Below are 72,089 nucleotides of genomic sequence, written 5' to 3'. Positions count from 1 at the left end.
CCCTGGACCCGGCAAACACACAGTTCAGGGGTCAGCGGGCCAAACACAGACAGGCTAGCTACAGCTACGGTCCTGAGAAACCGATCTGGGATCAGTCAAAATACAGACTAGAAAGACAGGCTAGCTATAGTCCACAGGAGCAACACAGACAGGCTAGTCTCGGTTTAGAAAAGCAGGTCTGGGGTCAGTCGAACCACAGGCTAGAAAGACAGAATAGCTTCAGTCCACAAGAAATACACAGCCAGGTTAGCTACATTTACAGTCCAGAAGACAAGCTGACACAACGACAGCTAGTCAGCTACAGACCAGAACAAAAGGTCTGGGGTCAGTTGAAACACAGACAGACTAGCTACAGCTACAGTCCAGAGGAACAGGTCTGGGGATATGCTGGAGATGAACATGATCATTTGGACAGGTGTGTACCGCTTGAACAAAGAGAATTACACCCTCACATGCCAAATGGACATAGTGGTGGTGGTGGTCCCAGCCCCAGGCATGTGTACTCTCAGGGCGTGGGAGATAGAACTAACTACCAGGAGAGGACTACTAGATTAAAGGCTGGGGGAGCTGTAGGTGGGGCAGGAGTGGACAGCTGTAATGGACGACATGTCCCTGCTGGCTCTGGCTCTGTTCAAGAGACTTTATTTTCCACTGAAGTCCCCCAGAAACAGTTGGTCAGCCAGCCCAGGCAGAGGAGTCATTGTGGGCCTGGCCTTGGCCATAGAACCCCAAGTCATGGAGCTACTGGACCAGTGCATGGAGCCACTACAGGCAGGGAAGAGAGATTCAACCAAAGGGCCAAACAGCCAGCAAGCCAGGGAGTCAACCAGAACCATGGAGGAGACCCAGACTTAGACCCCCAGAGACAGAGGGTGAAGCAGAAGGATGGTCAGGGTTCAGTCCGGAAAAGCCAGTGTTCGGTCTGGGAGAACCAGTGTCCTGTCCGGCAGAAGGAGGGCTTGGTTCGGGAGCAGATCAGACAGGTGGTGTCAGACCTGGAGGGGGTCCTGGGAGGTCTCAAACAGGTCCATGTGGAGATGAAGGAGGTAAGAACCCTTTGCTGTAGACAGCTTGGTTAATCCAGAAAAAATGAAATTGAAAGCATCCCAGTGTTGTCTAATTTTTCATACCTTAAGTTTGTCCATTGAGCTTTTGTCAATACTGTATGTTTAGTTAGTCTGGTCCCAGGCTGGTCCCAGATCTGTGTGGGGCCAAACATGGGAACTTTTGCTTAGACCATGGTTTAAACCATTGGTATGAAATGGCTTGCTGCTAGCTTTTCTCATCCGATGCTAAGGGTGGCCAGCTGATTAGATAATTATATCCGTTAACAAATTCCAATTCAGCCAATTAAAACGACTCCAGGAATCCACTAGGTGAAGCCTAGCATCCTCCTGGCATCACTACTTATGAAACTGATGCTGTAAAAGACACAAAATCTGATTGTGCTTTCCTGTCAATTCTGTTACCCATGCTATTGATTGACTGGCCTAGCCTTTATAGACATTCAGATCAACAATAGAGCTATCATCATTGTCATGGATGTGTTATTAGCTGGGTTAGCATATATAAGTCGCTCTGGATAAGAGCGTCTGCTAAATGACTTAAATGTAAATGTAAATGTATCAGCACCATTTTTCTTCAATGTTGATATAGGCAAACCTAGCCCACTATAGGCAAACACGTAGTAAATTAATAATATGAATTGAGCTTCTTGGAGTCACTCAGACCAAAATACAGGCTATAGTATGGCCTAATAAAAAATATGAATCACTACAATGAATATAGGTGAAGATACATAAACATATACACTTAATTGTACAAGGATTTATATGCATTTTGATAATCGGTTACTTCGTCACATTTGCACTATTTTTACTTGAGTACACATGGTAAATTACTATTGGGTAAATGACTGCTATTTGACCACACCACAAGAGTCATTGCCTTTGACTTTTACAATGTCTGATAAGAGCGCTCTGGATAAGAGCGTCTGCTAAATGACTTAAATGTAAATGTAAATATATAATCCTCCTACTTTTTTCAGTCAAAGTACATGGATGTTTATTAAATGGATGAGCAAAAACTTTTGTCATATACCGTATCAGTCAAAATGTTTTCTTTATTTTTTACTATTTTCCACATTGTAGAATAATAGTGAAGATATCACAACTATGAAATAACACATATGGAATCACGTAATAAACACAAGTGTTAAGAATATCTAAATGTATTTTATATGTTAGATTCTTCAAAGTACCCACCCTTTGGCTAGATGACAGCTTTGCACACTCTTGGCATTCTCCTAACCAGCTTCATGAGGTACTCACCTGGAATGCATTTCAATTCACAGGTGTGCCTTGTTAAAAGTTCATTCGTGTAATTACTTTCCTTGTTAATGCATTTGAGCATATCAGTTGTATTGTGACAATGTAGGGGTGGTATAGAGAAAATAGCCCTAGTTGGGGAAAGATCAAGTCCATATTATGGCAAGAACAGCTCAAATAAGCAAAGAGAAACAACAGTCCATCATTACCTTAAGACATGAAGGTCAGTCAATATGGAAAATGTCAAGAAATTGTAACTTTTCTTCAAGTGCAGTCACAAAAACCATCAAGTGCTATGACTAAACTGGCTCTCATGAGGACCGCCACAGGAAAGGAAGACCCAGAGTTACCTCTGCTGCAGAGGAAAAGTTCATTAGCGTTACCAGCCTCAGAAATTGCAGCCCAAATAAATGCTTCACAGACTTCAAGTAACAGACACATCTCAACAGCAACTCTTCAGAGTAGACTTAGTGAATCATGCCATCAAATTGCTGCAAAGAAACCACTACTAAAGGACACCAATCAGAAGAAGAGACTTTCTTGGGCCAAGAAACTTGAGCAATGGACATTAGACCGGTGGAAATCTGCACTTTGGTATGATGAGTTAAAATGTGAGATTTTTGGTTCCAAATACTGTCTTTGTGAGACGCAGAGTAGGCGAACAGATGATCTCCGCACGTATGGTTCCCACCGTGAAGCATGGAGGAGGAGGGATGTTTGTGTGGGGGTGTTTTGCTGGTGAAGCTGTCTGTGAATTATTTAGAATTGAAGGCCACTTAACTGCCATGGCTACCACAGCATTCTGCAGTGATATGCCATCCAATCTGGTTTGCACTTAGTGGGACTATCATTTGTTTTTCAACAGGACAATGACCCAACACACCTCCAGGCTGTGTAAGGGCTATTTAACCAAGAAGGAGAGTGATGGAGTGCTGCATCAGATAACCTTGCCTCCACAATCACCCAACCTCAACCCAATTGAGATGGTTTGGGATGAGTTGGACCGCAGAGTGAGGGAAAAGCAGCCAACAAGTGCTCAGCATATGTGGGAACTCCTTCAAGACTGTTGGAAAAGCATTCCTCATGAAGCTGGTTGAGAGAATGCCAAAATTGTGCCAAGTGGTCATCAATGCAAAGGGTTTCTACTTTGATGAATCTAAAATATATTTTGATTTGTTAACACATTTTTGGTTACAACATGATTCCATATGTGTCATTTCATAGTGTTGATGTCTTCACTATTATTCTACAATGTAGAAAATAGTAAAAATAAAAACCCTTGGATGTGTAGGTGTGTCCAAACGTTTGACACGTACTGTATTCAAAAGCCATTTTGAATCTTGTATGATGTCAGGAACCTAGTCAAGGAAGTACAGTATATTGTCACACTCCACTTAGACCATGGGTAACAAATTAAACCAAGCAGTTAGCCACATGGGCAGATTGTTAAATCAACAATCTGCCTCTGGTGGCTAAATTGGATGGTTGCTCTACCATTTAAGGTCTCTGATAGGTTGTTTCGTTATTTTGTTATAATATATAATTATCTGATCAGCTGGCCATCCTCAGCATCGTGTTGAAATTATTAATCATTTTGAGTTCTGTCCATCTCATTTTTCATTGACTGTACTTACCAAGCCCTTGAAGTGTTCCAAAAACGATGTGATCTCACACTGAGTATACAACTGCTCTTTCCATGACATAAACTGACCAGGTGAATCCATGTGAAAGCTATGATCCCTTATTGATGTTACTTGTTAAATCCACTTAAATTTGTGTAAATTAATGGGATGAGACAACTTAAAAAAGGGTTTTTAAGCCTTGTGACAATTGAGACATGAATTGTGTGTGTCTGCCATTCAGAGGGCGATTGGGCAAGACAAAAGATTTAAGTGCCTTTGGAATTGTAGTAGGTGTCAGGCGCACCGGTTTGTGTCAGGAACTGTTACGCTGTTGGGTGTTTCATACCAAATAGTTTCCCGTGTGTATCAAGAATGGTCCACCACCCAAAGGATATCAACTCATTATTAGGAAGGTGTTACTAATGTTTGGTATATTCAGTGTATGTGAAATGAATGTGATCACTTGTGAAGTGTTCCAAAAACACGTTATTTTCACATGATTCCACATGTGATTCATCTGTAAGTGAGGACCCAGCAATCATTTTGACGGATATGTTTTTATTATGAATTGTAATGAGTTCATGTTCTGAGTAAAATAGACATAGGGAGTGGAGTTGACTGAAATGTACTCAGAGATCAGAGGACGAGGCTATGTAAACCTTAAGTCTATGTATACATTTCAGCAGGGTCTATGCTTACATTGACATCTGAGACAAATCAGACACAGATAAATGGATATCCTCTCTTTCTGTTTATGTAATGGTACAGGACATTTAAATTACATTTGCATTCAGATTTGCAGAAAAAAATACATTGCAGGCAAGTATGGAACAAGATAGCATTGCTTGTGTTTCACATCATTTCTTGTAGTTGCATTGATTTAAAGCTATTCACATGAACCTTTTGGCTAAAACCTGCTACTGAAATTGGCAGAGACACAAGCAACACTTTAAAGAGCCTGTCTTGAGACAGGTTCTGAATTTTGGTTTGCTTTTATGATGTCCATATGCAATAGGGCTGTAATATACTGTACGCTGTAAAACAAAATCTACAACTCTTAGCTCTTAAGCAGCAATCAACTGACATGTCATATCATAATGTAGTATAATGTAGTGTTAATTAATGTAGTATAATGTATTAATATACAGTATTTTAGTAATGTAGTATATTGACTATGTATTGTCATTTAGGTGGTTGAACAGATTGATCTGCTGACAGCTAACATTGACCTGGAAGAGGGATCATGTAACAGTTCCCCTCATGGTGGTGACGCCATCCCCAACCCCAGAGACTGCAGAGTCCTGATGTATAATCAGAAGACTAGTACTGGAGAGCAGATGTATACCCACAAGATTAGGACTGTTGACCTGAAGACTAATGGAGACCAGGGATTACTGTACAGAGACCCTGACCATACAGTCACCATACAAACTACCTCTCCGTCCCATGTCCTCACCGCATCAGTCATCAAAACCAACCGGGTTGGGATCACAGCCCTGAGCCCCCTGAGCCCGAGCCCTTCCAAAGACTCCAAACAGGAAAGACGGGGACTCAACAAAGACCCTCCTATACCTAGCCCTTCCAGAGACATAAACCATGTGACCCAGACCCCTGGGCTAGAACAGATTCCCTCCATACCCCTACTATTACGGACCCACACCCCTATCCCCACAGCCATGGTTGGATACAGTGTCCCGTCTCGTAGGAGCCAGAAACCACCACTGTACCCCCACCCCAATGGACGGGTGGAGAGGCTTAATAAGGGTCTGGCTCCACCACCCTACCCGGCCCAGTCAGCGCTGCCGGTCCTGCCCCACCTGGCCCAGCCACCCTACCCTACCCACCCTACCCACCCTGCCCTGCCTCCCAGTGCCCTGAAGACCCCATACCTGGAGAAAAGCAGACCGAGCTCCAGCATGGTGTGAGGGGACAGCCTCACTTCCGTGGGGGCCGGGAAAATATATGACAAGGACAGACCTACACTGAGAGGTAGTCTGAGAGGGACAGACCAGGGACATGGTAAGTGTGTTTGTGTGTGTGTCTGCTTATGTTGTCACTTGGGTGCTGGTGATGGGGGAAAAACTCTATAAAGTTATATATTGGGATATTATGTTTTATTTCTTAGTATTTCTTTTACCGCTTTTTCTCCCCAATTTCATGGTATCCAATTGATAGTTACAGTCTTGTCCCATCGCTGCAACTCCTGTACGGACTCGGGAGACTCCTGTACGGACTCGGTCGAGAGTCGCGCGTCCTCCGAAACACAATCCAGCGAAGCCACACTGCTTCTTGACACTGTGCTAGCGGCACAGCTAGCACTGCGATGCAGTGCCTTAAACCTCTGCGCCATTTGGGAGGCCTCTGGGATATTATTTTTGATTATTGATCGTATTGTTTTGACTATATCGCAATATAATTTTATATTGCTGTACCTGCACTAAAACTCCAGGATTTTTTCTTCATAGCTTGTTCTCCATCTTCTTTTTAATAAAGTAGCCAATTAGTTTTCAGCACTTTTATTTCCATGAATGATCAAAACTCGTTTTATCATGGCTCTCTCTTCTCCCTCTGCAGAAGACAAAGGTGAGCAATAAAATCACAGTATTGAATTGAAATGCATATAGAATCGTGAGAATTGCAATAGATATCATATCGGCACCTAAGTATTATGAGAATATCATATCGTGAGATCCTTAGCAATTCCAGCCCTAATGGATTTCTTCGTGAGATCCCTGGCAATTCCCAGCCTTAATGGGTTCCTTCCTAATGGTTCTGACTCATGACTTAAAAAAAATAGAGAGCAAGCAGCTTGTGGTTTACACAACCTGGCTGCTGATGTACAGATGTAGGATCTTGATTCGATCACTTTCCTGCAATGCAGGAAATGTAAAACTAGTAGTTTTGTTGAGATCTAAAAAGGCTTCTGTAGTTTGTAATTCCCACTTGGAAATTTCCAACTTAATTTTCCCTTACCAAAAATGTATCAACCCCTAGAAAAATGTAAATGTATTATAATCCAAATAACACATAACTGGCTCAAATTAAGATCCTTCATCGATTCAATATATGTACGTGATGCATGTACTTCATGATGGTAGTATAACAAATTATACAAAATAATATTTGAGCAGCTATATTTGTGAAAATGATTGCTTGTGTGTGTGTATGTGTATCTGTGTGTCTGCTAATGTTGATGTCACATGAGTTCCCACTTCTCTTTATATCTTAGTCATCATGACTTCAGAGAAGTGGAGAGTAGGCTGGAGTTGAATCATTTCTTGTAACGAGACACTGACATCTGAGATTGATAGTGGAAACAAATGTCACTAAGTATTTATAGGATAACAGTCATGAGTCAATATATATCTGAGCATTGCGGGACTACAAAATAACTCCCTGACACATTTATCTTACTATCATTCACAAAGATTGTGTTACACATGAAAGATCTAATTGACCACCATCAAACATCACAAATTAAGAATTCCAGAACACGTGTTTAAATGGCTGCAGAGATTTACACCACCATGTATAAATATTTGAGTAGATGAGGTCCCAAAAAATACAATATTGTTCGATTTGGTAAAGAAGCTTGACAATTGGCACACTTTTATAATTTTTAACACTTAACAACACCTGATATAATGCCATTCATCAAAGCCCTGGGTCGGTATATAACGCCCCCTGTAGTCCAATTGTGAAAATGCATGTAGGGTACTAGGGGGTAACTAGCCCACTCTAAGAACAATGTCTAATTGCTGACACAAAAAAGCAACGTTTGGAGAAAAAAAATTGGTATATGGATGAAAGTCATGCTTAGTCAAACAAACTATAAAGGGAAATAAATGGCTACAGTTTACACTTTTTTTTTATTATTTCATGAAAAGTAGATTTTTTTTAAAGTACCGGGGTAACTGGCCCCCTCCCCCCGGGGGTGCCAGTTACCCTGGTAGAAGATTATTGGATAGGATTTCACACAAGTGTGTTAAAATCCATTTAATTATTTAGTAAGTAATACTTAAAAGCTAAGTACAGTTGTCTCATTTTAATTATTTAAATAAAATATGGGGGGAAGTGGTGTTGCACATGTCACCATTAATATCCGCACTATGAGGAGAGTTGATGTAAAGTCCCTCCTTTTAACTCACATGAATTTTCTTTGTTCTTTCTTTGTTGTTAATTTTCGATACAATCCATATGTACAAATGCACCTAATATTATTTGAATAATTGAAGATTTAAAACCCAGCAGTCTTTAAAATTATATTCAGGATCAAAAGGTTTTCAATAGTTGGAATACAATATTGGAATGGAATATAACCAAAACTATTAAATGACATTGGAATATAACATTTCATACAATAACTTAACTAATTAACTCAGTGTAACATTGATGTGGCAACTTTCTTATGCTCTGCTATTGCACAATTCTAAATTGTACATAGGTCCCAAATAAAGCTATCCCCAGTAAAATTGGAGCACCCCTCATGAGCCCCCCAATCCAGTCCCCACCTGTGACTGAAAACAGGGGGAGAGATGCCAATTGAAAAGCTCTCTTAAAAATGTAGCTAGCTATCTACCTACATAACATAAAATGCTGTGTCAAATAGCTAAAAGGTTATAAAGTAACATCACCTGTGAAGCTATCAGTCACTAGTGGAAACATTTACAACTGCAATTAAGTTATGTTATCTTTTGAATGTATTTTACCTCAGGCGGCAGCGTAGCCTAGTGGTTAGAGCGTTGGACTAGTAACCAGAAGGTTCCGAGTTCAAACCCCCGAGTTGACAAAGTACAAATCTGTTGTTCCTCCCCTGAACAGGCAGTTAACCCACTGTTCCCAGGCTGTCATTGAAATTAAGAATATGTTCTTAACTGACTTGCCTGGTAAAATAAAAAAATAAAAAGACTATCTGATAGTAAGGTTGCTTGCTAGCACACCTAGCAGCTTATGCTAACTAGCATTTTCTGCTAGTGAAGTTGCTAGCTAGCAAGTTAGCATAAACTAGCAATAACTGGGCCAGTCATTTTCTAAAAGACAGGTAGAAACACATTCGTAACACACTGGTCACAAAGTGTCCCTTTGGGGGTGTATATCATGGCTCCCCCCTCTCTCACTCTCCCCACCACAAATGTTATGACTTTACGACATGTCATAAATACCTGGTAGAAACTGCCATGCAGTATTGAGGGAGAGAGTCTACCACAGGGCTGCCCAACCCTCTTCCTGGATATCTACCGTCCTGTGGGTTTTCAGTTAAACATAGTGGCAGGTCATTTTTTACCCTTTCGACAACACAAGGGTTAAATGTGAAGACTTATTTTATCAAATTAATCCTCTATGTGTAATTATTATTACGTGATTAAACTAATCATGTAAACTTTAATTAACTAGGAAGTCTCTATATCCCGAATTGACTCTTCAGATATTTTCATATCTTATCAAAACAGTCACTTATTAATGAATTATTATTATTATTACCACCTCATCAGTTCTTATTAGTGAACGTTGCAAACTCTTGGATTTCCATAATAAATTTCCATAACCCTAGTTTCCATAATGAATCAGCAATATACATATTGACCTAATGATTTATTTACTAGCTAACTAAATAATCACACAGTATTACATAACAAACAAACAGCAGATATTTGGGTTCTACATGATACAAAGAAAAAGTCCCCGCGGACGAAGCCGATATGGCAGCTTGGTAGACGAAGGAAAAGGGTGGGGACTGAGAGAGCGAGACAGAGAAAACAGATTCACTACACCAAGTTTATATATTTTTTACCTTTATTTTACTAGTCCAACGCTCTAACCACTAGGCTACCCTGCCGCCCCAGTGGATAATTATAATCATTGAAATGCTAATCCTTTGCACATGAACGGCCGCTTATTCGAGAATAATTTAAATGTATATATTTACACCCGTATGTCGTCGTCTCTCCGTAAATATATATATATATATATATGCCATTTAGCAGACGCTTTTATCCAAAGCGACTTACAGTCATGTGTGCATACATTCTACGTATGGGTGGTCCCGGGGATCGAACCCACTACCCTGGCGTTACAAGCGCCATGCTCTACCAACTGAGCTACAGAAGGACCAGAAGGACCATATCTGTAATGTAAGTGATTTTCACTGTTCACTTTATTATGTATTGCTGTAATATAATTGATTTACGTGATTGTTTTCTGTAACACTGATACTAATTACTGATAGTAATCTCTTTTGTCAAAAGGTCGCTGTCCTTTCCGACAGTATATGCCCAGCAAGCCAGCAAAGTATGGCATCAAGCAATGGGTGGCCTGTGATGCACAATCCAGCTACGCTTGGAAGATGCAAGTCTACACAGGGAAGCCGACCAGTGGAGGCCCGGAGAAGAACCAGGGGATGCGGGTTGTGCTTGATGTGACATGGACTGAGGGGGCAAAATGTCACGTGTGACAATTTCTTCACCTCTTATGAACTCAGCCTGCAGCTCCTGAAGAGGAAGATCACAAGGTTGGCACAGTTAGAAAGAACAAGCCTGAGCTCCCCCCTGCACTCCTCGCAACAAGGGGGAGAGATGCCTTCTCATCAAAGTTTGCTTTCACCTCCACCACCACTCTCGTTTCTTACCTCCCAAAGAGGAACAAGAATGTGGTTCTCCTGAGCACACTGCACAACACGGCTGAGATCAATGATCGTGAAGGCAGCCATCATCCTGGACTACAACCACAACAAAGGAGGAGTGGACAACCGGGACAAGGTGATTGGAATTTACAACTTCAGGAGGATGACTGCCCACTGGCCCCTGGTTATCTTCCATAACATAATTGATGTGTCCTCATACAATGCCTTCGTGATATGGAACAAGATCAACCCTACCTGGATGCCTGATAAGCGGAACAAGAGGAGGGTGTTCCTAGAGCAGCTGGAAAAGGCACTTATAACCCCACACATTCAAAGAAGGGAGTGCCTCCCCCACACAGCAGCCTCTGCAGCGCTTGTGAAAGCTGTTCAGGGGACTGAATCCTGTCCTGATCCACCTGAGGCTGCAGCTGGGACAGGCTAGAGGAGGAGTTGCCAATTCTGCCCCCAAAGAATGACTGTAAAACAAATACTATGTGCTGCACATGTGAGAAATACATATGCAAAGTCCATGCACACACACACTTGCATACTGTCCTACATGTGCTAATTAGAGTTGACCTATGCAGTACCTTTAGCAATAATAATAATAATTGTAAACGTCTACTTTAGTAAAGAAAACAATTATGAAAGGTGTGTTCTAATAAAAACGAGGAGTGTCCACTGACTAAATGCAGTCTTTCTGCATTATGAAGAGAGAAAACTCAGATATTCACCAAGTTTGTGATGAATGACAGGATATTTCGTCATGCAAAATCGATTAGTGGTTTAAAATTCAATGAAGCTCTTTATTTTAGGGGTTGAGTGAAGGTGGGTCATTTTTACTCTTCGGACAAGGGGAGTGTACAGAATGTTAAGACTACACTTAATGATAGTCACAGACACGACACACTCATCCAACATTTTACTAATTTACAAGAAAAGTATCTACATTGTTTTACCTAAACAAGTGGATTATTTATCTTAAGGCATTCCTACTTGTATATTTAAAAACAAATTATAGATCTTACTTCATTGGAATATATCGATAACTTTTTCAAAATGTAAAAAGATGTGATAAACTTATCATAAAATTATTTTGTTGAAATATCTCCAAAAGCTGTGATGACACAGAGGACATTTTTTGTTGAGCAAAAGCAGTGGCAGCCAGGGAAAGTGATGCGAGCAGTTACCCCAGGGGGCTAGTTACCCCCTAGTACACTAAATTTATTGATGTTTTGGGTCAACGCTTCCCCTGTGTTGGGTCTACATGGCCCCAAAATAGATTGAAAGTGTTGTATTGGTTTGTGGAACACATTCCATAAACCAACACCATAAGGCCTTTTTATGTAATTTTTTACTTATGATCGCAACTGATTAAAAAACATAAAAAATTGTAGCAAGATTTTTATATTTTCACTGTCAGGTGTGCTCCCTCTCCGGCCTCTAGGTTACCAGGCTGCTCGTTATGGCGCACACTTGTCACCATCGGTACGCGAATCAGCGCATAATGACACTCACCTGGACCTCATATACCTGCCCTATATATGTCACTCCCCTTGGTCCCTTCCCAAGGCGTCATTGTTTCAGTTCTTGGGTCATGTCTATGCGTTGTTTGTGTTACGTGTTTGTTTCATTTATTTATAAAAAAACTCACTCCCTGAATTTGCTTCCCGACTCTCAGCGCACATCGTTACATTCACTTTCAAAGTTGTGTATTAAATACAAAGTCACCTTTTACACTTTTACACCCATGGAGCTGGTTGGCCATTTTGTAAAACTGTTATCCTAGAGTGTAATTGGTTAAATATGTACACTGTAGCTGGATATATTTATTTGAACATATCCTGGCTTTTTGTAAAAGATTTGTGATCTTAACATAAAGGGACATCAGATTTCATGTCACATTTCTTAAAAGTGCTATAGTATATATAATATATAAGCAGGATGAAACTTTGTATTTAATAAACCACTTTAAAAGTGAAAATATCAACATTACACTGAGTTTTCTGATGGTTTTTCATAATTGTTGCAATCATGAAGGAAAAAACAAAGGCCATATGCTGTTGGTTGATCGAATGTGTTCCCCAAACCAATACAAACATTTAAAGTTATTGTTGGGGCCATGTAGACTCAAAATGTCAATACAGGTAAATGTATATTTACAAATGGTGCTACAAGCCAACCTGAGGCTTGGCTAAAATGGCACAATATGAGTTTTTTTCAGCATGAAAAGTTATGTGTCAGTTTTCACGCTTCTATACCACATTGAACAATTTTCTAGCTTATCAACTGGACTAAAAAGAAAATAATAAACGAGAAAGAGAGAGTGAGTGTTCCCTTTTGTGAAGATACTCTACTTCCCTCTTGTGCAGAATATGTGTAACTGCAATCTATTTTTTTTCTGGCCTGTGCCTTGTGTCTGTGAGTTGGGCAAGCACAATCTGGATTTAATCATAACGCCTTTGGGCAGATATCAGAGCAGAATGAGGCAAACCAAACGCTAGCTTGTTATATTTGAGATGGTCACATAAACATGAGCAGTTCTAGACATTGTTCAACATGGCGAGAGTCAAAGGCGGTGTGGATATAAAAAAAGGCTTCCAGGGAGAAAAGGCCTGTGACTTCTGGTTAAAGATTTGAAAATAGGCTTTGAAATAATGGACAAGTAGATAGATTTTTTTTGTAGAAATTGTTTCTTGTAAATCGCTTGTAAGTACACAACTATGGTTATTTTCTACGCAATACATTTTGCAGTGTTAAACTTACACTTACAGTAAAGAGTGCATTTTAACACCATCTCAGGCTACATATGGTGCTAGTCTACAGTATTCTGGTTATAGTGTTAATATTGAGTGTTAACGTAAAACTCTGCCATGTAAAAAATTAACACTGCAGTACACTTGCCAGTGTTACTGAAATGTAACACTATGGGGTAAGTAACACTCACTCACAATGTTATTTATATTCAACACTAGTGTTGATCTAAAGTTAACTTCTATTAGTGTTAAACAAAACACTGTTGCAGCAAGTCATTTTGGATGTTGTTTTAACACTGTATGGTGTAAATCCTAAATTGCATATTTCATATGGTGCCTTTTCTTTTTGAGTGAATTGTGAAGTTACCACCCATGACTAAATTTGTTAGTAAGAGAGACATGGTTATTTAATTAATTATTTTTAAAGGCCTGTGGCTTTCACCAAATAAGTATCTAGGTGAAGGTTATCTTTAAAATTGTACTTTATGACAATTCATTTGTTGTCCTTAATTAAGCCATTTTGCCACAACTTTGGAAGTATGTTTGGGGTCATTGTCCATTTGGAAGACCCATTTGAGACCAAGTTTTAACTTCCTGACTGATGTCTTGAGATGTTGCTTCAATATATCCACATAATTCTACTTCCTCACGATGCCATCTATTTTGAGAAGTGCACCAGTCCCTCCTGCAGCAAAGCACCCCTACAACATGATGCTGCCACCCATGTGCTTCACGGTTGGGATGGTGTTCTTCAGATTGCAAGCCTTCCCCTTTTCCCTACAAACATAACGATGGTCATTATGGCCAAACAGTTCTATTTTTGTTTCAACAGACCAGAGGACATTTCTCCCAAAAGTACAATCTTTGCCCCCATGTGCAGTTGCCAACCGTAGTCTGGCTTTTTGTGGCCGTTTTGGAGCAGTGGCTTCGTCCTTGCTGAGTGGCCTTTCAGGTTATATCGATATAGGACTCGTTTTACTGTAGATATTTTATTTTTTATCTATTACCGCTCCTCTTCTCTGCTGTCCTCAAAAGCACATATTGTACTTGTAGGATTAGCCTTGGATGAAAGAAATAACAGGCAGAGATTTAATTGGACTCATATTGGACTTAGACATTGGAGGCAAGACCTTTTATCTTATATTCCTACTACTCAATCTACGGTAGCAAGGCTGAACAACAAGGACACGTACTTAACCTATGAGTTCATCCTCCTTGACACTATCTAAGTTTCCATCACTACTTAATTAAAGACTGTACAATACAGAAATGCCTTTATGGAAGGAGAAATACTGTGGATTGAGAAGCAGCCCATGCAAAAAAAGCTCTAGCTTAAACTGACGGATTTTGATGTGAATTATTTTATTATGTTACATAGATTTGTGCACTCGTGTGTCAATAGACTCTAGGGGGTTAAATGTATATCAATTTATTGGCTTCACTGGGGAACAAGGTCAATTCAATTCAGCAGGAGAGTTGAAATTGTAAGAATTTAAATGGAATTGACCCCAACCTTTCTGGGTAGATGCTCTTGATACAGAATGTAAAGCCACAATTGGTAATTTGTTATGTTTTTAACCAAATCAGTGCCTTCAGAAAGTATTAACACCCCTTGACTTTTTCCACATTTTATTGTTACAGCCGGAATTTAAAATGGATTAAATGTAGTTTTTTTTTGTCACTGGCCTACACACAATACCCCATAATGTCAAAGTGGAATTATGTTTAATAATTTTTACTAATTCATAAATAATGAAAGGCTGAAATGTCTTGAGTCATTAAGTATTCAATCCCTTTCTTATGGCAAGCCTTAATAAGTTCAGGGAGTAACAGTTTGCTTAACAAGTCACATAATAAGTTGCATGAACTCTGTGTGCATTAATAGTGTTTAACATGATTTTTTTGAATGACTACCTCATCTCTGTATCCCCACACATACAATTGTCCCTTGGTCGAGCAGTGAATTTCAAACACAGATTCAACCACAAAGACCAGGAAGGTTTTCCAATCCCTCACAATGAAGGGCACCTATTGGTTGATGGGTAAAAAAAAGAAGAAGCAGACAATGAATATCCGTTTGAGCATGGTGAAGTGATTAATTACACTTTGGATAGTGTAACAATACACCCATTCACCACAAATATTATTTTTACAGCGTTTAATGGCTGTGATAGGAGAAACCTATTTATATAGCCCTTCGTACATCAGCTGATATCTCAAAGTACTGTACAGAAACCCAGCCTAAAACCCCAAAGAGCAAGCAATGCAGGTGTAGAAGCACGGTGGCTAGGAAAAACTCCCTAGAAAGGCCAAAACCTAGGAAGAAACCTAGAGAGGAACCAGGCTATGAGGGGTGGCCAGTCCTCTTCTGGCTGTGCCGGGTGGAGATTATAACAGAACATGGCCAAGATGTTCAAATGTTCATAAATGACAAGCATGGTCAAATAATAATAATCACAGTAGTTGTCGAGGGTGCAGCAAGTCAGCACCTCAGGAGTAAATGTCAGTTGGCTTTTCATAGCCGATCATTAAGAGTATCTCTACCACTCCTGCTGCCTATAGAGAGTTGAAAACAGCAGGCCTGGGACAGGTAGCACGTCCGGTGAACAGGTCAGGATTCCATAGCCGCAGGCAGAACAGTTGAAACTGGAGCAGCAGCACGGCCAGGTTGACTGGGGACACTAAGGAGTCATCATGCCAGGTAGTCCTGAGGCATGGTCCTGGGGCCCAGGTCTTCTGAGAGAGAGAAAGAAAAAGAGAATTAGAGAGAGCATACTTAAATTCATTTGGGACACCGGATAAGACAGGAGAAAGTACTTCTCAGATATAACAAACTGACAAACTGACCCTAGCCCCCAGACACATAAACTGCCGCAGCATAAATACCGGAGGCTGAGACAGGAGGGGTCAGGAGACACTGTGGCCCCATCCGATGATACTCCCGGACAGGGCCAAACAGGAAGGATATAACCCCACCCACTTGCCGAAGCACAGCCCCCACACCACTAGAGGGATATCTTCAACCACCAACTTAACATCCTGAGACAAGGCCGAGTATAGCCCACAAAGATCTCCGCCACGGCACAACCCAAGGGGGGGGGGGGTATACTAACCTAAATGGCAGAGTGAAAAGAAGGAAGCCTGTACAGAATATTCCAAAACATGCATTCTGTTTGCAATAAGGCACTAAAGTAAAACTGCAAGAATGTGGAACTGAAATTAACTTTATGTACTGAATACAAAGCATTATGTTTTGGGAAAATCCAACACAGCACATCACTGAGTACCATTCTTCATATTTTCAAGCATTGTGGTGGTTATGCATCATGTTATGGGTATGCTTGTCATCGGCAAGGACTAGGGGGTTGTCTAGGATAAAAATTAACTTAATAAAGTTAAGCACAGGCAAAATTCTAGAGCAAAATCTGGTTTAGGTACTGTATATCATTAATTTAAATTACCATTGACCATTAGTTGTATTGTAGATTGCAATTTTAAGTGCTGTGTTGTTGTCTTCCTCAGGAGCCCTGACGTGGTGAAGAGATTACTTCAGTCAGTGATGGACACAGAGACAGAGCTTGGCCTGAAGATGGGGGTATTTCCAAGGGTGAACGCTCTAGACAGACAGGAGGGGAAGGGGATTCCACATTACAGAATGAGATGCACAGACCTGAGACATAGCATGCAGCAAGCACTTCAACCTAACATATATAACTTAAAACAGCAACAAGACACATTTCTGATACAAGTTGGACAATAAAGTATTATATTCATAACTAAACCCTACTTGAATTATACAACAAAGGTTATCAACCAAAGAATCTGTAGAAAAATGAGAATCGATGTTGGAAGTTATATGATTATAGTATCTATATTCATGTTTATACATTTTTATTTTAAAATGTTCTGAGACATTAGAAAATTGTACTGTCTGAACCATCCAAATAGAAATTATTCATATTGACAACTGAATGTCTTACATTTGTGTATGGATTAAAAAACAACAATGACCTAATAATGGACATTGATTTTGATTTGAAATTATTTATGTTCTGGTATGGCACCAATGGAAGACAGTAGTCTGTCTCAGTATGTTTCTTCTCCACTTGACTCTCTGTATTTCATGGCACTAGGGTCTAAACTGCCTTTGCCTACATCCCAAATTACACCCCATTCCCTATATAGTGCACTACTTTTGATCATAGCCCTATGATGGGAGTCATTTGGAACGCAACCTGTATGTCTCTTGCTGTCTTTATGCCATGGCACAAACTGCTGTGTGTTGGAGCCGTCTGCACGTAGGCCTGCTAACCTCTCTGTCTCTCTGTTTATTTAAGTCTTGTCTGAGAGTTTCACCAATTCGGACGGGTTTTACAGTTTTGAAACTATTCTATTGGGCCCAGTATGCCACGCAAGCTCAATCAAGCACAGATAAAGTGTTTGAAATGATTTCAAATAGTATTTGAATCCAAGTCTGCTCAGTGTCCAGCTCTCTCTGTGGTTTACAAACCCTGTTTCCTCCTGTCACTCCAGTCTCCTCCACCCTCACCACAGAAGAGCTCTCTTTCTCCTCTGTTGACGTCAAGCCCTGTTGACCGATGACGAATGTACTGAGTGTGTACCACTACAAACTGTTAGTCACACCCGCAGGAACGCCACACGGCACAGTAGTTGTGTGTCTCTGGCCGTGTCTCAGACGCTGTGTCCAAAATGGCACTACTTTTGACCAGGGATGCAGGCTCAGACTCTCCTGGAAAGAGTGATTGTGTGGTGATTGGGCGAGAGGGGTGAGGTTGTGAGTAGAGGCTAAACCACTGAGGATTAGGGAGAGCCACAAGGTCAAAGACGCACACACATCTGTTCTAAGGTACCGTAGCAGAGGTAGCCTACTTTTAGTCACTTGCAGGAAAACCTTTTGGATGTTCAAATTAGTTTGAAACTAATGTGCACTGTTCAACCACATTCTATATGGTTTCCTTATCATTCTAGCACTTATGCAAAAAAATAATTACAATGTAGAAATCTTCCAAATGATGAGAAACCACTTCTCATCCTATTCAATAGCTAAGCATGTTTGGTCATTATGTTGCTCTCATACTTCAAAATTGTGTGACTTTTCTAGTTCTCCTATTCTTTTGCAATATTTTACACAAATACATATTTTGATTTATAAAGACAGGCCATGGAGGTCCAGGTCAGAATAAAACATTTAAATCTCCTCTTCAAAGCCAAGTTGACTGACTTCTCTGCAGTGCTGGTACAGGATCTTGATCTGCTTGATCTAGATCAAGATCTATATAGATCTCTATAGATCTATATATAAAAAAGTATTATTCACCTCAAATCTGAAATCCATAACAGAAGCTAGCCAGAAGCAAGCCAAAAGCTAGTCAGAAGCTAGCCAGTTTACTGGCTAATGTTAGTATTCAGCTAACCACGGTTGGCGGTCATCAGCTATCCGTTAGCTCTTTGGAAGTATGTTTGGGGTCATTGTCCATTTGGAAGACCCATTTGAGACCAAGTTTTAACTTCCTGACTGATCTCTTGAGATGTTGCTTCAATATATCCACATAATTTTACTTCCTCATGATGCTGGAATCTAGAATTGTCTCTCCAGACCTGACTACCCTTAACCAACACAAAAACATCCTGTGGCGTTCTGCATTAGCATCGAACAGCCCCCGTGATATGCAACTTTTCAGGGAAGTTAGAAACCAATGTACACAGGCGGTTAGAAAAGCCAAGGCTAGCTTTTTCAAGCAGACATTTGCTTCCTGCAACACACACTCAAAAAAGTTTTGGAACACTGTAAAGTCCATGGAGAGTAAGAACACCTCCTCCCAGCTGCCCACTGCACTGAGGATAGAAAACTCACCACCGATAAATCCACTATAATTGAGAATTTCAATAAGCATTTTTCTACGCCTGGCCATGCTTTCCACCTGGCTACCCCTACCCCGGTCAACAGCACTGCAACCCCCACAGCAACTCGCCCAGGCCTTCCCCATTTCTCCTTCTCCCAAATCCAGTCAGCTGATGTTTGAAAGGGCTGCAAAATCTGGTCCCATACAAATCATCGGGCTAGACAATCTGGACCCTTTCTTTCTAAAACTGTCTGCCTAAATTGTTGCAACCCCTATTACTAGCCTGTTCAACCTCTCTTTCGTGTCATCTGAGATTCTGAAAGATTGGAAAGCTGCCGTGGTCATCCCCCTCTTCAAAGGGGCTGACACTCTCGACCCAAACTGCTACAGACCTATATCTATCCTACCCTGCCTTTCTAACGTCTTCGAAAACCAAGTTAACAAACAGATTACAGACCATTTCGAATCCCACCGTACCTTCTCCGCTATGCAATCTGGTTTCAGAGCTGGTCATGGGTGCACCTCAGCAACGCTCAAGTTCCAAAACGACATCATAACCGCCATCGATAAGAGACATTACTGTGCAGCCGTATTCATCGACCTGGCCAAGGCTTTCGACTCTGTCAATCACCACATCCTCATCGGCTGACTCGATAGCCTTGGTTTCTAAAATGATTGCCTTGCCTGGTACACCAACTACTTCTCTGATAGAGTTCAGTGTGTCAAATCGGAGGGCCTATTGTCCGGACCTCTGGCAGTCTCTATGGGGGTGCCACAGGGTTCAATTCTTGGGCCGACTTTCTTCTCTGTATACATCAATGATGTCGCTCTTGCTGCTGGTGAGTCTCTGATCCACTTCTACGCAGATAACACCATTCTGTATACTTCTGGCCCTTCTTTGGGCACTGTATTAACAACCCTCCAGACGAGCTTCAATACCATTACAACTCTCCTTCCGTTGCCTCCAACTACTCTGAAATACAAGTAAAACTAAATGCATGCTTTTCAACTGATCACTGCCTGCACCTGCCCACCCTTCCAGCATCACTACTGGATGCTTCTGACTTAGAATATGTGGTCAACTACAAAACCTAGGTGTCTGGTTAGACTGTAAACTCTCTTTCCAGACTCACATCAAACATCTCAAATCCAAAGTTAAATCTAGAATTGGTTCCTATTTGTCAACAAAGCATCCTTCACTCATGCTGCCAGACATACCCTCGTAAAACTGACCATCCTACCAATCCTCGACTTTGGCGATGTCATTTACAAAATAGCCTCCATTATCCTACTCAATAAATTGGATGCAGTCTATCACAGAGCCATCCGTCTTGTCACCAAAGCCCCATATATGACCCACCACTGCAACCTGTACGTCTCGTTGGCTGGCCCTCGCTTCATACTCATCGCCAAACCCACTGGCTCCAGGTCATCTATAAGACCCTGCTAGGTAAAGTCCCCCCTTATCTCAGCTTGCTGGTCACCATAGCATCACCCACCTGTAGCATGCGCTCCAGCAGGTATATCTCTCTGGTCACCCCCAAAACCAATTCCTCCTCTCCTTCCAGTTGACTGGAACGAACTACAAAAATCTCTGAAACTGGAAACACTTATAAGCCTCACTAGCTTTAAGCACCAGCTGTCAGAGCAGCTCACAGATTACTGTACCTGTACATAGCCCATCTATAATTTAGCCCAAACAACTACCCCTTCCCCTACTGTATTTATTTATTTATTTTGCTCCTTTGCACCCCTTTATTTCTATTTCTACTTTTCACATTCATCCACTGCAAATCAACCATTCCAGTGTTTAACTTGCTATATTGTATTTAATTCGCCATCTTGGCCTTTTTTTTGCCTTTACCTCCCTTATCTCACCTCATTTGCTGACATTGTATATATACTTATTTTTCTATTGTATTATTGACTGTATGTTTGTTTTACTCCATGTGTAACTCTGTGTTGTTGTATGTGTCAAACTGCTTTGCTTTATCTTGGCCAGGTCACAATTGTAAAGGAGAACTTGTTCTCAACTTGCCTACCTGGTTAAATAAAGGTGAAAAAAATATATATATATAATAACACAGACACATAAAGCCCTGGAAGCTTTGAACAAATCACTCTACTTTGACTACTCAGCCAAGGCTGTCTGCATACAGTATCTCTCCTCTATTCATCTCCTCAGACACATGGCACTAGCCGGGACGCTGTTGACTTGTTGGCTGTGCCTCCTATGTAAACAGTGAAATGACTCTGGAATGTCTGACAGTGGCTGGAACCAAGAACAACGCTACTAGACTGTCCTACTCCCAAATGGCGCCCTATTCCCTATAGTGCACTACTTTTGACCAGAGCCCAAAAAGCAGTGCACTACATAGGGAATAGGAATAGGGTGACATTTGGGACACACTGCTAGACTCTCTTCTATTACAACTACTGACACCTCCTGTTGGACTGTTGACTGATTCCACCCAGAACTAATACAGGAGTAGGATGGATAGGCATACCAGCATACCCTATAAGCTATTAATACTGCAGGTGTGGATAACCAGGAAGGTATTCTTACTTCTTACTGTTGGCTGTGTCTGGTGTCTGGTGAGGTTCCAGTCAGGGGGAAAAGTGCAGACTTCCTGAGTAGTTCTCTGTGTCTGTGTGTCTGCCGGCTGGCCGGTTGGTCGGTCCGTCCGTCCGTCCGTCCGTCTGCCTTATAGGGTTAGTTCGACTGTCCGACTGCCTGTCTTATAGGATATGTCTGTCTGTCTATCCTGAACAGCAGCTGGGTGCTAAAACCACAAGGTTTGACTATGGTATAGACTCTTCCACATATTGTTGTTTATTTCACCTTGCATCTGGCCATTTAGTTCTGGAAATTAAGGTCATATTATTTAAAAAATGTTTTTAATGTAACGGCGTTCGTCTGTTGAAAGAGAGTCGGACCAAAATGCAGCGTGGTGGTTACTCATGTTCTTTAATGAAAATTTGAACGATACATGAAATAACTTAATATACAAAACAACAAACGAAAAGTAAAAACCTATACAGCCTATCTTGTGACAACAAACACAGAGACAGGAACAATCACCCACAAACACACAGTGAAAACCAGGCTACCTAAACATGGTTCCCGATCAGAGACAACGATAATCACCTGACTCTGATTGAGAACCGCCTCAGGCAGCCATAGACTATGCTCGACAACCCTACTCAACCACAATCCCAATACCTACTAAACCCCAATACAAAAACACACCACAAAATAAACCCATGTCACACCCTGGCCTGACCAAATAAATAACGAAAACACAAAATACTAAGACCAAGGCGTGACATTTAACAGATACTTTTTTTAAAGGGAGGGAGCAAGCGAATGAAAAAATGTATATGAAAGTGGACCCCTTATGTAAAATCCTATTACATTTAAATGCTAGTCATTTAGCAGACACTCCTATCCAGAGAAACTTACATTAGTGCACTCATCTTAAGATAGCTAGTTGGGACAACAACATATTACAACCGTATAAAGTACATTTCCTTCAACAAAGTAATTATCAACATAGCGACCTTTGTTCAAAACCTAGCGATCAAATCAAGAGATTTTCGCTTCTGCCGAGGCTAAAAGAGGGATCGTTCAGACATAATCCGGGAATACGCTGTGTATCTCTGTCCTGAAAGTTGAGGACATTATTTTTGCTATAATCTTACAATTTTTCACTACTACTTTCTCATTTTTATATAATATTTTTTTTTTATGGGTAACTCCATTATTTAGTTTATTATAGGTCAAATTCAGTCATTTTTATCTCAATATCAAAATACATACTGAGACAGAGGGAGACAGAGGGACGCTGTTTCATTCAACTTCTGAAGGAAATTTATGAAACAGAGAGATGGGGAAGACTTGGCATCAATAAATGCATGCCACTGCACAACAATACATACTGTGTAAGAACTGCCTTCCCAGCCAATTCACTTTGTTGACTGATATTTTATCTAAAAAGCAGCTACCAACCTCTTAATTGTCCCTAAACAATACACTCGTCTGTCTCTATACACTTAGGTCCCACAGGTCGACACCTTTACCAAAAAAAGCATGTTTCCGTACATCCCTTACACAAAATGTGTAACATGTTAACACAACAACCATATTCTGCAAGAGCTCAAACAGGTGGTGGTTAAGGTCTGCAAGCCCTACACCACTTCTGATAGTCTTATCCAGCTTATCCAGCAGAGAGTACAAGACCATTCGCCAGAAGCACTCTTCTTCCACAAACACATGTTAGACATTCAGATACATCCAAAGAATATTTATCAAAGTCTAAAATACAGGGGAGTGTACAATATGTAATACTAACTCAAAAAGAGAACTGGGTATAAAACAAGGATGTTATATGGTAAAAGTATCAAACAAAGAAATACAGTAAAAACAGTGTAGTAAAGTGCAGAGAACTGTAGCTATAGATTGTTACAACAGATAATGTGATTTGATCAAAACATTTTGGTATCCATTACTGGGAGTAATAGGACAGGTCCTGTTTGGTGTAGCACTGACAATTTTTGACCAACCTTAGCTTGGCGATGCTGTCTTCATCCTCGATTTGTGGAAACAGGAGTCTTAAAATGTCCGTGTCCAGTTAGGTCCAGGAGGTCTGTTTGAATTTAGAAAATGCTCCATTATTAAAACACTTTTTTGTTTCAATCAAGAAATCATCTTATCTATTTCAAGTTGTCTCTTATTGATCGAGATAGGTGAGTGTCCATCCCAAAGTGCCGCATGTCATGATGACAGACACTTGTCTCGATCAATGAGAGATGACTTGAAATAGACAAGATGATTTCTTGATTGAAACAAAAAAGTATTTATTTTAATAACTGAGCATTTTTTTTAATTCAAACTAGTTGAACATACATGCATGTGCATAGGCATAGAGATTACTTTTAGAAAAATATCTAGCCTAATAGAAATAAATATGGCACAATCCTCAACTTTTGCACAGTGACCAGTCCATTCAAATGAACAGTTGAAGTTGGAAGACCCATTTGCGACCAAGCTTTAACTTCCTGACTGATGTCTTGAGATGTTGCTTCAATATAGCCACATAATTTTACTTCCTCATGTTGCCATCTATTTTGTGAAGTGCACCAGGCCCTCCTGCAGCAAAGCACCCCCACAACATGATGCTGCCACCCCCGTGCTTCACGGTTGGGATGGTGTTCTTCGGCTTGCAAGCCTCCCCCTTATTCCTCCAAACATAACGATGGTCATTATGGCCAAGCAGTTCTATTTTTGTTTCATCAGACCAGAGGACATTTCTTCAAAAAGTACGATCTTTGTCCCCATTGTGCAGTTGCCAACGGTAGTCTGGCTTTTTTTATGGCGGTTTTGGACCAGTGGCTTCAGCCTTGCTGAGTGGCCTTTTAGGTTATGTCGATATAGGACTAGTTTTTGATATAGATACTTTTGTACCTGTTTCCTCCAGCATCTTCACAAGTTCCTTTGCTGTTGTTATAAGCGACTTGGCGAAAACAGAGTCTTTAATCCAGTAAAGTAAATACAAACAAAAACACAACTTTCACTCGAAATGACGAGGACAAACTGGAGACTCGATCTTGAACAGCAGGTGAACAGCAGGTTGCCTCGGGAAGGCACTTGAACCAGACAGACTCAGACACCTGCTCACCACGCAGCATCTGAGGAAAACACGACACGACCTAATCAGGGAAAGGATCGGGAACAGGTGTGGGAAGACTAAATGATTGATTAGGGGAATAGGAACAGCTGGGAGCAGGAACGGAACGATAGAGAGAAGAGAGAGCGAGAGAGTGAGAGAGGGAGGGGGAGAGAGAGGGATAGAAAGAGGGAAAGAACCTAATAAGACCAGCAGAGGGAAACGAATAGAATGGGAAGCACAGGGACAAGACAAGATAATAAATGACAAAACATGACAGTACCCCCCACTCACCGAGCGCCTCCTGGCGCACTCGAGGAGGAATCCTGGCGGCAACGGAGGAAATCATCAATGAGTGAACGGTCCAGCACGTCCCGAGACGGAACCCAACTCCTCTCCTCAGGACCGTAACCCTCCCAATCCACTAAGTATTGGTGACCCCGTCCCCGAGAACGCATGTCCATGATCTTATGTACCTTGTAAATAGGTGCGCTCGACAAGGACGGGAGGGGGGAGGGAAGACGAACGGGGGTGCGAAGAAAGGGCTTAACACAGGAGACATGGAAGACAGGATGGACGCGACGAAGATGTCGCGGAAGAAGCAGTCGCACAGCGACAGGATTGACGACCTGGGAGACACGGAACGGACCAATGAACCGCGGAGTCAACTTACGAGAAGCTGTCGTAAGAGGAAGGTTGCGAGTGGAAAGCCACACTCTCTGGCCGCAACAATACCTTGGACTCTTAATCCTGCGTTTATTGGCGGCTCACACAGTCTGTGCCCTGTAACGGCAAAGTGCAGACCTCACCCTCCTCCAGGTGCGCTCACAACGTTGGACAAACGCTTGAGCGGAGGGAACGCTGGACTCGGCAAGCTGGGATGAGAACAGAGGAGGCTGGTAACCCAGACTACTCTGAAACGGAGATAACCCGGTAGCAGACGAGGAAGCGAAGCGAGCGTATTCTGCCCAGGGGTTGCCCAAGACGCAGGGTTTCTGAAAGAAAGGCTGCGTAGTATGCGACCAATCGTCTGATTGGCCCTCTCTGCTTGACCGTTAGACTGGGGATGAAACCCGGAAGAGAGACTGACGGACGCACCAATCAAACGACAGAACTCCCTCCAAAACTGTGACGTGAATTGCGGGCCTCTGTCTGAAACGGCGTCTAACGGGAGGCCATGAATTCTGAATACATTCTCGATAATGATTTGTGCCGTCTCCTTAGCGGAAGGAAGTTTAGCGAGGGGAATGAAATGTGCCGCCTTAGAGAACCTATCGACAACCGTAAGAATCACAGTCTTCCCCGCAGACAAAGGCAGACCGGTAATGAAGTCTAGGGCGATGTGAGACCATGGTCGAGAAGGAATGGGGAGCGGTCTGAGACGACCGGCAGGAGGAGAGTTACCCGACTTAGTCTGCGCGCAGTCCGAACAAGCAGCCACGAAACGGCGCGTGTCACGCTCCTGAGTCGGCCACCAAAAGCGCTGGCGAATAGACGCAAGAGTGCCTCGAACACCGGGATGACCAGCTAACTTGGCAGAGTGAGCCCACTGAAGAACAGCCAGACGAGTGGAAACAGGAACGAAAAGGAGGTTACTAGGACAAGCGCGCGGCGACGCAGTGTGCGTGAGTGCTTGCTTAACCTGTCTTTCAATTCCCAGACTGTTAACCCGACAACACGCCCATAAGGAAGAATCCCCTCGGGATCAGTAGAAGCCACAGAAGAACTAAACAGACGGGATAAGGCATCAGGCTTGGTGTTCTTGCTACCCGGACGGTAAGAAATCACAAACTCGAAACGAGCGAAAAACAACGCCCAACGAGCTTGACGGGCATTAAGTCGTTTGGCAGAACGGATGTACTCAAGGTTCTTATGGTCTGTCCAAACGACAAAAGGAACGGTCGCCCTCCAACCACTGTCGCCATTCGCCTAGGGCTAAGCGGATGGCGAGCAGTTCACGGTTACCCACATCATAGTTGCGCTCAGATGGCGACAGGCGATGAGAAAATAAGCGCAAGGATGAACCTTATCGTCAGACTGGAAGCGCTGGGATAGAATGGCTCCCACGCCTACTGAAGCGCCAACCTCGACAATGAATTGTCTAGTGACGTCAGGAGTAACGAGGATAGGAGCGGACGTAAAACGTTCTTTTAGAAGATCAAAAGCTCCCTGGGCGGAACCGACCACTTAAAACACGTCTTGACAGAAGTAAGAGCTGTGAGAGGGGCAGCAACTTGACCGAAATTACGAATGAAACGCCGATAGAAATTAGCGAAACCTAAAAAGCGCTGCAACTCGACACGTGACCTTGGAACGGGCCAATCACTGACAGCTTGGACCTTAGCGGAATCCATCTGAATGCCTTCAGCGGAAATAACGGAACCGAGAAAAGTAACGGAGGAGACATGAAAAGAGCACTTCTCAGCCTTTACGTAGAGACAATTCTCTAAAAGGCGCTGTAGAACACGTCGAACGTGCTGAACATGAATCTCGAGTGACGGAGAAAAAATCAGGATATCGTCAAGATAGACAAAAACAAAGATGTTCAGCATGTCTCTCAGAACATCATTAACTAATGCCTGAAAAACAGCTGGCGCATTGGCGAGACCAAACGGCAGAACCCGGTACTCAAAATGCCCTAACGGAGTGTTAAACGCCGTTTTCCACTCGTCCCCTCTCTGATGCGCACGAGATGGTAAGCGTTACGAAGGTCCAACTTAGTAAAGCACCTGGCTCCCTGCAGAATCTCGAAGGCTGATGACATAAGGGGAAGCGGATAACGATTCTTAACCGTTATGTCATTCAGCCTCGATAATCCACGCAGGGGCGCAGAGTACCGTCCTTCTTCTTAACAAAAAGAACCCCGCCCCGGCCGGAGAGGAAGAAGGCACTATGGTACCGGCGCCAGAGACACAGACAAATAATCCTCGAGAGCCTTACGTTCGGGAGCCGACAGAGAGTATAGTCTACCCCGAGGAGGAGTGGTCCCCGGAAGGAGATCAATACTACAATCATACGACCGGTGAGGAGGAAGGGAGTTGGCTCGGGACCGACTGAAGACCGTGCGCAGATCATGATATTCCTCCGGCACTCCTGTCAAATCGCCAGGTTCCTCCTGAGAAGTAGGGACAGAAGAAACGGGAGGGATGGCAGACATTAAACACTTCACATGACAAGAAACGTTCCAGGATAGGATAGAATTACTAGACCAATTAATAGAAGGATTATGACATACTAGCCAGGGATGACCCAAAACAACAGGTGTAAACGGTGAACGAAAATCAAAAAAGAAATAGTCTCACTGTGGTTACCAGATACTGTGAGGGTTAAAGGTAGTGTCTCAAATCTGATACTGGGAAGATGACTACCATCTAAGGCGAACATGGGCGTAGGCTTCTCTAACTCTCTGAAAGGAATGTCATGTTTCCGAACCCATGCTTCGTCCATGAAACAACCCTCAGCCCCAGAGTCTATCAAGGCACTACATGTAGCACCCGAACCGGTCCAGCGTAGATGGACCGACAAAGTAGTACAGGATTTTGATGGAGAGACTTGAGTAGTTGCGCTCACCTGTAGCCCTCCGCTTACAGATGAGCTCTGGCTCTGGCTTTTACTGGACATGAATTAACAAAATGTCCAGCAACTCCGCAATAGAGGCACAGGCGGTTGGTGATCCTCCGTTCCCTCTCCTTAGTCGAGATGCGAATCCCTCCCAGCTGCATGGGCTCAGACTCTGAGCCAGAGGAGGGAGATGGTTGCGATGCGGAGCAGGGAAACACCGTTGATGCGAGCTCTCTTCCACGAGCCCGGTGACGAAGATCTACCCGTCGTTCTATGCGGATGGCGAGAGCAATCAAAGAGTCCACATCTGAAGGAACCTCCCGGGAGAGAATCTCATCCTTAACCACTGCGTGGAGTCCCTCCAGAAAACGAGCGAGCAGCGCCGGCTCGTTCCACTCACTAGAGGCAGCAAGAGTGCGAAACTCAATAGAATAATCCGTTGGACCGTTCACCTTGGCATAAGGAAGCCAGGGCCCTAGAAGCCTCCCTACCAAAAACTGAACGGTCAAAAACCCGAATCATCTCCTCTTTAAAGTTCTGGAACTTGTTAGAGCAATCAGCCCTTGCCTCCCAGATAGCTGTGCCCCATTCTCGAGCCCGGCCAGTAAGGAGTGAAATGACGTAAGCAACCCGAGCTCTCTCTCTAGAGTATGTGTTGGGTTGGAGAGAGAACACAATCTCACACTGCGTGAGAAAGGAGCGGCACTCAGTGGGCTGCCCGGAGTAGCAAGGTGGGTTATTAACCCTAGGTTCTGGAGGCTCGGCAGGCCAGGAAGTAACAGGTGGCACGAGACGAGACTCTGGAACTGTCCAGAGAGGTCGGAAACCTGAGCGGCCAGGTTCTCCACGGCATGGCGAGCAGCAGACAATTCCTGCTCGTGTCTGCCGAGCATGGCTCCTTGGATCTCGACGGCAGTGTAACGAGCGTCTGAAGTCGCTGGGTCCATTCCTTGGTCGGTTCCTTCTGTCATGCAGGTGAAAGAGGACCACTTGGCGAAAACAGAGTCTTTAATCCAGTAAAGTAAATACAAACAAAAAACACAACTTTCACTCGAAATGACGAGGACAAACTGAGACTCGATCTTGAACAGCAGGTGAACAGCAGGTTGCCTCGGGAAGGCACTTGAACCAGACAGACTCAGACACCTGCTCACCACGCAGCATCTGAGGAAAACACGACACGACAGGGCGATACACAACAAAACATGACAGTAGGCCTTGAAATACATCCACATGTACACCTCCAATTGACTCCACCTCCAATTATGTCAATTATACTATCAGAAGCTTCTAAAGCAATGATATAATTTTCTGGAATTTTCCAAGCTGTTTAAAGGCACAGTTAACTTAGTGTATGCTAACTTCTGACCCACTGAAATTGTGATACAGTGAATTATAAGTCTGTAAACAATTGTTGGAAAAATGACTTGTGACATGCACAAAGTAGATGTCCTAACTGATTTGCCAAAACTATAGTTTGTTAACAAGAAATTTGTGGAGTGGTTGAAAAATGAGTTGTAAATGTCTCCAACCTAAGTGTATGTAAACTTCTAACTACAACAGTACATATAAAACACAGGAAAAAAATTTTTTTGCCGACACTGGGCCTGTAAGATACTGTGTAATAATGGTTGGTTCCCAAGCAAGTCACAGCATAGAATGTGTGCAACATACAAATAATGGTTGAGTGATTTTGTTAAATTAAGGGATGGTAAACAATAGAAGTGTTTTAAGTATTGTTACGTTCCCCACTTTAAATGCAAAGACTGGTGGGTGTCAAGGAGTTTAAACATTTTTTTTTACCACCAAACTTCAAACACAGACAGAATTCATCACCGGTCCTCCTCACAGATGACTTCACTCAGAGGTGGATGAGGCGTGCGAGTGTGTGTGTGTGACATGTCGTCTCACGGTTTAATAAGTCTCCTGAGCTAGTGTTTATTTAATTCTGTATGTTAGTGGGGATTGTCTGCATGTCCCTGCCTGCCTGCCAGTTGTACAACATCGCTGTGGGATACCGGCCCATAGCCCTGATGTATATTATGGCTGAACTCGGCTCTATTCCTCATCTCAATGAGATGACAGAGTAGCTGTGGAATTTCTCTGCTCAGTGCCTAAACCAACCGGCCAGCCCTGGACTCGGCTCCAGGCATGAATAGCACATTGCAGGACATCGCAGACCAGGAGCACTCTGTGTCTATACAACTGCATCCTGCCCCTGCCCCTTGCTCACATTGCCCATTTTTTTGTCAAATCTGACCTGCAAATATCCAGCCAACCCTTAACACCGATTCCGCACAGCCCCAGTGGAGGGAACGTCTGTGTTTGCCAGAGCATTTTTGTGGATCAGCAGCATGGCTCATAGCTAGCAAATTAATCTGAAATATTTAGCTGCCAGTTAGCTAAGTAACAGGCTGTTCCTCATTGGAATTTGTTAAGCAACAGCAACAGTTACTAACTACACTACAGAAGAACAATCAGAAAGCTCAGGGGCCTGTGTTAGCTTCTTTGAGCTTGTCAATGTTCTACTCTCTGTCTATTTCACCTGTATGTTGGCCCAATATGGTGTCATGTCTCCCAATATGGAGTATGTGTCACAACTTGCTTCCTATGCACTATATAGTACATTACTTTTGACCAGACCCTCATAGGCCCTCATCAAAAGTAGTGCAGTAGGCCTGTATAGGGAATTGGGTACCATTTTAGATACACATTAAAGGATTTTTCCTTCCTGCCAAGTTGCGCCAACAATAGCTGGGTTGATGTGATTGACTGAGGGATGTTAAGCAGAGGCTGCAAACCATCTCCATGTACTTTAGTTCCCCTTGAAAACCCTAGCCAGGAGAACCACTCAGATGTCTGAGCTGGGTGCTAGCATTCTTCTTCATGCTGCATGGCTCACAGCTGAGCAAACAGACACTGTCTTCTCTTCAACATGGCATGTTTGAAATGACAGGCCTATCCAAAAAGGCACAGGCCCTCTCTAGAAGAACTGGCGGCTGCCAGTAGATGTGTAAGAAACCAAGCACTGAGCATCTAATGTTCTTGTTCAAACCGTTTAAATGTTCAATGTTTGATGCTCTATTGAGTCTAGTCTACTGGCTTTTACTCAGATTGTCACTGGCTGTCTGTAAATATTGGGCTGGAATTCCTAGACAGACGGGATGGAATGTAGTTGACTAAAGAGGAGGTGGATTTTCCAGACAGACAATTTCAATAACATAGACAATCTATTCTGGCACAGACACACCTTAGAGGCGTCCAGTGTAAAACAGCTCATTTGCTGTTCGTTTTATATGTTCACTGTTCTTTCACAACAGAGTCTATGTCTGCTATGGTGACTTTAAATAGTGCATATGCATGTTTTGTTCCCAAATTGGGTTATTTATTCAATGTTACATTTCTTTCAGTTACAAAATGTGTTATAACAAGTATGGTACATGGTGAAATAACCAACTCTTTCATTTCAGAATACACTTGATCTAAAAGGCTTGTAAAAATATCATTTCTGTCAAAATGTGTCAGGAATAATGATCTCTACTCCTTATCCCTACCCTACCCTTTACCTCTTAACCAGATATAGGCCATGAGACTGCTACTAGAAGTCAAGGTGTGCTTGGTATTTACAAGTGGAGAGAGAAAAGGGCTTCATTCATCCCTCTGCATTGCGTGGTGCTTTAGTAGACAAGGCAGGGCCGCTTCACATCCTCTGGCCTCTGTCTTCACAGAGCCCTGTCAGCAAACACCGCTACAGATCACACTGCCACAGTAGAGCAGCTTGCACTGTTTGGTTCTCTGTGTGTTTGGTTCTCTCTAAGCCTAAGGGTTTAGTATTTTAGCCAAGCCAAAATCTGCACACACTCAACTCCAATCAGTACCAAAGTTGGGGTAAATTCCATTTCAATTCCAGTTAATTCGGAAAGTAAGCCAAATTTCAATTGCATATTTTACTAATTGAAATGCTTTGTAGAGAATTGGAATTTCAGCGTACTTCCTAAATTGGCTGTAATTGAAATGGAATTGACCCCCAACCCTTCTCAGTACCAAGGTTTCCAGTCTCCATTCATCAGGTAAAATGAGACCATTTCAGTCTATACATACTGTAGTATTTACAAAGCAGCATAACAACATACCTCATATCTCTCCTACACACTTTTTGTAACATATAGTTGGTATATTTATGATCAATTCCTTCCACAAAAATCTCACGGACACAAAGGTGCCGAATGTTTCATGCGACAAAAAGAATAGCCAGATGTGAACGTATTTTTTATATTCTCACTCTTCACCATGTTTATTGTATCAACATTAACAAAAACAACAGCACTTGGAATATTAACAGGTTTGAGCGTCATATAAACAACTTTTCATTACAATTTCAAATAAAACATGTCTTCATTCGCTCACACATGCATACACACTTACAAAGTGAATGGAAATATATTATTTAATTAATACTTAGCACATACAGGTTAGGCATTTGCAACGTATTCATTATGGCCACCAAGTGGTTACTCAACTGCATCTAACTATACAACTGCAGATCAAATATCAAAAATCTAAATAATATTATTCAAGCATAGTCTAATTCAAGCACAGTACTTTTTCCATTCCTTTTTCAAGATCATGCTAAATAATACAAAAATATTACTCTTCTTCAACGGATAATGTCATATCGATATAAATACATTGTCATGTAATAATGCTCAGTAAATGCCTATGTTACAAAAGTTTTGGGTAAAAAAAATCCTCTTTTACAACTGATTTCCAAACATATAACACCCTAACCCAAGGAACACATTCAGTTTTGAGGGGAATGCTGCACAATTTTATAAAAACGACTCCATCTACAACCGCAACAACTGGTTGATATTGTTATAATTTACAGTACTTTAAGAGACAAGAGGAAAATACCTCAGAATCTTACATTCCAAGGAAAGATTTAACCCCTGTGGAGATAGGAAGAGATCAAATCAAATCAAATCAAATTTTATTTATTATTTATTATTTAGAGAGATGAACATTAAGAAATATTTTGTGTCTCAAATCATATTTACAGTGTATTTGGAAAGTATTCAGACCCCTTCCCTTTTTCCACATTTTGTTCGGTTACAGCCTTATTCTAAAAATGATCAAATAAAAAATGTTCATCATCAATCAACACACAATGCCCCATAATGACAAAGAAAAAACAGATTTTTAGAAATGTATTTACTTATTTAAATGTATTAAAAAAAACATATACCTTATTTAAATTAGTATTCAGACCCTTTGCTATGAGACTCAAAATTAAGCTCAGGTGCATCTTGTTTCCATTGATCAATCTTGAGATGTTTCTCCAACTTGATTCGAGTCCACCTGTGGTGAATTCAATTGATTGGACATGATTTGGAAAGCCACACACCTGCTATATAAGGTCCCACAGGTGACAATAGATGTCAGAGCAAAAACCAAGCCGTGAGGTCGAAGGAATATTCCGTAGAGCTCCGAGACAGGATCATGTTGAGGCACAGATCTGGGAAAGGGGTACCAAAAAATCTCTGCAACATTGAAGTTCCCCAAGAACACAATGGTCTCCATCATTCTTAAATAGAAGAAGTTCGGAACTGGTCAGTGAGATGACCAAGAACGTGTGGCGCTCGGCGGTCTGCCCGTTTCTTTGTGCGGGATTGATCATTCTAACCCTGGTGTTTGCTACAGACTAATGTGTTTGTGTATTTAGTGCTAGACTGTTTTCGTTCCCTGTGTCTAGGGCATTTTGTTTGAGCACCCCAAAAGTGGGGTGGCCGTGGTTCACCGTGTGTGCATTAAAGGAGCACTTAATTGAACTCTCTGCTTTCCTGCGCCTTATTTCACCCTCACGACACCCAGGACCTTACACACCTAAAGGACTCTCAGACCATGAGAAACAAGATTCTCTTGTCTGATAAAACCAAGATTGAACTCTTTGGCCTGAATGCCAATCGTCACGTCTGGAGGAACCCTGTCACCATCCATACTGTGAAGCATGGTGGTGGCAGCATCATGTTGTGGGGATGCTTCTCAGCGGCAGGGACTGGGAGACTAGTCTGGATCAATGGAAAGATGAACGGAGCAAAGTACAGAGAGATCCTTGATGAAAACCTGCTCCATAGTGCTCAGGACCTCAGACTGGGACGAAGGTTCACCTTCCAACAGGACAAAGACCCTAAGCAGACAGCCAAGACAACACAGTAGTCGCTTCAGGACAAGTCTATGAATGTCCTTGAGTGGCCCAGCCAGAGCCTGGACTTGAACCCGATTAAAATTTCTGGAGAGACCTTTCAGGTCTGTGCAGCGACACTCCCAATCCAACCTGACAGAGCTTGAGATGATCTGCAGAGAAGAATGGGAGAAACTCCCCAAGTACAGGTGTGTCAAGCTTGTAGCGTCATACCCAAGAAGACTTGAGGCTGTCATTGCTGCCAAAAGTGCTTCAACAAAGTACAAACAAAGAGTAAAGGGTCTGAATACTTAGGTGAATATGACATTTCAGTTGTTTCTTTTTAATACATTTTCAAGAATGTTTAAAAACCTGTTTTTGCTTTGTCATTGGGGTATTGTGTGTAGATTGATGAGGAATTTAAAAAAAACTATTTAATCCATTTTAGAATAAGGCTGTAACGTAAAAAAAAAAATGTGGAGAAAGTCAAGGGGTCTGAATACTTTCCGGATGCACTGTATGCTATTATACTAATTGTAATGCTATTACAATTATGAAAAACCTCTATATTTGCCATCCAGACTCTATTTTCTGCACTTACATGCCCTTTGGGATGGTAAAAACTATGCAGGACTGAGACCTTGATCTATATGACATGACATCATGGCCAATCACAGAGAATATATGATTATATTGGCCAATCACAGAGAATCTTACCTGGTTAGCCGACAGTTCCGTGTTTGAACCTGAGTACCTGTGTATGTGACATCACATCTCACCACGTTGTTGGAATAGTCTGACTCTTGCACATGATAACTGGGGTTGACTGTGACCTAAGAAAATACAGATTTGTGTGAACAACACTGCTTCGGTGAGATGGCCAAAGCACATACAGATCGGACTAGGCTAAAAAAAAATGCATTTCAAGTGAATCATTACCAAACAGAGAGTTCCTGTTGTAAGCTTTAGACAAATCAAATCAAATCAAATGTTTTATTTGTCACATGCGATCCAGACACAATATAATGTAGTTACCCTCAGGACGTAGTTTCCTGTAGGAACATCGGTGATGTCGATCCACTGACAGTCAATATTCGCAGCATATGTATCATGACATCCTGGACTCAGCCCCTGTTCAACACAAAACACAGTTATAGCAAAATGTGGATCATATTCACCTTTTGTTACATCAGTAGGGGCCCTAAGCACTTTGTGCAGTACCCGTACCATACGCACCTGTGTATGGGCTGCAATTGTGGATTCACAAAATGGTATGATGTTGTGTTTGTAGTGCAGTACTCACCTGTGTATGTGCTGTGCATGCGTAGCGGCGTCTGAATCCAGCATCACAGCCCGTGTCCTCCAGACAAAAACTGGCCTTGTGTCCCTCTGCCACCTTCCTTCCTGTTGTGACCTCCAGCAGATCATAGTTACTGAAGGCATCCATACTGTGGTAGTGTCTAGGGCAGGAGAAAGGGGGGAGTTTTTTCATACTGTATATACCATCGTTGTGCAGTAAAACCATGAAAAGTAGTGCACCTAAGCTGAAATCTGGTGTTTGGAGGGTGTTTGAATGTAAACCCAATGTAACTGTTATGATACGCAGAATGTATTTCAAAACAGAGTGGATGTACTCTGAAACACCCAAAGTGGTTCTTCTTATTTTTAAGAAAGTGTTGTGAAAGCACTATTTGGTCTTTCAGTTCATGTAAAAGGCAGGATCAAAACACAAACAGAATATTTTGTCAGACTGTGTCTCTCATTCAATCATTTATGCTATTGGTTTATAGCACACATATTGATTGATGATTTTCATTCAATATTTTGATTAACATTTAAAAAAAGACACTGGGTCTCCTGCTTGATGATTTTCATTCAATATTTTGATTAACATTTAAAAAAAGACACTGGGTCTCCTGCTTGTCAAAACACCGCCCGAGTCCAATCAGCCAGTCTTCAGGACAAAATAGTTGTGCTTAACCACCCTTGTTACACTGAGCACATGGGGCCTGATTCAAAATTGAGATAAGTAGACTTAACATGGGCTCAATGAAATATGGATTTAAGCCCATGTTAGATCAACTTATCTTAGGGCCTATAGAGAATTTTATGGGGATAAAATTACACCTTAATTTTTTCTGTGCTTTGTTTAGACATATTAAAAACAGGAGGAGAACGAAAAGGAGTGAAAGTTGGACAGGCGGAAGTGGGAATTTAACCCTGACTGCTGGGGGAGTAAGACAACAGCTTTATTTGGAATTTGACCCCCCCCCATCCACACAGCCACGTACTGTGTGAGGAACTTAGACCCCAATATCAGAACCAAAATTTGAACTTCAAACATTGTGCTGCCGTACTATTTAGAATTCACCCAGTCTGATGCATGGAGGTGGGTGGACAGAGGCCATGCATGGCAGGTGTGATCTCTAGCAAACTCTATGGTCAAGTATAAAGACGGCCCTTCAAAAACTCAGACAGGTGAGAGCACACCAAACACGCAGATGAAACTCTCCAAAACGATCTAAGAAAGTATGTAAATGAAAATGTGACTACAAAATGTTAACACTAGTGATTGGTAAGTGAGGCTTTCTGAAGGCTTCGGCACTTTCACCAAATTGTGATGAAAAAAAAGGTCATTACTCTGAACTTCATTATCTGTTCACAATGCAAATTAGTGACATCTGCTGGTCAGCAATAAATAAATGTGATTATCAGAGACACTTTTTTCTCCTCTGTTTTCATGAAAACTCCTTCACTTAGGGCCCCCGAAAGGCTAGGACTGGCTCTGATTGCATGTGTCGGTATGGATTTGGGTACGTAGACCCGTGAGCCACTGTGACACTACATGATGAGTTCGGATTTTGTGGCTCCCACCCCCATCAAACTTGCCCATCCCTGCATTAGCATAATGGTTGACTGGTAGATCATATTGAGCCATGGGCTGGTTTGTATATGTGCTAACAAGTTTTGTATAAATACTACTGCTAACATTAGAAGTCATTAGGCAGGTTTCTATTGACCCAGGTTTATTCGACCAAATAAATAAATAAATAAATAATAATTGCTGAATCATTTTGAAGGTACGTGGGGAATGTGATGTCATCACATTACTATAAAGCTCCACTCCACATTTAATTTGAAATGCATACTGCTTTCTAAATCTATTTGTCCACTATAAAAATGTTTCTTTGCCGGATAAGGTTTGTCAAGACTTCGAGAATGCCTGAACTGCTTCACCTTGCTTTTCTGGTTGGCTGTATGCAAGTTTCATCATCCAATTATTTCAGATTTACAGTTGTGTAGGTTTCACCATTGTACGAGCCCTGGCGATATGTTGGTACGTGAGAATGATTAGGATATGGCAAATATTTGTCAAATCTTACATTCTTTCCATGTTGGCTTTTGCGGGTTATCTGAGACATGATAGGTGGGAGGGCTTACAGGATCTCGGGAATGTATTAATTAATGCGCAAATAGTCTAAGTGGATAATGGAAATACTCCAAACACTTTGTTTTTATTCAACACACTTTGTTTGGGGTGTGACACTATTATGCCCAACAGTTTTTATCGACACAAGACAATTCAATGGAAACGCACCGTAGCAGGCAATTGTCGTATCTGTTTGTCAACTTTCTAAATGTCGACAAAAAATGATTGTAAAAGTTAACGGAAACATAGCTAACGCATGTATTTATTTTCCATGAATGTTAAATATAATGTCATATTTACGGTGATTTTGAAGAATATTGAGGAATACATGCTTACACCTACAATGATTAAGAAAGTACACAAGACAAACAAAACGATCACAGATATCACAAAAAAATACAGCAGCAGATTGTTACATTTACACACAGGTTACTCCCCTAACAGCACAAGAATTTGTATTGCCTGTCAGGAGTGACTAATTCCTATGGAATGAGGGAGACCTGAGACAAATGGAGCTAGTTCTTTCTACTTCCTATACACAATTTACTTGGATTTACTTACTGGTGACAGCTGTGCCATTCCCACTGGTGTCTTGGTTTGACCGGAAGGAAGTCAGTTGTGCCTTGGTTCTTGACCTTCTGGGGGAAGCGGAGCAGTACTCTGTAGTCTATGTCCCTGGCTGTGCTCGCTGACCTGGGAGAGATCACATATGGGAAGATACATGAACTGTCATCCTATCAGATCAAGTAAACATTTGCAATGGTCAAAATTAGTACATTTTACGTGTATTGGCTGTAGAAAACAACAGTAGCTAAGTGAGATCCTCTTTGTTGCTTATTGAGTCACAAATTACCAGTCGAAGGCATTATTTACATTAACCACACATAACTGCAGAAATTTAAGAGACAATGGGATAATGTTGATTTTTTTCTGAAAGTGTATGTATTGTGGATTAAGAGATAAACATAACATATAATATAAAATAAATTGCACACAAAGCCAGTTGCATAGGCACATAGGCACTTTACTTACCTCGCCAAACAGTTCTCCTCAGCTGCACAGCGCAGCGAGTACATCTGCATCCGCTGGATGTAGGCACCAGCCTGGATGGAATACGGGTCTGGGACGAGGTCTGGGAGCCCTTGGGAATGATATAAGGCATTAAATATGGCTTTATAATCGCCTATAACGATTGCACCAGGAACATTTAAAATTCTATACGTGCGACAATTAGCATACTCACCATTCTGGAAATATCTGGTTCCGTATCCAGTGCCAGGAGCTGGCGCCGGGGGACGCCGCGTGCGCACTACCGGCGTTCTGCCTCTGGAGGGGTACATGTTGTAGAAAACGGAATTCCGGTGGTTTTTAAAAGGGTTCCTAGGGTCGTCCGAGACCATGTCCTCGCCGTTACTCGCTGCCTCGATCGACGTCTCACCACTGTTATCGGGTCTGGGTAGTGGAGGAGCATCCCTGCCGTTGGGGACGACATAACCTGAGTTGGAATGTTCCATTTGTGCGGTTTGCCTGGAGATGGATGCTTCCGGCTCAGCGCGTATCTGTTGGTATTCTCCACCCGGCACAAGCACTGCCTCGCTTCCCCGGTGTGGAGAGGCATGAACCCCCGAGCGAGCATCCCCGGTAGCATCCTGAGTGACTGGCGTTCCTCTCCTCAGTATTCCGCTACCGGAGAACTCGGGGAGCAGCGCGGTGACTGATGCGTTGACTCGGTATGTGTGCTCTGGAGAGTAGCGCCGTGCGCCAGGGGACCCCGCCACTCCCGCTCGGTATGGAACCGCAGGTTGCTGTCTGGCGCCTGAGTGCCGCGGAGCATTGGGCACCACGTACTGCCCATTGTCATGTCCTATAGCTACAGATCCAGGATCTAGAACATTGTTGGTTTGGTCCCGTAAATGTTCTGCGCCTAAATTCGATTCCACTCGTCCAGATCTTATGTGAGCCACTCTGCCTTCCCGCGTTCCAGGCTGCGTCTGGCCGGTGCCATCCCTCCTAGTGCTCACGTATACCGTGGACTGGCTCCTTGGGCGCGCCAGTGGTTGATACTCTGACCCGGTGCTCATTAGACTGTACACCTGACCGTTATTCTTCCACTGAATCCTCTGCCGCCAAGGCTCCACTCGCTCACGCGGTGGCTGCTGCTGTCCAGTAATAAGATGAGCCAGTCCTTGGAGGAGGTAAAAGAGTAAAACCGACCATTTCGCCATAACTGTTAATTTAAATGTACTAACCCCACTCTAAAACCCACTACGACATTAAACAATAGGTCTGCTCTGTGACATGTAGGCCTATTTTGCAGATAATAGGTTAATTACGGTGGGTGTGTGGAGTAGATACAAGTTCTGAGGAGGAGCGCGCGCACTATCCGTTTTAATGAGTAGGCCTACGCAATATAGCCTGGCAGCTTTCTCTGCGTGCGGCGCTATTGACAGTTGGAGAGAACAGGAACATTGGAATTCTCAGACATTTTATGAAAACGGGCTAGTTTATTTACGCATGCACAGAAAGCCTGAGGTTCGAGAGAAACCCTTTAACTCTTTCCTCCCTGTGAAGTGCAGTTACACAAGGCTTATACTGTACTGTAGCTTACACAAGCATTGAGTTTACTCAGCGAACTTTACGCAGTGGTGTCGTTTGGGGTCATCTAAATAGTATCGTCATATTTTTGTGTTTCTCATTATCAATTTGGGCAATACTTCAATAAAATGGATACAAATACAAGGAAGTGTTTTATGTGTCACTGATTTCCGCATTTTAATACATTTGGCAAATGTTTTTCGTAAATATGATCAAATAGCTAGCTATCCATTATAAGAAAGAAGAATCAGACTCAACAACATAAACGTTTGTAATTATTGTCCCTCTCTTCTAAAGTAAGAAATATAAATTGTTCAATCTCATTACCACATGTTAAATAATGAAAATTGCTTGAGGAGAGACTAGACCTATCTATTAAATGACTACTTCCTTGCTTTTATACACTATACCTTTCTTCAGTGAATATTGGTTGTTCAATCATAAAATAGGCCTAACCAACTTGTATACATATATTTAATTGTGAACAACACAGTGGGCTAATATACATATCCATGTGCTGACATTTCTAAACCCTCTCTCATCCCTCTGTCTGTCTGTACAGACGAACAAGCCCTGGTATGGGAGAGCAGGCCATGGGGTGGCAGTGTTAATCTGTGTTTGAGATACTTGTCAGGACATGCTGTCACAGAGTTTCTGTTAGGCTACAATGTCCAGTTGCATTGAAACATTATCACAATTCGACCTTGGACATTCATTTACATTTACTTTTACATTTAAGTCATTTAGCAGACGCTCTTATCCAGAGCGACTTACAAATTGGTGCATTCACCTTATGACATCCAGTGGAACAACCACTTTACAATAGTGCATCTAAATATTTTAAGGGGGGGGGGGTGAGAAGGATTACTTTATCCTATCCTAGGTATTCCTTAAAGAGGTGGGGTTTCAGGTGTCTCCGGAAGGTGGTGATTGACTCCGCTGTCCTGGCGTCGTGAGGGAGTTTGTTCCACCATTGGGGAGCCAGAGCAGCGAACAGTTTTGACTGAGCTGAGCGGGAACTGTACTTCCTCAGTGGTAGGGAGGCGAGCAGGCCAGAGGTGGATGAACGCAGTGCCCTTATTTGGGTGTAGGGCCTGATCAGAGCCTGGAGGTACTGAGGTGCCGTTCCCCTCACAGCTCCGTAGGCAAGCACCATGGTCTTGTAGCGGATGCGAGCTTCAACTGGAAGCCAGTGGAGAGAGCGGAGGAGCGGGGTGACGTGAGAGAACTTGGGAAGGTTGAACACTAGACGGGCTGCGGCGTTCTGGATGAGTTGTAGGGGTTTAATGGCACAGGCAGGGAGCCCAGCCAACAGCGAGTTGCAGTAATCCAGACGGGAGATGACAAGTGCCTGGATTAGGACCTGCGCCGCTTCCTGTGTGAGGCAGGGTCGTACTCTGCGGATGTTGTAGAGCATGAACCTACAGGAACGGGCCACCGCCTTGATATTAGTTGAGAACGACAGTTTGTTGTCCAGGATCACGCCAAGGTTCTTAGCGCTCTGGGAGGAGGACACAATGGAGTTGTCAACCGTGATGGCGAGATCATGGATATAACATTCCATATTGCTATTCATAATACAGCGTCTAATGACACGAAGTTAATATTGAAATAGAATCAAATCAATTACACAGACATACTCATTACAATGATACAGTTGATACTGGGGTCTGTGGACACATTCTTATGTGGAAAATATTTTCATATGGTAGGCTACATCAGATCAATTGAATCGAATATCTCCTACAAAATGTGATTATTGGCACCTTGGAGAGACCAGGAGAAGTCAGTGCGTGAACACATGTATAAGGGCATTTTATAGGCTGCTGGCCCAATATCATGCTTTCTGGCTAAATAAATCTGTTGCAAAATGTGCAGCTGAGGAGAACAGTTTGGCGAGGTAAGGTGTAGGTGTCCATGCAACTGGCTTTGTGCGCTATTGGTAGCAGACCAGTGGTGGCTAATCAGCAGCCTGATGGTCTGAAAATAGAAGCTATTGGCCAGTCTTTCAGTTTTTGCCATGATGCTTTTGTACTGCCCATGTCTGAGTGGTCGAAGCTGGGAGAACAGGACATGGTTCAAATGGGGACAGGACGAATTTCTGCATTATCCTGATTTTTAAGAATCGCTGTCATGCCTTCTTCACCACTGTGTCCGTGTGGTTAGACCATTTCATCTTCTCTGAGATGTGTATGCGAATTTGAAGTTATTGACCATCTCTTCGGCCAACACAATATCACACTCAATTCGTGCAAATATGTACAAAAAGTATTTCAGCAGATTTCGTGCATTTTTGTGTGGCTTAATTAATGTGAAAAGACACACATTTCTGTGTGACTTAATTTATGGGAAACTACATTTTTGTGAGGTAAACTTCAGAAGATTCTTTTGAAAGTTATTATAGCAATGCATGATGGGCAATGGTGTTCTACACTGCCTTTTTTATGTCGTTTTTTAAATGTATTAATGCCAATACTGTTTTCTATGCTTGTTTTTGCTTAATACTTTGGGATACTGGTGTTCTTGTAGTCAGAAAGACATTTTTTTCGTGTAGGTAACAGTAGGCCTACATGATTTCCTTCATAACACATTTAATATTTTGTTGTACCTAGATTGCACCATTTTCTTCATAATGCATTTAGCACAAGGCTCCACTTTTTAATGTACATTACACAATTTCTTTCAAATGAACTTTATACAAGGCTATGTCGAATTTTATGAGGGTTGCCAGATCTGAGAAAAATATTTTTTGTTATCAAACATTTTAGTGGGTATTGTTAAAAGTTGGGGAATGGGGATACACTTTTATGATGGGAAATTATAATACACACCATAATACACACACAAACACTTACACACACTCACTTTGTTTGTAATATATTCATTTTATAGCCAACTCTTGATTTTTGTACGAATAGTTTAAATAAAATATTTGTATCTAGTTGTCACATATTCATTATCTTTGTAGTTTGCATGCTTCAATAATGACTAACAGGGTTAAATAGTTGTAAATCTCTGCTTGATTTAGCTTTAGGTATATTTGGCATTTTAATACATATTCTGTATTTCCACTGAAGAAAACAGTAATTAATCAACACACTACTGTAAATAAATGGACACTACCTGTTATAAAGCGGAAATTGTTCTCCGTAATTACAGTACCAGTCAAAAGTGTGGACACGCCTACTCATTCAAAGATTTTTCTTTATTTTTACTATTTCTACATTGTAGAATAACAGTAAAGACATCAAAACTATGAAATAACACATATGGAATCATGTAGTAACCAAAAAAGTGTTAAACAAATCAAAATATAGTTTAGATTTTCGATTCTTCAAAGTAGCCTTGATGACAGCTTTGCACACTTTTAGCATTCTCTGTATCAGCTTCACCTGGAATGATTTTCCAACTGTCTTGAAGGAGGTCCCGATATAGGTGACCCGTTTCAGGAAACTAGGCATATGTCGCAAGTCACGACATCACAGGAGAGCCGTTTGAACATAAAACAGTTTTTTTCAATAACAAACTTTTATTCCATCTGCAAATACAAATTAAGTTCTTATATTATGAGCCTAGTTGGTTTAGCCAAAGAAAAAGTCAGGAACCTTCCCGCTCTCCATGATTGGCTGAGATAATGAGTGGGCTAGACATGCCGAGAGATGAGTTTCAGATTGGTCTGCGGTATAGCATCTTGTGTCTGTAAAATGAGCTGCTTGTTATGCATATATAATCCTTTCAACTGCACTTTTTTCAAAAGATATAACGTTAGCCATGGAGAACTGCAAATATGTTGCAACTGCTCTCAATAACATTGCTGCCTTGAATTTATCAGGCACTATCTACAAAGGTCAGTTGGAAAAAGTTGTGATGGACTACGTTCTGGAGGACGATCGTGCCATGCGGACTCTCTCTGACTCTGAAAATAAATCAGATGATGAGGAAATCCCTTATTTAGGTAAAAAGATTTTCATTGAAGAAGACATTATAGAGTTTTCTGATGACAGTGATAGGGAAGAAACGACGATCAACAGTTTTGTCACGGAAGAAGTTGACTGAGTTTTGAAATCAGTGGAATGTCTGGTAGAAGCAGAGTATGATAAGGAGATTAGTTGAATTCTGCCGTTTGATTGCAAATGCAGAGGCTGTTGAACCTCTTAAGGTTACCCTTTACTTTTTCGAACATTCTGTTAAAAATCGCGCAACATTTCAGCGTCCTGCTACTCATGCCAGGAATATAGTATATGCATATGATTAGTATGTGTGGATAGAAAATACTCTAACGTTTCTAAAACTGGTTAAATCACGGCTGTGACTATAACAGAGCGTGTGTTTCATCGAAAAGCGCAAGAAAAACTGGGAAAAATATCCATGCGACACTTGCATGTATTGTCTATGGGAAACCAAATTACATGGGGCTGAGATTGCAAGTCCTACAGCTTCCACACGATGTCGCCAGTCTTGTCAATTGCCTGGGCTTTGTTTCTTGGTCAAACGAGTAAGAGAGAGCCCATTTCTTCCGGCCTCCGACAGGATGTTTTGGAGGAGAAATTTTCGACCATGATTTCAAGACATGGAGCTATTACACATCGCCCCGTGATCAATTTGATAGATTATTAATGTTTACTGATACCTAAAGTTGGATTACAAAAGTATTTCGAAGTGTTTTGTGAAAGTTTTTCGGCGACTTTTTTAATTTAAAAAAATGACTTTGCGTTTTAAAACAGTGTTTTTTCCTGGATCACACACTTTTCATAGATCGATATTTAGGGTATATATGGACCGATTTAATCTAAAAAAAGACCCAATAGTGATGTTTATGGGACATCTAGGAGTGCCATAAAGAAGCTCGTCAAAGGTAATTAATGTTTTATATTTTATTTCTGCGTTCTGTGTAGCGCCGGCTATGCTAATTATTTTGTTTACGTCCCCTTCAGGTATTTCGGGGTGTTGCATGCTATCAGATAATAGCTTCTCATGCTTTCGCCGAAAAGCATTTTAAAAATCTGACTTGTTGGCTGGATTCACAAATAGTGTAGCTTTAATTCAGTACCCTGCATGTGTGTTTTAATGAACGTTTGAGTTTTAATGAGTGCTATTACCATTTAGCGTAGCGCATTTGCATTTCCAGATGGCTAGATGCGGCGCCTGCGTGTCGGGTGGGCTTAAGAGGTTAAAAATGTCTCCGGATTACATCTTCAGACTAAGGACAACCATGGCATCCGTGACAGAGAGGGAGAAAGATCTGATGATTCTAATGGGTCAGTGTGAAGCAGAGTGACTTGACACAACGGGCCAAGCAAGCTGTGCAAACTAAACGGAAACGACACAGGACGTCTTATTTAATGAAAAGGGTTGAAGTCTGCAGTGAAGCCTTCATCCATGTATATGGGTAAGAGCCTAGCTACAGTTTCAGATATTGTACATTTCTAATGTTGTCAGAAAGTTGTTTTCATGGCAAGTTAAAGCTTGCTGCTAGCTAGCTGAATTTCAATGGCTGGCTTGCTAGCTAACATTGAACCTATTTGGATGACTTTAGTTAGCTATGACAACCGGTTTGTATTGCTAGTACTCCATGGATTGGGATTATTGTTAATTGTTTGGCTAGCTAGCTAACGTGGGGACGGCAGGGTAGCCAAGTTGTTAGAGCTTTAGACTAGTAACCGAAAGGTCGCAAGTTCACATTCCCGAGCTGACAAGGTACAAATCTGTCGTTCTGCCCCTGAACAGGCAGTTAACCCACTATTCCTAGGCCGTCATTGAAAATAAGAATGTGTTCTTAACTGACTTGCCTGGTTAAATAAAAGTAAAATAAAAAATAAAATAAAAAACATGATGTCCTATGAGTGTCATCTGATGAAGATCATCAAAGGTTAGTGATTAATTTTATCTATATTTCTGCTTTTTGTGACTCCTATCTTTGGCTGGAAAAATGGCTGTGTGTTTTTTCGACTTGGCGGTGATCTAACAATCATATGTTGTGCTTTAGCTGTAAAGCATTTTTGAAATTGGATATGATGGGTAGATTAACAAGATGTTTGTCTTTCATTTGCTGTATTGGACTTCTTAATGTGTGAAAGTTACATATTTCTAAAATATATTTTTGAATTTCGCCTTTTCAGTGGAATGTTGTTGAGGGGTTCCGCCTGCGCTAGAAAGGCTAAGACATGAAGGTCAGTCAATGCGGAAAAGTTCAGTCACAAAAACCATCAAGTGCTAAGATGAAACTAGCTGTCATGCGGGTGAAAGAGGACCCAAAAGCGACTTAACAGAAACAGAGTTTATTCAAGTCCAAACAGGGAATAACAGAAATCCTCTAGTCTGTATGGGGGAATAACAGGAGAAGCGGCCACAGACTGCAGGTCGCTTTCGGGTAGGCGCAGGCCGTAGTTGACAGAGACACCTGCTCACACGCAGCATCTGATGAAGGCAAAAAACACGACAGGACAGGGCGATACACAATCACAGCAAAAACACGACAGGACAGGGCGAAACGCAATCACAGCATGGTGAATACTAAACAAGGAACCGACGGGACAGGAACGGAACACAAAGGAATAAATAGGGACTCTAATCAGGGGAAAGGATCGGGAACAGGTGTGGGAAGACTAAATGATGATTAGGGGAATAGGAACAGCTGGGAGCAGGAACGGAACGATAGAGAGAAGAGAGAGCGAGAGAGTGAGAGAGGGAGGGGGAGAGAGAGGGATAGAAAGAGGGAAAGAACCAAATAAGACCAGCAGAGGGAAACGAATAGAATGGGGAGCACAGGGACAAGACATGATAATAAATGACAAACATGACAGTACCCCCCCACTCACCGAGCGCCTCCTGGCGCACTCGAGGAGGAATCCTGGCGGCAACGGAGGAAATCATCGATGAGTGAACGGTCCAGCACGTCCCGAGACGGAACCCAACTCCTCTCCTCAGGACCGTAACCCTCCCAGACAAAGGCAGACCGGTAATGAAGTCTAAGGCAATGTGAGACCATGGTCGAGAAGGAATGGGGGAGCGGTCTGAGACGACCGGCAGGAGGAGAGTTACCCGACTTAGTCTGCGCGCAGTCCGAACAAGCAGCCACGAAACGGCGCGTGTCACGCTCCTGAGTCGGCCACCAAAAGCGCTGGCGAATAGACGCAAGAGTGCCTCGAACACCGGGATGACCAGCTAACTTGGCAGAGTGAGCCCACAGAAGAACAGCCAGACGAGTGGAAACAGGAACGAAAAGGAGGTTACTAGGACAAGCGCGCGGCGACGCAGTGTGCGTGAGTGCTTGCTTAACCTGTCTTTCAATTCCCCAGACTGTTAACCCGACAACACGCCCATAAGGAAGAATCCCCTTGGGATCAGTAGAAGCCACAGAAGAACTAAACAGACGGGATAAGGCATCAGGCTTGGTGTTCTTGCTACCCGGACGGTAAGAAATCACAAACTCGAAACGAGCGAAAAACAACGCCCAACGAGCTTGACGGGCATTAAGTCGTTTGGCAGAACGGATGTACTCAAGGTTCTTATGGTCTGTCCAAACGACAAAAGGAACGGTCGCCCCCTCCAACCACTGTCGCCATTCGCCTAGGGCTAAGCGGATGGCGAGCAGTTCACGGTTACCCACATCATAGTTGCGCTCAGATGGCGACAGGCGATGAGAAAAATAAGCGCAAGGATGAACCTTATCGTCAGACTGGAAGCGCTGGGATAGAATGGCTCCCACGCCTACCTCTGAAGCGTCAACCTCGACAATGAATTGTCTAGTGACGTCAGGAGTAACGAGGATAGGAGCGGACGTAAAACGTTCTTTTAGAAGATCAAAAGCTCCCTGGGCGGAACCGGACCACTTAAAACACGTCTTGACAGAAGTAAGAGCTGTGAGAGGGGCAGCAACTTGACCGAAATTACTGAAACGCCGATAGAAATTAGCGAAACCTAAAAAGCGCTGCAACTCGACACGTGACCTTGGAACGGGCCAATCACTGACAGCTTGGACCTTAGCGGAATCCATCTGAATGCCTTCAGCGGAAATAACGGAACCGAGAAAAGTAACGGAGGAGACATGAAAAGAGCACTTCTCAGCCTTTACGTAGAGACAATTCTCTAAAAGGCGCTGTAGAACACGTCGAACGTGCTGAACATGAATCTCGAGTGACGGAGAAAAAATCAGGATATCGTCAAGATAGACAAAAACAAAAATGTTCAGCATGTCTCTCAGAACATCATTAACTAATGCCTGAAAAACAGCTGGCGCATTGGCGAGACCGAACGGCAGAACCCGGTACTCAAAATGCCCTAACGGAGTGTTAAACGCCGTTTTCCACTCGTCCCCCTCTCTGATGCGCACGAGATGGTAAGCGTTACGAAGGTCCAACTTAGTAAAGCACCTGGCTCCCTGCAGAATCTCGAAGGCTGATGACATAAGGGGAAGCGGATAACGATTCTTAACCGTTATGTCATTCAGCCCTCGATAATCCACGCAGGGGCGCAGAGTACCGTCCTTCTTCTTAACAAAAAAGAACCCCGCCCGGCCGGAGAAGAAGAAGGCACTATGGTACCGGCGTCAAGAGACACAGACAAATAATCCTCGAGAGCCTTACGTTCGGGAGCCGACAGAGAGTATAGTCTACCTCGAGGAGGAGTGGTCCCCGGAAGGAGATCAATACTACAATCATACGACCGGTGAGGAGGAAGGGAGTTGGCTCGGGACCGACTGAAGACCGTGCGCAGATCATGATATTCCTCCGGCACTCCTGTCAAATCGCCAGGTTCCTCCTGAGAAGTAGGGACAGAAGAAACGGGAGGGATGGCAGACATTAAACACTTCACATGACAAGAAACGTTCCAGGATAGGATAGAATTACTAGACCAATTAATAGAAGGATTATGACATACTAGCCAGGGATGACCCAAAACAACAGGTGTAAACGGTGAACGGAAAATCAAAAAAGAAATAGTCTCACTGTGGTTACCAGATACTGTGAGGGTTAAAGGTAGTGTCTCAAATCTGATACTGGGAAGATGACTACCATCTAAGGCGAACATGGGCGTAGGCTTCTCTAACTCTCTGAAAGGAATGTCATGTTTCCGAACCCATGCTTCGTCCATGAAACAACCCTCAGCCCCAGAGTCTATCAAGGCACTACATGTAGCACCCGAACCGGTCCAGCGTAGATGGACCGACAAAGTAGTACAGGATTTTGATGGAGAGACTTGAGTAGTTGCGCTCACCTGTAGCCCTCCGCTTACAGATGAGCTCTGGCTTTTACTGGACATGAATTAACAAAATGTCCAGCAACTCCGCAATAGAGGCACAGGCGGTTGGTGATCCTCCGTTCCCTCTCCTTAGTCGAGATGCGAATCCCTCCCAGCTGCATGGGCTCAGTCTCAAAGCCAGAGGAGGGAGATGGTTGCGATGCGGAGCAGGGAAACACCGTTGATGCGAGCTCTCTTCCACGAGCCCGGTGACGAAGATCTACCCGTCGTTCTATGCGGATGGCGAGAGCAATCAAAGAGTCCACATCTGAAGGAACCTCCCGGGAGAGAATCTCATCCTTAACCACTGCGTGGAGTCCCTCCAGAAAACGAGCGAGCAGCGCCGGCTCGTTCCACTCACTAGAGGCAGCAAGAGTGCGAAACTCAATAGAATAATCCGTTATGGACCGTTCACCTTGGCATAAGGAAGCCAGGGCCCTAGAAGCCTCCCCACCAAAAACTGAACGGTCAAAACCCGAATCATCTCCTCTTTAAAGTTCTGGAACTTGTTAGAGCAATCAGCCCTTGCCTCCCAGATAGCTGTGCCCCATTCTCGAGCCCGGCCAGTAAGGAGTGAAATGACGTAAGCAACCCGAGCTCTCTCTCTAGAGTATGTGTTGGGTTGGAGAGAGAACACAATCTCACACTGCGTGAGAAAGGAGCGGCACTCAGTGGGCTGCCCGGAGTAGCAAGGTGGGTTATTAACCCTAGGTTCTGGAGGCTCGGCAGGCCAGGAAGTAACAGGTGGCACGAGACGTAGACTCTGGAACTGTCCAGAGAGGTCGGAAACCTGAGCGGCCAGGTTCTCCACGGCATGGCGAGCAGCAGACAATTCCTGCTCGTGTCTGCCGAGCATGGCTCCTTGGATCTCGACGGCAGTGTAACGAGCGTCTGAAGTCGCTGGGTCCATTCCTTGGTCGGTTCCTTCTGTCATGCGGGTGAAAGAGGACCCAAAAGCGACTTAACAGAAACAGAGTTTATTCAAGTCCAAACAGGGAATAACAGAAATCCTCTAGTCTGTATGGGGGGAATAACAGGAGAAGCGGCCACAGACTGCAGGTCGCTTCGGGTAGGCGCAGGCCGTAGTTGACAGAGACACCTGCTCACACGCAGCATCTGATGAAGGCAAAAAACACGACAGGACAGGGCGATACACAATCACAGCAAAAACACGACAGGACAGGGCGAAACGCAATCACAGCATGGTGAATACTAAACAAGGAACCGACGGGACAGGAACGGAACACAAAGGAATAAATAGGGACTCTAATCAGGGGAAAGGATCGGGAACAGGTGTGGGAAGACTAAATGATGATTAGGGGAATAGGAACAGCTGGGAGCAGGAACGGAACGATAGAGAGAAGAGAGAGCGAGAGAGTGAGAGAGGGAGGGGGAGAGAGAGGGATAGAAAGAGGGAAAGAACCAAATAAGACCAGCAGAGGGAAACGAATAGAATGGGGAGCACAGGGACAAGACATGATAATAAATGACAAACATGACACTAGCTCTCATGAGCACCGCCACAGGAGAGGAAAACCCTGAGTTACCTCATCTGCAGAGGATAAGTTCATTAGAACTTAGATTGCAGCCCATCACGTTTCAGGAGAAGACCCAGAATCAGACTGTGTAGAAGTAACAAACGTTTATTACTAGAACAGAGGGCAGGCAAAACGACAGTTCAAGGGCAGGCAGAGGTCAATAATCCAGGGTGGTGTGACAAGGTACAGAACGGCAGGCAGGCTCAGAGCAGGCAGAATGGTCATAACATAGACAACTAGAAAACAGGTACTAGAAAAAGACAGAAAAAGACAAAACAAACTGGCAACAGACAGAGAACACAGGTATAAATACACTGGGGATAATGGGTAAGATGGGCGACAGATCAGGGTATGGCACAAATAAATTCTTCACAGAGTTCAAATAACAGACATATCTCAAACTCAACTGTTCAGAGGAGACTGCGTGAATCAGGCCTTCATGGTCGAATTGCTGCAAAGTAACTAAAGGACACCAATAAGAAGAAGAGACTTGCTTGTGCCAAGAAACACGAGCAGTGGACATTAGACCGGTGGAAATCTGTGCTTTAGTCCATATTATTGATTTTTGGGTCCAACCGCTGTATTTTTGTGAGATGCAGAGAAAGGTGAACGGATGATCTCTGCGTGTATAGTTCCCATTGTGAAGCATGGAGGAGGAGGTGATATGGTATGGGCGTGCTTTGCTGGTGACACTGTCAGTGATTTATTTAGAATTCAAGGCACACTTAGCCAGCATGGCTACCATTCTGCAGCGATACACCATCCCATCTGGTTTGCACTTAGTGGGACTATCATTTGTTTATCAACAGGACAATGACCCAAGACATACCTCTACAATACCCCGACCTCAACCCAATTGAGATGGTTTGGGATGAATTGGACTGCAGATTGAAGGAAAAGTAGCAAGCGCTCAGCATATGTGGGACTGCTTCATGACTGTTGGAAAAGCATTCCTCATTAAGCTGGTTGAGAGAATGCCAAGAGTGTGTAAAGCTGTCATCAAGGCAAAGGGTGGCTGCTTTGAAGAATCTAAAATCAAAAACATAATTTGATTTGTTTAACACTTTTTTGGTTACTACATAATTCCATTTGTGTTATTTCATAGTTTTTAAGTCTTCACTATTATTCTACAATGTAGAAAAAATATAGAATAACCCACACTTTCGACTGGGCTTAATGGATTGTTTATTTGTCCTGGGTTTTAGATTATATTATATTTCCTAGCACCATTCATTCTTGCTGTCGATAATTATAATGTTATAACATTTAATAGTAACTGTATCCACTGGCAAATTGGGAGAGAGTGAGGTGATTGCCAACTAAGAGCCAACATATTCATTTGGCGGGGGGGGGGGGGGCAGTGCTGCCTGTCAGCAGGAATCCTCTCTGATTGATTGAGATATTCAACAACCAAGTTAAGTAACATAATAGATGCAAAGCATTGGATATTTACATTAATGCACTTCGAAATATATGTTTTACTTTGCCCCAGAATAAATTAACTGCAGGCTATTCCCATATAATAAGGAGGAATGTGCCTTCCTGATTTAGGGGACAGTGAACATTTGGGAGTTGGGGCCAATTTCAACGTAAAATGTTTCCTTGGTGTTAGATACAGTATGTGAACAAACATAAAATGTATAAATTTATGGTTTGGAATACAGGATGCCTAGGTCATATTTTTCCATATTCTGTTCCAGAGACTGACTTTATGACCAAAATGATCCTATTAATAATTTTGACACTAGAATAAATGCTTCTGATTTATATCAATAACACATAGGCCACTTCAAAGGGAAAGTAGGTGTTTAGGGGCTGTCGCTCACATGACATTGTCTTTCATCCTTCAAACCCTCCCTTTTCTTCATCATCGTCATCATCTCTCCATTGCTCCCTGTCCCATCCCCCTTCCCCCCTGTAAGGCTGACACATCTCCTTTTAAGCGATAGCCGCTTTCTTCCTAATAGGATCTCGGAAGTTTAAACTGTCATCTGATAAAACTGTGCAGCTTGATAGCTACGCTGCACCTCAACCAATTTGTACACAATTAAGATGAGGAAACAAGCGGACAACATTTATGAACGTGAAAAAATGATTATTACCTGACTTGACAAAGACCCATGTTAAAAGGTAACTGCATTAAATCTGCCAGGTGCGTTTTCATTGTGTTGTCACGCATCATGCAACTGAGCCCTGCATTATGATGGGTCGTACAGTTCTTTTCAGAAAGTATTCATACCTCTCGATTTATTCCACATTTTGTTGTGTTACAGTCTGAATTCAAAATGTATTCAATCGATTCATTTTCTCACCCATCTGCACACAATACCCCATAATGACAAAGTGAAATCATGTTTTAAGACATTTTTGCACATTTATTGAAAATGAAATACAGTTGAAGTCCGAAATTTACATACACTTAGGTTGGAGTCATTAAAACTTGTTCTTCAACCACTCCAATTTTCATTTTCTTTGTTAACTAACTAGGTGTATGTAAACGTCCTACTTCAATTGTATCTCATAAATAAGTCCATATTTTGTAGAGGTGACTTTGGCGGCGATTACAGCTGTCTTTTGGGGTAAGTCTACAAGAGCTTTGTACAATATTTGGCCGTTCTTTAAAAAAATAAATATATTCTATGCTTTGACTAGTTGATTGTTGATCATTGCTAGACAGGCATTTTCAGGTCTTGCCATAGATGTTCAATCAGATTTAAGTCAAAACTGTAACTAGGCCACTCAGAAACATTCAATGTCATCTTGATAAGCAACTCCAGTGTAGATTTGACCTTGTGTGTTAGGTTATTGTTCTGGTCAATGGTGAATTCATCTCCCGGTGTCTGTTGGAAAGCAGACTGAAACCGTTTTTCCTCTGATTTGATTTGAATTCCTAAAGTTTGTCATTTTACAGAATCTAACCAATAGTGAAAAAAAGGTATTAGGTGAACAATAGGTAAATAAAACAACAGTAAAAAGACAGGCTATATACAGTAGCGAAGCTATACGGGGGGGCACACAATGCAAAATGTCCGGGTAGCCGTTTGATTACCTGTTCAAGAGTCTTATGGCTTGGGGGTAAAAACTTTTGAGAAGCCTTTTGTCCTAGACTTGGCACTCCGGTACCGCTTGCCATGCGGTAGTAGAGAGAACAGTCTATGACTGAGGTGGCTGTGGTCTTTGATAATTTTTAGGGCCTTCTTCTGACACTGCCTGGTATAGAGGTCCTGGGTGGCAGGAAGCTTGGCCTGCGCCGTAGTGCCTTGCTCGTCGGAGGCAGAGCAGTTGCCATACCAGGCAGTGATGCAACCCGTCAGGATGCTCTCGATGGCGCAGCTGGAAAACCTTCTGAGGATCTGAGGACACATGCCAAATTGGTTTTGTTGTGCCCTCTTAACGACTATGTGTTTGAACCATGTTAGTTTGTTGGTGATGTGGACGCCAAGGAACTTGATGCTCTCAACCTGCTCCACTACAGCCCCATCAATGAGAATGGGGGTGTGCTCTGCCCTCCTTTTCCTGTAGTACACAATCTTCTCCTTTGTCTTGATCATGTTGAGGGAGAGGTTGTTGTCCTGGCATCACATGGTCAGGTCTCTGACCTCCTCCCTACAGGCTGTCTCATCGTTGTCGGTAATCAGGCCTTCCACCGGTGTGTCATGAGCAAACGTTTGATAAAATGTTCACATTTTGGTCATTTTTCCGCTCTCCCGGTAAATTCCACAAGAGGGCGAATGGAATCATATTGCAAATGTACAAAACATCACCAATCACGGCATGGTCTTTTCTCCTAAACGGAAAAGATTTTTAAGACGAAACTTGGTGAGCATAGGTTTGGCATAATGGGCAGTTGGCCCCGAACAAGATGGTGTCTAGGCCTCAACATTTTTTGAGTTATGGCCATTTTTCTGGGATTAAAGGTCAAAAATAAAAATAGAGCAATCATTTTTCCACTTCACGTCAAAGTAAATTAACCTACAGTGTCAATAAAAAAAGAAACAGCCATTTATCTATCGTCATTTAAGAGAAATCGTACAATGTCAAATTGGTGATGTTCAAAAAAAGTTTTTAAAATTTTTAAGTTACAGATCCAGTGGCAGCGTGTTCATCTTTTTAAAGTGTGCTTCGGAGCTCTGCGAGATTTCTGTGATTTTCTGAAATAACACACACTCACTAAACCCTCCGTAAATAAGTCAGTTCTTAACGTAAAGACGTAAAACTCAAGAATCTTATAAGTGCCTACCCCAAGGAGGATATGTGTTCACTTTCAGCTTCCTGTGTCAACTGGAAGTGCCTTAAAATGGTGTCCTATGTACTGTTTCGAAGGGTTTTAAAGGTCAGATCTTTTCAGCCCAAATAACAGACACATCTCAAAATCAACTGTTCAGAGGAGACTGGATGAATCAGGCCTTTATGGTCGAATTGCTGCAAAGAAACCCCTACTAAAGGACACCAATAAGAAGAACAGACTTGCTTGGGCCAAGAAAGACAAGCAATGGACATTAGACCGGTGGAAAACTGTCCCTTGGTCTGATGAGTTCAAATTTGAGATTTTTGGCTCTAACCGCTGTGTCTTTGAGAGACGGAGAGTAGGTGAACGGATGATCTAACTGACCTTAAGACAGGGAATGTTTACTAGGATTAAATGTCAGGAATTGTGAAAAACTGAGTTTATTGTATTTGTCTAAGGTGTATGTAAACTTCCAACTTCAACTGTATCCATAAAAACTATGCCAGGTGAATCAATATTTAGACTGGCTGAGATATGCTACCTGCCTCTCTGTCTCCCGACACGTTAATTACTATGGGACAGCCGAGGATCGGATTTGAATATTGAAACAATGTTGCAAATGAGACAGATAGCAAAGTTTATACAATTCTACGTTGTTGAAAACTAAATATTTAGAGAGGCAGATTTAGCGATTTAGATGGTACAATGATTCCCAACACTATTCAGTGCTTGTTTTCTCACATGAAATTGAGCGAACAGTGTAGAATTTTAGCAACCAGGAAATGAGCGACTAACACAGCCACAAAGTCAGAACAGCTTCCCCATCTTGACCACAAATGTCCTATTTTCATGTCACAGTGAAATGACTTTCTTGCAAGCACTAACCCCAAAAATGCAGTAATCAATTACAATGTAATACAAAACAATTACTAGGTAGAACAAAAACATGAGATATAAAAATAAGAAAACACAAATATTTACAACAGGTGCCACTCCGATGGGAGAAACCAATAGGTGAATATCACAACACTGGTGAGTAAGTGATATTGTGAAACACTATCATTCCACTATTAGCACTAGATATATTATGGACATTTTCTGACATTGGAAGGAAAATATGAATAAAAAATCTTATGTGAGCACCTATAAGCAAATGTTATTCCTGAACTTTCTTAGGCTTGACATAACAAAGGGGTTGCATACTTATTGACTCAAGACATTTCAGCTTTTCATTATTTAATTTGTAAAAAAATTATACTTTGAAATTATGGGGTATGTGTGTAGGCCAGTGACATAAAATCTCAATTCAATCCATTTTAAAATTGGGCTGTAACAACATAATGTGGAATAAGTAAAGGGGGTGAATACTTTCTGAAGGCAAAGTATTGTGCTCCTAGATTTGATGTTATGTTCACAATTTTTATTTTTAATATTTTTTTTTGTTTATTGAATATTCAAAACATACAATATACTTGCAGTGAAGCCGCTCAACAACTACAACATACCAGTCATCCCATATTCCCACTCTGAGCGACATACAGAAGCATCCAGAGTCAATGCCCTGCTCAAGGGCATGTTGACCGATCTACCAACAGGCCAAAAAACGTGAACCCGAACCCTCCAAGATCCCCCCACAGTTCCCCAATAGCTGTCTCTCAACCATTCGAGACCCCTCCCACAGTCCCCCTTAGGGGAAAAAATACAATTAATTCATTTCCCCACCCCCAATGCACCAACAACCAAGAGAAGGAACTAAAGAGAAAAAAAGACAAGAAAACAGCAAACAACAATGCAACATTTTTAAACATGTATGCATTTAAGACAAAGGACAACTAAAATCATAACAGCAATGCCAACTGTATATGTTTCAAGCATTCCGCTACACTCGCATTAACATCTGCTAACCACGTGTATGTGACAAATACAATTTGATTTGATTTGTTTGTGTGCATGTCTGACACTATTACATGTATGTTTTTATTTGAATGAGAGTGTGTGTATATGCATGTATACAAACACCTACAAGCCCAGGCATGCCGGCATTAGTTGTAAAAACACTGCAATTTAGTGTCATTCAAATGTAATTTTTATAATGTTTTATTTAGACTTAAAAATATGTTTTTAAACTTTTATCTTTGACCATTATGCTATCTCCCACATAGCAACTCCACTCATACTTGTCTCCAATTCCACATACCAACCCTCAGCCTCCCTCAGCCCATCCCATCTATCTCTGCTGGCCACACACTTTGAGTTTCTACGCAACACATATCGTTTAACGTACATTTCAAATCTATCTAACCAAATAGAATCCACAGATTGCGAGTTGAAGATAAATACTTGTACTAAGAGTATTAGTAATTGACTGACCTGGTCTCTCCAGATCTCCTAACAGTACTATTTCTAGGGTCAATTTTAGATCATTGCTTTGCATTTTCAGCCGTTCCTGAACCTGGGACCAGAAACAGGCTACCTGAGGGCAGTACCAAAATAAATGGTCTATTGATTCTGTATCCTCACAACAAAATCTGCAGAGCTTTGAGGATATTATGCCCCAAATATTCAACATGTTGTTGGTGGCAAGAATTCTACATAATAATATTAGCTGAAAAGCACGAAGTCTTGAATCTTGCATTGTTTTATATATCAACTCATACACCCTGTACCATGGAATCGGTACATCAGAAATCTCTTCCCAACTATTTTGCAATCTGTATGGCACAGGTGTCAACATCCTGGTCCTCAAATGAAACTGGTATCCTTTCCTATTTATGCTATTTTTAGTCCTCCGCCAGTTTTGATCTTTTATATTGGGCAGACAGACCAGTTCCATACAAATCAAATCAAATAAAATGTATTTATATAGCCCTTCGTACATCAGCTGATATCTCAAAGTTCTGTACAGAAACCCAGCCTAAAATCCCAAACAGCAAGCAATGAAGGTGTAGAAGCACAGTGGCTAGGAAAAATTCCCTAGAAAGGCCAAAACCTAGGAAGAAACCTAGAGAGGAACCAGGCTATGTGGGGTGGCCAGTCCTCTTCTTGCTGTACCCGGGGGAGATTATAACAGAACATGGCCAAGATGTTCAAATGTTCATAAATGACCAACATGGTCCAATAATAATAAGGCAGAAGAGTTGAAACTGGAGCAACAGCACGGCCAGGTGGACAGCAAGGAGTCATCATGTCAGGTAGTCCTGAGGCATGGTCCTAGGGCTCTGGTCCTCCGAGAGAGAGAAAGAGAGAAAGAGAGAATTAGAGAGAGCACACTTAAATTCACACAGGACACCGAATAGGACAGGAGAAGTGCTCCAGATATAACAAACTGACCCTAGCCCCCCGACACATAAACTACTGCAGCATGAATACTGGAGGCTGAGACAGGAGGGGTCAGGATACACTGTGGCCCCATCCGAGGACACCCGCTGACAGGGCCAAACAGGAAGGATATAACCTCACCCACTTTGCCAAAGCACAAACCCACACCACTAGAGGGATATCTTCAACCACCAACTTACCATCCTGAGACAAGGCTGAGTATAGCCCACAAAGATCTCCGCCACGGCACAACCCAAGGGGGGTGACCACATCAGTGACTCAACCCACTCAGGTGACGCACCCCTCCCAGGGACGATATGAGAGAGCCCCAGTAAGCCAGTGACTCAGCCGCTGTAATTGGGTTAGAGGCAGAGAATCCCAGTGGAAAGAGGGGAACCATACCTCCTTCCGCTGCCAACTGCCTCCTCCATTTTTGGGATAATGCTGTAATCAATTTGTTGTACTCTTGGATTGAGCAGACCCTTCTGTACAATTCTGATAACTTCCATTCCAATTTACAATATAATTTAAGAATAAAATACCCATTTCAAACATCTTTTCCATAAATACAGGTATTTTATCAACCAGCGCAATTGAGTTCAGCCATAATATTTGTTCTATCTTTTCAGATGGATGAAATTTAAATTGTAACCAACTCTGCAATGCTTGTTTTAAAATGAGAGATACTTTGAAAAAGTATAATTTTCAATGAATCGAAAATGAGACATGGCAATCTGCACAAGTCAAAAAGGCCATTTTTAAACAATGGATGAGCTTTTCTTAGTAATCTACTTGAGAACCATTTAGGGTTCAAATAAAACTTTTGAATGAGTGAAGCTTTTGGAGAGAGGTTTAGTGCTTTTATATTTAATAATTTCAACCCACCCAATTCACATTCATTATATAGATAGGCACATTTTATTTTGTCTGGATTAGTGTCCCAGATAAAGCTAAATATGATTTGCTCATATGATTTGAAAAACGAATCATCAGGAGTAGGCAGTGCCATAAGTGAGTGAGTAAACTGAGATATGACTAAGGAGTTAATCGGGGCAATTTTTCTATAAATAGACAGGTATTTACCTCTCCATGGTTGCAAGATCTTGTCTTTTTTACAAGTTTTCTATTGAAATTCATTGTGAAGAGCTTATTTATATCTTTTGTGATATGAATACCGAGCATGTCTACTTCACCATCAGCCCATTTTACAGGTAAACTGCAGGGTAATATAAAATTTGCATTTTTTAAGGATACAATACGTAATATTGATTTGATTTGATTTTTTATATTAATATTGTACACTTAACATAATTAGATTTTAGTCCAGAGAGTACAGAAAAGTTATCTTCAATGAGATATTGCAGGGATCTAGCTTGCGGACTTAATATAAAACTTGAGTCATCGGCATACATGGAGACCTTGGTTTTTAAACCTTGGATTACTAATCCTCTAATGTTGTTATTTGATCTGCTTTTAATAGTTAGCATTTCGATGGCCATAACGAATAGATATGGCGACAGCGGACACCCTTGTTTAATTCCTCTTGACAATCAAAACTCTCCGAGAAGTAGCCGTTATTTACTATTTTACACCTGGGGTTGCTATACATTATTTTTTACCCATTATATAAGAGAATTACCGAAATTGAAAAAATCCAGGCATTTATTAATCAAATCCAGTCTTACTTCATCAAATGCCTTTTCAAAATCCGCTATAAATACCAATCCTGGCTTCTATATGTTCCTAACTTGTTTAAGTTGGGCTCACCAGTGTTCATTTAGAGCCCTGTGTACAGTTACAGCATATTATTTTCCTATTTTCAGATCTGGGATTTGGCCGATCCTGAAAGGAAGGCCTTCTTGAACAAGCGGGTAAAGTGCACAATGATTACTTCTTACTACCAATTAACTGATGATTTCCCACGTGAAACACTGACCAGTTCCTGTGTGCCTGTCTTCCAGGGTTTCTTTGTAGCATTGAGGTTGGTGGACTATGCACAGGGTGGCAACGACATCAGTCTCAGCAACCTTAACCAGACTAGCAGCTCCCAAGTTTTTGAGTGTTACTTTATTTACTTTCCACAAACTTTAATGTCCTTGTAGGGAACATCTTTTTGCAGTATCATATGTGTTAAACAGCTGTAGAAACGTGATCTTATCAATCTTTTCAGCAATGACCAGAGACGTATACTACAAAGCGGAATCAATGATTTAGCCAGCTAACGTGCCTAAATATTCTGAAATAACTTAGCATTTTTTTAAAGGATAAACTTTCGTCAACAATAACTATGATAAAAAATATGAATCAACAACGTATTTTTCCTGACTAAAACTATGACGATAACTAAATGAGATGCCCCCCCAAAAAGGAAAACTATTACAAATAGTTTTTCCATTTTAGTTGATGAAAATATAACGATATGAGATGTTCACTTGAGATTAATGGACATTCAATTTGACATGAAGCTACTTTTAATATGTTTTGTCCAATCATAAGCATACATGCCTTTGCAGAATACTTAATGCATTCCTCTCATTGGCAGAATCAGTAGCCTCGGTTTTTCGGATGACTGCCTTGCCTGGTTCACCAATTACTTTGCAGACAGAGTTCAGTGTGTCAAATCGGAGGGCATGCTGTCCGGTCCTCTGGCAGTCTCTATGGGGGTGCCACAGGGTTCAATTCTCGGGCCGACTCTTTTCTCTGTATATATCAATGATGTTGCTCTTGCTGCGGGCGATTGCCTGATCCACCTCTACGCAGATGACACCATTCTGTATACTTTCGGCCCGTCATTGGACACTGTGCTATCTAACCTCCAAACGAGCTTCAATGCCATACAACACTCCTTCCGTGGCCTCCAACTGCTCTTAAATGCTAGTAAAACCAAATGCATGCTTTTCAACCGATCGCTGCCTGCACCCGCATGCCCGACTATATGTGGACATCTATAAGTACCTAGGTGTCTGGCTAGACTGCAAACTCTCCTTCCAGACTCATATCAAACATCTCCAATCGAAAATCAAATCAAGAGTCGGCTTTCTATTCCACAACAAAGCCTCCTTCACTCACGCCGCCAAGCTTACCCTAGTAAAACTGACTATCTTACCGATCCTCGACTTCGGCGATGTCATCTACAAAATTGCTTCCAACACTCTACTCAGCAAACTGGATGCAGTTTATCACAGTGCCATCCGTTTTGTCACTAAAGCACCTTATTCCACCCACCACTGCGACTTGTATGCACTAGTCGGCTGGCCCTCGCTACATGTTCGTCGCCAGACCCACTTGCTCCAGGTCATCTACAAGTCCATGCTAGGTAAAGCTCTGCCTTATCTCAGTTCACTGGTCACGATGGCAACACCCAACCGTAGCACGCGCTCCAGCAGGTGTATCTCACTGATCATCCCTAAAGCCAACACCTCATTTGGCCGCCTTTCGTTCCAGTACTCTGCTGCCTGTGACTGGAACGAATTGCAAAAATCGCTGAAGTTGGAGACTTTCATCTCCCTCAACAACTTCAAACATCAGCTATCTGAGCCGCTAACCGATCGCTGCAGCTGTACATAGTCTATTGGTACATAGCCCACCCATTTTCACCTACCTCATCCCCACACTGTTTTTATTTATTTACTTTTCTGCTCTTTTGCACACCAATATCTCTACCTGTACATGACCATTTGATCACTTATCACTCCAGTGTTAATCTGCAAAATTGTAATTATTCGCCTACCTCCTCATGCCTTTTGCACACATTGTATATAGACTCCCCTTTTTTTCTACTGTGTTATTGACTTGTTAATTGTTTACTCCATGTGTAACTCTGTGTTGTCTGTTCACACTGCTATGCTTTATCTTGGCCAGGTCGCAGTTGCAAATGAGAACTTGTTCTCAACTAGCCTACCTGGTTAAATAAAGGTGAAATATTTTTTTTTTTTAAGAATGAACGTTTTTCATGTGTGCGGCGGACTACTTGAGTTTTTAGCCCTGCCCACCTTTCCAACAAACACAGCTCCTGTGCGGTCACTTCAATCGTCTCTCTTTTGAACTGATACGCAGGCAGTGCACTTCTAAATTGTAACAAACCTCTATTCTGGTCAGAAACAATAATGTTCATATGGGCTATTTTTGTTTTGATCACAATTGAAGCTAATCATTATATTTTGCCATTTACGCTGATTTTCATCTGTGTTGCTGCTCTCGCAGTCCGCAAATGCGAGTTGCAGTTACTTTTTTCCCGATTGGAAATACTAATGTTATTTACTGAATATTAGAACAACAGCAATAATTCTGGCATTAAGGACACTTGCTTTTTCCATGTCATAGACTGACTATGTGAATCAGTGTAGATGAAGAGACAGGTTGAAGGAGGAGTGTTAAGCCTTGGAGACAATTGAGACATGGATTTTGTATGTGTGCCAGGGTGAATGGGTAAGACAAAATATTTAATAGCCTTTGAAAGGGGTGCAACGCTGCTGGGTTTTTCACACTCAACTGTTTCCTGTGTGTGTCAAGAATGGTCCACCACCAAAAGAACATCCAGCCAACCTGACACAACTGTGGGAAGCATTGGAGTCAACATGGGCCAGCAAATCAACTAAATATTAGGAAGTACTCCTTAATGTTTTGTACACTCAGTATGACTAAAACTAGACAAAAATTGTCCAGAATTTTTGATGACTGATAATAGCTAAAATTAAGAAGGATGAAATTACTAAAATGTTACTAAGACTTCAAGCTATTTTAGTCGGAAGACTAAAACGAAATCTAAAATATCTGCGAAAAACACTGGAATGTCTCCACAACCTGCACTTCTTCTACCTACTTTACCTAGGGATAGTTATAGCAGTAGACTTGATTGACCACATTCTTTGTTTTCTCTTAAATCCCTGAGTGGTTCCCTTCTTAACCATCTGAATGTAGTGGTAAGGAGTTTATCTGATGATTTAAGAGGAACATCTTCCACTGAAAGGGAAATGATGCCACATCAACAACGCGTCATAACCTCAGGCACAAACACACCATTACGTTTATATGCAAGAGAACAGCCATAGGACTTAGTGTGTGTCAATGAGTACTTGATTCCCATTGACGTTAATGCATGATTTATGTGAAAGTGCAAGGTATGCACATCGAACATAGATCTCAATGTAGGATTCAGCCCAAAGACTGTAGCTCCTTATTGTCATCAGCTTGGTTGTCTTACTCTTATTCTCTTTCCTGTCCTGATCTCTGTGTGCTAGCCACCACCAGTATTGAACTGGGATAATAGTCTTGGTGTCTCATGTGTGCCAGTCACCAGCAGTAGGGAACTGGGTGGTCCCTGTGGCAGACAGAGGAAGTTACGATGACATCTTTCTGAAGACAGACACAGACATGGATGGTCTGGTCACGGGAGGGGAAGTCATTGAGATCTCATGCAATCTAGCCTTCCGCAGAGCATGCTGGCACAGATATGGTGAGAGACGAAGAGAAAGGGATTGTCACCCGACCGCACCTTTAGTTACTGTATAGGGCTGTAGTTACTACTTTGCAGTAGTAGTAGTACACTCTTAGAACAAAACATTTACATTACATTTACATTTAAGTCATTTAGCAGACGCTCTTATCCAGAGCGACTTACAAATTGGTGCATTCACCTTATGACATCCAGTGGGACAGTCACTTAACAATAGTGCATCTAAAACTTAGGGGGGGTGGGGTGAGAGGGATTACTTAACCTATCCTAGGTATTCCTTAAAGAGGTGGGGTTTCAGGTGTCTCCGGAAGGTGGTGATTGACTCCGCTGTCCTGGCGTCGTGAGGGAGTTTGTTCCACCATTGGGGGGCCAGGGCAGCGAACAGTTTTGACTGGGCTGAGCGGGAGCTGTACTTCCTCAGTGGTAGGGAGGCGAGCAGGCCAGAGGTGGATGAACGCAGTGCCCTTGTTTGGGTGTAGGGCCTGATCAGAGCCTGGAGGTACTGAGGTGCCGTTCCCCTCACAGCTCCGTAGGCAAGCACCATGGTCTTGTAGCGGATGCGAGCTTCAACTGGAAGCCAGTGGAGAGAACGGAGGAGCGGGGTGACGTGAGAGAACTTGGGAAGGTTGAACACCAGACGGGCTGCGGCGTTCTGGATGAGTTGAAGGGGTTTAATGGCACAGGCAGGGAGCCCAGCCAACAGCGAGTTGCAGTAATCCAGACGGGAGATGACAAGTGCCTGGATTAGGACCTGCGCCGCTTCCTGTGTGAGGCAGGGTCGTACTCTGCGGATGTTGTAGAGCATGAACCTACAGGAACGGGCCACCGCCTTGATGTTAGTTGAGAACGACAGGGTGTTGTCCAGGATCACACCAAGGTTCTTGGCGCTCTGGGAGGAGGACACAGTGGAGTTGTCAACCGTGATGGCGAGATCATGGAACGGGCAGTCCTTCCCCGGGAGGAAGAGCAGCTCCGTCTTGCCGAGGTTCAGCTTGAGGTGGTGATCCGTCATCCACACTGATATGTCTGCCAGACATGCAGAGATGCGATTCGCCACCTGGTCATCAGAAGGGGAAAGGAGAAGATTAATTGTGTGTCGTCTGCATAGCAATGATAAGAGAGACCATGTGAGGTTATGACAGAGCCAAGTGACTTGGTGTATAGCGAGAATAGGAGAGGGCCAAGAACAGAGCCCTGGGGGACACCAGTGGTGAGAGCGCGTGGTGAGGAGACAGATTCTCGCCACGCCACCTGGTAGGAGCGACCTGTCAGGTAGGACGCAATCCAAGCGTGGGCCGCGCCGGAGATGCCCAACTCGGAGAGGGTGGAGAGGAGGATCTGATGGTTCACAGTATCGAAGGCAGCCGATAGATCTAGAAGGATGAGAGCAGAGGAGAGAGAGTTAGCTTTAGCAGTGCGGAGCGCCTCCGTGATACAGAGGAGAGCAGTCTCAGTTGAATGACTAGTCTTGAAACCTGACTGATTTGGATCAAGAAGGTCATTCAGAGAGAGATAGCGGGAGAGCTGGCCAAGGACGGCACGTTCAAGAGTTTTGGAGAGAAAAGAAAGAAGGGATACTGGTCTGTAATTGTTGACATCGGAGGGATCGAGTGTAGGTTTTTTCAGAAGGGGTGCAACTCTCGCTCTCTTGAAGACGGAAGGGACGTAGCCAACGGTCAGGGATGAGTTGATGAGCGAGGTGAGGTAAGGGAGAAGGTCTCCGGAAATGGTCTGGAGAAGAGAGGAGGGATAGGGTCAAGCGGGCAGGTTGTTGGGCGGCCGGCCGTCACAAGACGCGAGATTTCATCTGGAGAGAGAGGGGAGAAAGAGGTCAGAGCATAGGGTAGGGCAGTGTGAGCAGAACCAGCGGTGTCGTTTGACTTAGCAAACGAGGATCGGATGTCGTCGACCTTCTTTTCAAAATGGTTGACGAAGTCATCTGCAGAGAGGGAGGAGGGGGGGGAGGGGGCGGAGGATTCAGGAGGGAGGAGAAGGTGGCAAAGAGCTTCCTAGGGTTAGAGGCAGAAGCTTGGAATTTAGCGTGGTAGAAAGTGGCTTTAGCAGCAGAGACAGAGGAGGAAAATGTAGAGAGGAGGGAGTGAAAGGATGCCAGGTCCGCAGGGAGGCGAGTTTTCCTCCATTTCCGCTCGGCTGCCCGGAGCCCTGTTCTGTGAGCTCGCAATGAGTCATCGAGCCACGGAGCGGGAGGGAGGACCGAGCCGGCCTGGAGGATAGGGGACATAGAGAGTCAAGGGATGCAGAGAGGGAGGAGAGGAGGGTTGAGGAGGCAGAATCAGGAGATAGGTGGGAGAAGGTTTGAGCGGAGGGAAGAGATGATAGGATGGAAGAGGAGAGAGTAGCGGGGGAGAGAGAGCGAAGGTTGGGACGGCGCGATACCATCCGAGTAGGGGCAGTGTGGGAGGTGTTGGATGAGAGCGAGAGGGAAAAGGATACAAGGCAGTGGTCGGAGACTTGGAGGGGAGTTGCAATGAGGTTAGTGGAAGAACAGCATCTAGTAAAGATGAGGTGTTAAGTAGAACCATATAGGGTGTTTTGGCTTGTCTCCATAGGGGAACCTTTTTTGGTGCTAGATAGAACCCTCTATGAAGGGTTTTTCATATAACCCTTGTAATGGTCCTACCTAGAACCCTATATGAAGGGTTGTTCCTAGAACCCACTATAAATGGTTCTACCGAGAACAATACCAAGAGATGAAGAGCGAGACATTGTCACCCGTCTGTACTTTTAGCTACAGTATAGTGCTGTAGTTACTACTTTTCAGTAGTAGTAGTACACTATGGGGCAGTGGTTTCCAAACTGTGGGTCGCGGCACGGGTCCAGATGGACAATCGGGCCTCAATTGATTTGGTAATAATTTTTGTGCATAACAACACAGCATTAGCCATGTCAAAATGCGTACAATTGCAGGAAATGAGCTTTAAAACTGCAACATTTTCTTCCAGCTCCATTTGCAGGATGTGTGGAATTGCAGGAGATTAGCTTTGAAAGTGCAGCATTTTTGCCCCGCTGCCAAGAAAATATTTTTTACTTACTCTTTGGTCTGTGTATTTTTTTTTCCACCGCTCAACTTTTATAGTGGATCACAACTCAAAAGACCTCCAAAGTTCTTCCATTTAAAAATGATGGAGATCACTGTGATCTTGGGGGCCTTCAATGCTGCAGAAATGTTCAAGTACCCTTCCCCAGATCTCTGCCTTGACACAATCCTGTTTCGGAGCTCTACGGACAATTTCTTCGACCTCATGGCTTGGTTTTTGCTCTGATATGCACTGTCAACTATGGGACCTTTTATATAGACAGGTGTGTAGACATGTGTCATGCAGGTGAAAGAGGACCCAAAAGCGACTTAACAGAAACAGAGTTTATTTAAGTCCAAACAGGGAATAACAGAAATCCTCTAGTCTGTAGAGGGAATAACTGGAGAAGCGGCCACAGACTGCAGGTCGCCGGGTAGGCGCAGGCCGTAGTTGACAGAGACACCTGCTCACACGCAGCATCTGATGAAGGCAAAAAACACGACAGGACAGGGCGATACACAATCACAGCAAAAACACGACAGGACAGGGCGATACGCAATCACAGCATGGTGAATACTAAACAAGGAACCGACGGGACAGGAACGGAACACAAAGGAATAAATAGGGACTCTAATCAGGGAAAGGATCGGGAACAGGTGTGGGAAGACTAAATGATGATTAGGGGAATAGGAACAGCTGGGAGCAGGAACGGAACGATAGAGAGAAGAGAGAGCGAGAGAGTGAGAGAGGGAGGGGGAGAGAGAGGGATAGAAGGAGGGAAAGAACCAAATAAGACCAGCAGAGGGAAACGAATAGAATGGGGAGCACAGGGACAAGACATGATAATAAATGACAAACATGACAGTACCCCCACTCACCGAGCGCCTCCTGGCGCACTCGAGGAGGAATCCTGGCGGCAACGGAGGAAATCATCGATGAGTGAACGGTCCAGCACGTCCCGAGACGGAACCCAACTCCTCTCCTCAGGACCGTAACCCTCCCAATCCACTAAGTATTGGAGACCCCGTCCCGAGAACGCATGTCCATGATCTTATGTACCTTGTAAATAGGTGCGCTCTCGACAAGGACGGGAGGGGGAGGGAAGACGAACGGGGGTGCGAAGAAAGGGCTTAACACAGGAGACATGGAAGACAGGATGGACGCGACGAAGATGTCGCGGAAGAAGCAGTCGCACAGCGACAGGATTGACGACCTGGGAGACACGGAACGGACCAATGAACCGCGGAGTCAACTTACGAGAAGCTGTCGTAAGAGGAAGGTTGCGAGTGGAAAGCCACACTCTCTGGCCGCAACAATACCTTGGACTCTTAATCCTGCGTTTATTGGCGGCTCTCACAGTCTTCCCCGCAGACAAAGGCAGACCGGTAATGAAGTCTAAGGCGATGTGAGACCATGGTCGAGAAGGAATGGGAGCGGTCTGAGACGACCGGCAGGAGGAGAGTTACCCGACTTAGTCTGCGCGCAGTCCGAACAAGCAGCCACGAAACGGCGCGTGTCACGCTCCTGAGTCGGCCACCAAAAGCGCTGGCGAATAGACGCAAGAGTGCCTCGAACACCGGGATGACCAGCTAACTTGGCAGAGTGAGCCCACTGAAGAACAGCCAGACGAGTGGAAACAGGAACGAAAAGGAGGTTACTAGGACAAGCGCGCGGCGACGCAGTGTGCGTGAGTGCTTGCTTAACCTGTCTTTCAATTCCCCAGACTGTTAACCCGACAACACGCCCATAAGGAAGAATCCCCTCGGGATCAGTAGAAGCCACAGAAGAACTAAACAGACGGGATAAGGCATCAGGCTTGGTGTTCTTGCTACCCGGACGGTAAGAAATCACAAACTCGAAACGAGCGAAAAACAACGCCCAACGAGCTTGACGGGCATTAAGTCGTTTGGCAGAACGGATGTACTCAAGGTTCTTATGGTCTGTCCAAACGACAAAAGGAACGGTCGCCCCTCCAACCACTGTCGCCATTCGCCTAGGGCTAAGCGGATGGCGAGCAGTTCACGGTTACCCACATCATAGTTGCGCTCAGATGGCGACAGGCGATGAGAAAAATAAGCGCAAGGATGAACCTTATCGTCAGACTGGAAGCGCTGGGATAGAATGGCTCCCACGCCTACCTCTGAAGCGTCAACCTCGACAATGAATTGTCTAGTGACGTCAGGAGTAACGAGGATAGGAGCGGACGTAAACGTTCTTTAAGAAGATCAAAAGCTCCCTGGGCGGAACCGGACCACTTAAAACACGTCTTGACAGAAGTAAGAGCTGTGAGAGGGGCAGCAACTTGACCGAAATTACGAATGAAACGCCGATAGAAATTAGCGAAACCTAAAAAGCGCTGCAACTCGACACGTGACCTTGGAACGGGCCAATCACTGACAGCTTGGACCTTAGCGGAATCCATCTGAATGCCTTCAGCGGAAATAACGGAACCGAGAAAAGTAACGGAGGAGACATGAAAAGAGCACTTCTCAGCCTTTACGTAGAGACAATTCTCTAAAAGGCGCTGTAGAACACGTCGAACGTGCTGAACATGAATCTCGAGTGACGGAGAAAAAATCAGGATATCGTCAAGATAGACAAAAACAAAGATGTTCAGCATGTCTCTCAGAACATCATTAACTAATGCCTGAAAAACAGCTGGCGCATTGGCGAGACCGAACGGCAGAACCCGGTACTCAAAATGCCCTAACGGAGTGTTAAACGCCGTTTTCCACTTGTCCCCCTCTCTGATGCGCACGAGATGGTAAGCGTTACGAAGGTCCAACTTAGTAAAGCACCTGGCTCCCTGCAGAATCTCGAAGGCTGATGACATAAGGGGAAGCGGATAACGATTCTTAACCGTTATGTCATTCAGCCCTCGATAATCCACGCAGGGGCGCAGAGTACCGTCCTTCTTCTTAACAAAAAGAACCCCGCCCCGGCCGGAGAAGAAGAAGGCACTATGGTACCGGCGTCAAGAGACACAGACAAATAATCCTCGAGAGCCTTACGTTCGGGAGCCGACAGAGAGTATAGTCTACCTCGAGGAGGAGTGGTCCCCGGAAGGAGATCAATACTACAATCATACGACCGGTGAGGAGGAAGGGAGTTGGCTCGGGACCGACTGAAGACCGTGCGCAGATCATGATATTCCTCCGGCACTCCTGTCAAATCGCCAGGTTCCTCCTGAGAAGTAGGGACAGAAGAAACGGGAGGGATGGCAGACATTAAACACTTCACATGACAAGAAACGTTCCAGGATAGGATAGAATTACTAGACCAATTAATAGAAGGATTATGACATACTAGCCAGGGATGACCCAAAACAACAGGTGTAAACGGTGAACGGAAAATCAAAAAAGAAATAGTCTCACTGTGGTTACCAGATACTGTGAGAGTTAAAGGTAGTGTCTCAAATTTGATACTGGGAAGATGACTACCATCTAAGGCAAACATGGGCGTAGGCTTGTCTAACGGTCTGAAAGGAATGTTATGTTTCCGAACCCATGCTTCGTCCATGAAACAACCCTCAGCCCCAGAGTCAATCAAGGCACTGCATGTAGCACCCGAACCGGTCCAGCGTAGATGGACCGACATAGTAGTACAAGATCTAGATGAAGGGACCTGAGTAGTAGCGCTCACCAGTAGCCCTCCGCTTACTGATGGGCTCTGGCCTCTTACTGGACATGAATTAACAAAATGTCCAGCAACTCCGCAATAGAGGCACAGGCGGTTGGTGATCCTCCGTTCCCTCTCCTTAGTCGAGATGCGAATCCCTCCCAGCTGCATGGGCTCAGTCTCAAAGCCAGAGGAGGGAGATGGTTGCGATGCGGAGCAGGGAAACACCGTTGATGCGAGCTCTCTTCCACGAGCCCGGTGACGAAGATCTACCCGTCGTTCTATGCGGATGGCGAGAGCAATCAAAGAGTCCACATCTGATGGAACCTCCCGGAGAGAATCTCATCCTTAACCACTGCGTGGAGTCCCTCCAGAAAACGAGCGAGCAGCGCCGGCTCGTTCCACTCACTAGAGGCAGCAAGAGTGCGAAACTCAATAGAATAATCCGTTATGGACCGTTCACCTTGGCATAAGGAAGCCAGGGCCCTAGAAGCCTCCCTACCAAAAACTGAACGGTCAAAAACCCGAATCATCTCCTCTTTAAAGTTCTGGAACTTGTTAGAGCAATCAGCCCTTGCCTCCCAGATAGCTGTGCCCCATTCTCGAGCCCGGCCAGTAAGGAGTGAAATGACGTAAGCAACCCGAGCTCTCTCTCTAGAGTATGTGTTGGGTTGGAGAGAGAACACAATCTCACACTGCGTGAGAAAGGAGCGGCACTCAGTGGGCTGCCCGGAGTAGCAAGGTGGGTTATTAACCCTAGGTTCTGGAGGCTCGGCAGGCCAGGAAGTAACAGGTGGAACGAGACGTAGACTCTGGAACTGTCCAGAGAGGTCGGAAACCTGAGCGGCCAGGTTCTCCACGGCATGGCGAGCAGCAGACAATTCCTGCTCGTGTCTGCCGAGCATGGCTCCTTGGATCTTGACGGCAGTGTAACGAGCGTCTGAAGTCGCTGGGTCCATTCCTTGGTCGGTTCCTTCTGTCATGCAGGTGAAAGAGGACCCAAAAGCGACTTAACAGAAACAGAGTTTATTTA

General features: G+C 43.2%; 2 protein-coding genes across 2 annotated transcripts in view; one reads left to right on the top strand and one right to left on the bottom strand.

Annotated features, from left to right (window-relative positions):
- LOC124041693 overlaps positions 1-17,346 on the top strand; it is an 18,362-nt gene extending 1,016 nt beyond the window's left edge. Inside the window, exons 1-3 of the mRNA XM_046359579.1 lie at positions 1-1,046; positions 5,140-5,968; positions 16,847-17,346. The exon at positions 1-1,046 is cut by the window's left edge and continues 1,016 nt beyond it. Of these exons, the coding sequence (XP_046215535.1) occupies positions 1-1,046; positions 5,140-5,874 (1,781 nt within the window). The 3' untranslated portion in view covers positions 5,875-5,968; positions 16,847-17,346. The remainder of the gene's footprint in view (positions 1,047-5,139; positions 5,969-16,846) is intronic.
- Positions 17,347-32,744: 15,398 nt separating this feature from the next.
- Positions 32,745-40,457, bottom strand: LOC124041694 (protein-lysine 6-oxidase-like). Its single transcript, XM_046359580.1, has 7 exons — positions 39,270-40,457; positions 39,059-39,167; positions 38,588-38,719; positions 35,900-36,056; positions 35,632-35,727; positions 35,314-35,429; positions 32,745-33,364 (listed from the first exon to the last, which is right to left on the bottom strand). The coding sequence occupies exons 1-7, from the start codon at positions 40,249-40,251 to the stop codon at positions 33,358-33,360; spliced, it is 1,599 nt and encodes a 532-aa protein (XP_046215536.1). The 5' UTR covers positions 40,252-40,457; the 3' UTR covers positions 32,745-33,357.
- Between the last annotated feature and the right edge of the window lie 31,632 nt (positions 40,458-72,089).

This window comes from Oncorhynchus gorbuscha, linkage group LG08, assembly GCF_021184085.1.
Source record: "Oncorhynchus gorbuscha isolate QuinsamMale2020 ecotype Even-year linkage group LG08, OgorEven_v1.0, whole genome shotgun sequence".
NCBI classification, from domain to species: domain Eukaryota; kingdom Metazoa; phylum Chordata; class Actinopteri; order Salmoniformes; family Salmonidae; genus Oncorhynchus; species Oncorhynchus gorbuscha.
The sequence above is the reverse complement of the archived record's forward strand: the minus strand, read 5'-3'. Positions and strand labels throughout refer to the sequence as shown.

What these genes read in the sequence shown, in the direction of transcription:
- LOC124041694 (XM_046359580.1), bottom strand. Translation starts at nt 40,251, where the DNA reads ATGGCGAAATGGTCGGTTTTACTCTTTTACCTCCTCCAAGGACTGGCT. An exon ending in GAGGAGAACTGTTTGGCGAG is followed by an intron (nt 38,720 to 39,058) that starts GTAAGTAAAGTG and finishes GATCTCTCCCAG; the next exon opens with GTCAGCGAGCACAGCCAGGG. An exon ending in CAGGAAACTACGTCCTGAGG is followed by an intron (nt 35,430 to 35,631) that starts GTAACTACATTA and finishes GTATTTTCTTAG; the next exon opens with GTCACAGTCAACCCCAGTTA.